A 72,089-nucleotide genomic window follows, 5' to 3' on the forward strand; every position below is an offset into this window, starting at 1 on the left:
ACATATATACATATATATGTATATATAATATTTGTGACTTTCGCAGTGTGAAGAGCTATCTCATTGTGGTTTTGATTTACATTTCCCTGATAATAGGGTTTTTGAACATTTATTCATGAACCTGTTGACCATCTGTATGTCTTCAATGGAGAGTGTCTATTTAGCTATTTTGCTCATTTTTGATTAGGTTCTTTATTTTTTTATTTATTATTTTTTGGGTTCTTTATTTTTTTAAATGTTATATGACTTCAGGCCTCCCTGGTGGCACAGACAGTTGAGCACAGTGCTGTTAAGCTGTCCACAGCCTCTGCAACACAGCTTGGATCCCGGTCAGCCTGGGAGATACCCACATAGCGCAGGAGATCTCTCCTGTCTCGCCTGCTGCTCCTCTCAGCAGTGTATTTTTAGTCAGTCTGCCTGTTCTGTTCCTGCTCTGCCTCTGGTGAATCTTCTCACCCGCCCACACATCTGACCTGTACCCCAGTTCTTGTATTCACAAATAAAATAAATACATCTTTGGATCTCCCCTGGTGGCGCAGCGGTTGAGCACTGGGCTGCGAAGCTGCCCGCAGCCTCTGCAGCACTGATTGGATCTCCAGCTGCCTGTGAGGGTTCCACATGGCGCGCAGACCTCTCCTGCTGCCCGCTGCTCCCCTCAGCAGTGTGTTTAGTCAGTCTGCCTATTCTGTTCCCCGCTCTGGCTCTGGTGAATTCTCTCACCCTCCTGCACTTATTTATGTGAGTTATTTGCATATCTTGCACATTAACCCCTTTTCCAGTGTGATATGCAAAAAATTTCTCCCATTTATTAAGATGTCTTTTATTTTTTAAAGGTTTATTTATTTATGCATACAAGAGCTGGGGGCAAGCTAGAGGTGCGGGGGTGAGAGGAATCACCAGAGACAGAGTGGGGAGCAGAACAGACAGATCAACTGAAATACACTGCTGGGGGGATCAGTGGGCAAGTCAGGAGAGGTCTGCTGGGCCACGTGGGTGACATCCCTGGCCAGGGACTGAGCTTGTGCTGCCGTGGTTGCAGATAGCTTCATAGTGCTGAGACTTAACCCCTTGAGCCACCAGGGAAGCCCGTCATTTACCGTGCAGAAGCTTTCTGTAGTCCTGTTCGTTTATTTTTGCTTTTATTCTCCTAAATGTTAGAGTCAATTATCCAAAGACACTCCTGAAGCCAATGTCATGGAGAGTTTGCCCATGTTTTCTTCTATGTGTTTTATAGTTTCCAGCCTTACATCCTATATTTTAAATCAATTTTTAGTCAAATTTTGTGTGTTGTGTGAAAAAGTCATCTAGTTTCACGTCTCTATATGTGACTGCCCAGCACATTTGTTGAAGAGACTTTCCTTTCTCCATTTTATATTCTTTGTTCTTTGTCATAGATTAACCAGCCATATAAATGTGGGCTTATTTCTGTGCTCTCAAATCCATTCATTGGTCTGTGTATTCGTTTTATTATAATACTATACAGTTATTTCTTTGTATGTAAATATATATGGCTTTGAGTAATATGGAAATTTTAATAATATTAATTTATTAATTCTTCCAATCCATCAGCACAGAATACCGGGAACGAACCGGTGCTGCAGAGGCTACGGGCAGCCTCGCAGCTCAGCGCTGAACCGCTGTGCCACCAGGGGAGGCCAATACTTGTTTTTTTAGAAGTCTTTAGGATTTTCTGTGTCATCTGCAAATAGTGATGATTTTACTGTGTCTTTTCCAATTTGTATTAATTTTATAGCTTTTTTTCTTGCCTAATTACAGTAGTTAGGGTTTCTAATACTATGTTGAACTGTGGTGGTGAGAGATGACATTCTTTTTTTTAAGATTTATTTATTTATGCATACAAGAGTTGAAGTACAGGCCAGAGGTGCGGGGGGTGAGAAGATTCACCAGAGACAGTGGGGAGCAGAACAGGCAGATTGACCGAAGTACACTGCTGAGGGGAGCAGGGGGTGAGTCAGGAGAGGTCTGTTGTGCCATGTGGGTTGCTTCCTGGCTGGCTGGGGATCGGACTCGTGCTGTCGAACTCGTGCTGCAGAGGCTGAAGATTGCTCCATAGTACGATGATTAATGCCCTGTGCCACCAGGGAGACCCAAGAGATGATATTCTTGTAGTGTACCTGATCGAGAAAATCTTTCAATTTCCCAACATTCAGTCTGATACTAGCTATGGGCTTTTTATATGTGGTTTTATATTTTCCTTCAAACCCCATTTTACTAAGAGTTTTTATCATAAGCAGATGCTGAATCTTATCATATGTTTTCTCTCCATCTATTGATATGATCATATTATTTTTGACTTTCCTTTTGTTGATATAATGAATTACATTGATTGATTTGCATATGTTGAACCATCCTATAACTTGGAAAAATCCCAATTGATTATGATATATAATTGTTTACATGTATAGCTGAATTTGGTTTAGTATAATTTTTGAGGAATTTTGCATATATGTTCAATAGGGATATTATTCTGTAGTTTTCTTTTTTCGTATAACTTGTTTGCTTTCTGTATCATAGTTATGCTCATTTCATAAGAAGTATTGGGAGCATTCTCTTTTTCCCAATTTTTGCAAGATTTTGAGAAAGATAAGTATTACCTCTGCTTTGAAGTTTTAGTGGAACTCACTTGTAAAACCATCTATTCCTGAGCTTTTTATTTTTGGAGAACTTTGTTTACTGTTTTAATTTATTTGCATGTAATTTGTCTGTTTAGATTTCTATTTCTTTCATATTCTGTCTTGGATAGTTTTATGCTTCCAAGAATTTGTCCATTTTTCATATATTCCAACTTTTTTGTCTCCCAATTTGGTAAACATTTCATGTGCACTTGAGAAGAATATGTGCTCAGCTTTTGGGGAGTACAGTGCCCTGTTAATGTCTAGTAGGTCCATATGATCTAATACCTCATTTAAGGCTACTGTTTCCTTGTTGATATTCTGCATCCATTCTCAGTACTCACCATGACTGCTCTTATGTCTTTGATGACTGCTAATTCAAGTCTGCCTTCAGGCACTTTCCTAGTGCTCACTGAGGCTGTGCCAATGCTTGTATACATCTGTTTCTGGATTCACCTAAATCCATGAAAGGTTTCTGTGCAAGGGTTTTGCCATTTCTTCTATGCTGCTTACCACTCCTGCTTGTCATGGGGATTTTCACCTCACAATAATAGTCAGGCTCCATGCTTGGCCTGTTCACCTGCTTACTGGGGTTTTCTTGCTCTGGAAAGAAACTTGTACTATATTTTTGCTGTTATTGTTTATCTTTCAGAATTTTGTGAACTTTTTCCTGCCACAATCTAGCTATGAATATGTGGAGAAGGTGAGACAAGCATCTCCACTACTATCTTGTCTCACCCCCCTCACTTATTGTTTTTAGTGGAATCTTCAGGATTTCTTTGTATATTATCATGTCATCTGCCAATGCTGATCAATTTAATTTTTTCTTTTCAAATGCGAATACTTTTTACTTTTTATTCTCTTAATTTCTGTGACTATAACTTGAAATACACTGTTGGATAATAATGGTAAGAACAATAGTGCCTTTCACCTTATCTTCACAGAAAAAAATTCAATATTTCATTATTGAATATGATGTGACATGGTATATATAAACTTTAGAATATTCAGTACTTTCCTTCTACTCTCATTTTATTGTGCATTTTCTCACAAATGTTTCTCTCTTATTGTCACAGACATTTTCTGCATCAATTACACTCATGCAATAATAAGTTATAGGGCCTCCCCGGTGGAGCAGCTGTTGAGCGCTAGGTTGCAAAGCTGCCCGCAGCCACTGCAGCGCCAGTTCGATCCCTGGCTGCTCCCCGGCCACCGGAGGAGGGTCCCGCATGTCGTGCAGACCTCTTCTGCTGCCCGCTGCTCCCCTCAGCAGTGTACTTCAGTCCTTCTGCCTGCTCTGCTCCCCTCTCTGGCTCTGGTGAATTCTCTCACCCTCCTGCGCTTCTGACTGTACCCAGTGCTTGTATAAATAAATAAATAAATCTTTAAAAAAATAAGTTATAAAATAATTACAGCATAAAGGTAAATAAACATTTAAAAACAACTACTTCAGTTTGAAAACAACCTCATAGCATTAAAGGGAACAATATGAGGTAACAATTTTTTTTAATATTTTATTTATTTATGCATACGAGAGCTGGGGTGTCGGCCAGAGGTGTGGAGGGTGGTTGTGAGAGGATTCACCAGAGACAAAGTGGGGAACACTGCTGAGGGGAGCAACGGGTGAGGTAGAAGAGATCTGCTGCTTCATGTGGGCTAGGTCACTGGTCAGGGATCTAACTCATGCTGTAGTGGCTGTGGATAGCTTCAGTGTTGACACTTAACCCTTTAGGCCACCAGGGAGGAACCCTGATAACAAGAGTTTTAAAAGGGAAATTGAAAATGATTGACTTTGTTTATGAAAATGGTGACAGTACGATACCAACACAAAAAAAGGTGTTCTAGACATGAAAGGGTTCATACAATGCTCGCGGTAACCTCAAAACAAATATCTGAAGAGACACAGTAAAATAAGAAACTGACAGATATCATGGAAAACTACATAAATGGCAAAGCAGATAGAACCATAAGGAGAAAGAAATATAACTACCAGTAAACAAAACAAAATGCAGTGGTAAGGCCTCATATATAAATAATCACCTTAAATGTAAATGGACTGAACTCACCAATCCAAAGATACAGTGACTAGATAGATTAAAAAACAGAATCTGACTAAATGTTGCTTATAAATAACAACAGTTTAAAAGAAAAATACAGATTCATATTTAAAGAGTAGAGTAATGTACACCAAGAAAATCACAATGAAAGAAAGGCAGGAGCAACTATACTAATTTAAGAAATAAAACCTTTCATGCATGGGTGCCTTGGGAAAGAAAATTCTAGGGGCAATCAATCTAGGGGGTGGAGGGAAGCAAATATTGCCTAAAAATTTAAAAAAATGATAAATGTTGAAATAAAAAAGAGAAATAAAAAAGAAATAAAACCTTTCAGCAAAATAAAGGTAATAGAAAGACAGATATTATAAAATGCTCAATGGATCAATCCATCAAGAGGATAAATATTCATAATATATACACACTCAACACAGTAATACCTAAATATATAAAGTAAAATATTAATAGACCTAAGGTGAGAAATTAAAAACAGCACATTAGTAGTAAACCAATTGAAACAGAAATCAAAATTCTCCCATAACACAGAATCCCTAGACCAATGACTTCATTAGTGATATCTACTAAATTTTAAAAGAAAATCTAATACATATCCTTCTCAAAATCATCCAAAAATTGAAGAGATGGGTATTTCCATTCCCATTTTATGATTTTATGAAGCCAAAAATTCTATGATACAAAAAGCAGATGAGGAAATTAGAATATAAAAACAAAACAAAAATCTGCAAACTAATAACTCTGATGAACACAGATACAAAATCTCTCAACAAAATTTTAGCAAATCATATTCAGCAATACATTGAAATAATACATCATGAGCCAGTAGGATTTATTCTCAGGATGCAAGGATGGTTTGCTATATGCAAATAAATTAGTGTAATAATTGATTTATTACACAAAAATGAAAGGAAGAAAAAAACTTTAGGAACATATGAATTGATGCAAAGAAAGTACTTTTGTCTTATTTTTAAAAGCGACTAATGTTTGAGAAGTAAGATAGTTGGGATTAAGGGAAGAGGTCACAACAGGTTAGTGGAGTGTACTTAAGTAACAGGATAAGAAAAATCGAGTGTGTGCATGTGTACATTCACTTGCACCTGTGCATGTGCATAATACATATGCAAGTGGTCACATGCTACAGTGAAAGAACAATGCACTATGCAATTTTCTATCATAGACAGAACTAAAAACAACATGTATATATGTGTGAAGGTGATGTGGAAAGCATGAGACCTGTTGAGAAGAAGTACTGTACAGTGGTTGAAGATTTTCCTATCTTTACCACTTTCCCCTCCCAAACCTGAGGCTAATTCTGTGTCTCATGTAAGTGGACTACCTTTGTCTTTATGTGACTTATGATATATACTAAGGACATATTTAATAAGAATTTTAGACCTAGAAGCTGGCCCCATACATTTTAATAAGCAAATTTTTAACACTATTATCCAAAGTTTTGAATATTTGTTGGTGAAATTTTTGACCTTGTTGTATGTTTTGGGAAAATTTTTGGTAGGTGACTTTACTACATGACACTTGTCTACTCTGCTTTCATAATTAACCTTCTTTCAATACTGAATTCTGTTCTGTTATTTCTAATGCTGTGGAGTCTTTACAAAATATATAAGTATTATGTAAATATGGCCCTGCTTCTGTCCTGTTATTTAAGGATGTTGCGGTTATGTTCACTTACAAAAATTTTCAGACACTCAGATTGTGCCATACTGAAGCACAACCATGCAGCTTCTATCTCCATCCTTTGGCATAGTCATTTGACTAAGAGGGTTATCTGAACTATTGTAGCATACTCAGTTATTGGGATAGTGAGGAAGCAGGAAAAATATCTATCATTTATTGAATAGCTGCTGTGTGCCAGACACTTTGCTAAGCATTGTTCAAATATTATCTTGGGAACAAGCATATCCATGACTAAGTTTGCTAACATAGCACTCACATGTGGTCTGAGCCATATATTTTTAGGCACTTTCTTCCCTTTCCTACCCAAAATTTTATGCATTGCCAGTTGATATTTTAGTCATTAGGTTGATAGTAAAATTAATTTATTGGGCCATAGCCATTTGTTTTTTATTTTTTTTTGAAAAGAAATATATTAGGGTATAAAAATATTAAATTGGTTAGAATACAGAATAAATAAAAAATAAGAGAATATCTTATGTAAATAAAGATTAACATTATTTTATGAAACAACTGTTTTTAGTATGTGTGTCCAACATAAAGGTAATTTCATATTGTGAGTTATGGTGATTGAGAAAGTCTGAGAAACTGATTTAAAGTAGAAACGAAAGGTTGGTTAATGTCAGGAAAGACAAAATAGCCAAACTTATCAAACAAGAATTTGTATTTTACAAACATAGTACCATATGTGTATACTTATTTTTAGGCTCTTCCCATTTGAGTGTATGCAGTATTTATTTCTGTTCAGGCATATTAAAGGACTGTTTTGTTTAATACAGTAGCTACTAGCCACATAGGGCTATTGAGCCCTTGAATTATGGCAGATCTTAATTGAAATATGTTGTGAATACAGTCCACACCAGATTTTGAAAATATAGTACAAAAAACCCCACAAAATATTTTATTAATAGTTTCAATTTCTTTATTTGTGAAATGGTATTATTTTAATACATTATTTAAATAAAATAACTATTACATTTCTGACATTTCTTTCAATTAAATTTCTGACATTTCTTTCAAAAAGTGGCTACTAGAAAATTTGAATTTACACATGTGACTTACATCATATTTATGTTGAACAGTGTTGGTTTTCATAATAATTATATACAAACTCAAGATTTGTATATTATAATTTGATGATTTTTTTCTCTTCTTACATCACTCAGTTTTCAAGATATTCTTGTGCTCAGGCATGATCTTTACGTATTTTATTAAAGAGGCACGTTGATAATACTTCCCATTCAGTTATCTTACAGAAACTGTTTCATTTGGGAGCTCCAGAAGTCACTATAGAATTGAATCAGCTGAAATTACTTAGGTTATTTCAAAGTTTTGGCTATCCATTCTTTAATCCTATGGTTTTTAAAGTGTATCCACTTGTAGATATTTTAACTTGTCTCCATGAAACTCCATATTTTGTTTTTATGTATCAATAGAATCTGTTAAGAACATTTTTGATCCTGTCTGTCATCTGGTGAATGTTCTTTCTTTTCTTTTCATCACTTAGAGAAATGACTGGCCCATGGTGTATTTGTCTTTCTGTCTCTCGGCTCAAGTAAATGTTTCTGCTCCTAAAGGGATTATTTTCCTTATGCTTCTTCCTTTCACTTATCCCAGTAGTCCTGGGTTGTACTGTCTATGCTTCTATGGGTTATCATGAGATTTGCAGACATTATGCTTCTTTAAGGATTAAGGATTAAGTGATTTGCCAGTGATCATCATAAAATCTTTAAAATATTGTTCTTGTTCTTTTCCCTTTACTCCCACTTTCTATTCTGAAGTTTTATGAAAACCCTTTTTCTTTCATTTCCAGGTCAGAAGGTATTAAGTCCCCAAAAACTTCTTCCCTACATAATAGTCAATTGGATTTGAGAAGACTCTCCTGTCATTGGTGAAGTCTTTCTAAGATGGTCAGACCATCATCCATAACAATGCAAAATACTCTGCTGAGACACAAGCCTTTTCCAAATTTTTGAATTATAATTATAATAACATTGTATAATTATTTAATACCAATATATATTGAGAAATCATTTTCAAAATAAGGGTAGTTAATACATTCATCATATCTCAATACCGTAATTCCACTTGGTGTTTTGGTCCCCATCTCCCAAAGCAGGTGTTCATTTTCTTTAACATGACCAGAGGGATATCCAGACAGAAAAATATGGAAATTTTTCCTGCAATTTCTTCAGTGGACCATTCTGCCTTTATAGTCATTTTCTGTGGCATCTTGATGGGATGAGTGGCTTTTTAGACAGCTTTAGTCTCTTCCATTGTCCATCTCCTGGTCAATATCCCTTGAACAAAATGAGGTCAGATTTCAATAGCTGCTGCATGACTCTTGTGAGGTGGAACTGAACATGGAGTGTTGGTTCACATTAAATACCCTTTTTCAAATGCTAAAAATCAGACCCTGACTTCAGGTTGTATTTTGTAATACCAGACTTACTAAGCAGCAATCTTACACTGACCCAGAATGGCTTAGAGATAACTCAATTCTCCTTGACCCAATCAAATATAATACCATGCTGTATTTTTAGAATGGAAAGGATTTTATTAAAAAAAAATAAAGTAGGCAAGCAGACAACCACACTAAAATCTAATTAATAGTAACAAGATTATTTACATACAAATGCTAAGGGAATTACCAAGTGATTCAAGGGACTGGAAGCAGAAATCTAGGAGAGTTGGAAGTAATAGTATCTATAAATGTAATGCAATGATGCAATATATATATATATATATATGTAAATGTAATAGAAAGTGTACTAAGCACTTTGCATTCTTTATCTTATTCGGCCCTCCAGCAATTCTTTTATATGTGTGGCATTATGCTCATTTCACAGATACAGTATCTCAGACTCCTAGAAGTGAAGCCAGGTGAAATTTGAGTCAGTTGTGATAGGATACAAAGCCATTGCTGTTTGCATTGCACAGCACTGCCTCCCAAGGGAAGGTTAAGATTTGACATAGAAAAAGAAGACATTGGAAGAAGAGAGAGAAAATTTTAGTAATGTTTCAAATTGTAGAGGTGAGTTTTGAGCAGATTTCCCAGATTCTCAGGGTTGGAAGACTCACTCAAGGTCACTCTTCTATCTCAAATAAAATGTATGCTTTTAAAGAAGTGAAACAGTGACATTTAATGGAAATTCCTCGATGATCATGCTCTTTAAAAAATGGGAACCAGGGCACAAGCGGATAAGCACCGCACTGTGAAGTAATCCACAGCCTTTGCAACACAAGTTTGATCCCTGGCCGGCCAGGGGCCAGGGCGCAGCGGACCTCTCCTGTCTCGCCCTCTGCTCCCCTCAACAGTGTATTTCAGTCAGTCTGCCTGTTCTGTTCCCACTATGTCTCTGGTGAGTCCTCTCACCCCCGCAATTCTGGCCTGTACCCCAGCTCTTGTATGCATAAATAAATAAATCTTAAAAAAATGGGAACCAGGCTTTGATATAGAAGGGAGGTCAAAAGGTCTGGAAGAAGGATAATTCAGTAGGTCTGATTTCAAGCTGGAACACTTGGTCCTAATTCCTAAACCTAGTCTAACCTCACTCTGAAAGTCCTATATTTAGTCCTGTAAGCTTTCAGAGGGAACGCGTTCTCAGACTATATTACAACTGTCCCTTCCTCTTTCAAGAATGTTTTAACAGGGGAGGCAATTCAAGGTTTCTGCCTAGCTTAATTGTTATTTACTATCCTTCCTAATAACCCATAGTTTCTGTCTCATTGCCCCCAGATCCTTTACCTACATATTAGAACTACAGTGTTTGAAAGTGGCTATCATACTCTATATTGTTTTTTTCCAAAATAAGCCATTTTTGTTTCTTCAGATCTATTTAAATCATAGCTTAAGTTGTCCTTCAATTTTCTCTTGATAAACTCCAATTTGCCAATGTTTTTCCTAAGTGTTGAATCAAGAGCAAATTATTGCAATCTTAGCGAGTATAGCATTAAACTATACAAAGCACAGGGGATAGCTTATTCTAAAGTATATCCTGGCAAAAATGCAACAATATTTCACAGTCTCTCTCTCTCTCTCTTTCTCTCTGTCTCTCTCTCTCTCTCCTTCCTTCCTTCTTTTCTTTTTCTTCTTTCCTTATTTTTGGCATTGTTAGTTGTCTTCCCCATATCAAAATATAGTTCTTAATGATTGCAGGCTCACCTGTGTTGCTTGTGTTCCTATTGATGATCCATGATATTAGAAAGCTTTTTTGTTTATCTGGCCTTTGTTGTCAAGCTATGTTTCTTATCTCTCCTTATTATATAAAGGTGCATATGAAATTTTTATTTGTTTAATATTTATTTATTTAAACATACAAGAACTGGGGTACAGGCCAGAGGTATGGGAGGGGTGATATGAAAGGATTTGTCAGACACAGAGTGGGGAAAAGAACAGGCGGACTGAATGAAATACACTACTGAGGGTAGCTGCAGGCAAGACAGGAGAGGTCTGATGCACCATGTGTTTCAGCTCCCTGCCTAGGGATTAAACTCGTGCTGCTGTGGCTGTGGATAGCTTCTGAGTGCTGGGACTTAACCCTTTGCACCACCAGGGAGGACCACATATAAACTTTTAAGTTATCTCCTTCCCCCACCTATGGTCTAGTTTTCTCCAGGAGCCAAATTTCTTAGTATTTCAAACTAGATCTCCTTGTTTCCCAGTAGGGTCTTTGCCAAGGAGAGTGGGCCTCATTTGCGTAGAGATAACCTGGGATGACAGATCGAAGCAAGTTCCTGGGACTGAACTTTGATGCCCATGGAAAGAGATAGGCCAGATAAATTTCCTTTGTTTGGAGAACTTGGCGATCTATGTGTTTGAATTAAACAAGGCCTTTCCTATGCTCATTTTCATGCCACTTCATAAATTTCCTAAGGAAGAATAGTATTAAAATAGGACACCAAGATAGTAATTTAGAGGCAAACCCAGAACAGCTAAGAGGGTTTTACTTGAGGTCTGACATAAATGAAGGATGGATGAGAGAAAGGGAAAATAAATCATGGACTGCGTGGTGGTAGTAGATTGAGCTGTGGACATGGTGATGGTGGAGATATAGTGAATCAAAGTGGGGAAAGGAATAAAAAAATGGTAGGGTCAAGAAGATAGGATCATCACAGAAATCGTAAGAAATAGACTGTACTGGGCCTCCCCGGTGGCGCAGTGGTTGAGCGCTGGGTTGCGAAGCTGCCTGTGGCCTCTGCGGCGCCGGTTTGATCCCTGGCTGCTCCCCGGCCACCATAGGAGGGTCCCACATAACGAGCAGACCTCTCCTGCTGCCCGCTGCTCCCCTCAGCAGTGTACTTCTGTCCTTCTGCCTGCTCTGCTCCCCGCTCTGGCTCTGGTGAATTCTCTCACCCTCCCGCGCTGCTGACTGTACCCAGTGCATGTATAAACAGAACAAAAAAAAACAATCAAATAAATAAATAAAATATGCCTCTATTAAAAAAAAAAAAGAAAGAAAGAAAGAAAGAAATAGACTGTCCTAAAGCTTCTTAAACTTTTCAGTTGAATCTCCCTGGCCCTGAAGAAACATAACTTTTGTACATATATTTGACATCATTCATATATATTTAGTCCTTTCCAAAGTGAGGCATCTTATTTTTTTTTAAGATTTATTTATTTATGCGTGCAAGAACAGGAGTGCAGGTCTAAGTTGTGAGGGGTGAAAGGATTCACCAGAGACAAAGTGGGGAGCAGAATAGGCAGATCTACTAAAATACACTGCTGAGGGGAACAGCAGGCGAGTCAGGAGAGATCTGCTGCATCACGTGGGTCACCTCCTTGGCTGGGGATTGAACTCGTGCTGCAGTAGCTGCGGGTAGCTTCATAGTGCTGTGTCTTAACCCTTTGCACCACCATGGAGGCCCCTAAAGTGAGACATCTTCTATAATGTTTTTCCCATATCTCCTCTTACTAGCTCATTCCTCCGTTCAGCATTTTACCAAGACCTCATTGATAGCCTAACTTTAGTTCCACATTAGAGATGAAAACAATACTATACTTCCTTCCTTATCATCAGACACACAGATATTCCAATGGCAGAAAAAAGTTGCTTCAAGAAATTGTTTCAAGCAGAAAGGACAAAGCCTGGGAAAGAAAAACATGGGGATAAGAGCATAGAGACAGCAAAGAGTAGAGGAGGGAAGGTATAGAGATAAAATTAGAGTGTCTGAACCAAAAGAGTAGAAATAGGAAAGAAAATGAAGGGAGGGAAGAAAAATAAAATGAATTTGAATTGAGTGTTTTTGACAGTGCTGCAGTACAGTAGAACAGATTGTCCCTGGCAAATCTGAGACATTGGGTTCTGGCCAAATGGTTCCATCCTAGTGACCTTTAGATTGCTACCCATGTCTGCTCTGCACAGACCAAATGGGTAAATAAATAAATAAAATTTACCCCCCCCCCAAAAAAAAAGCATGAGGTAAAACAGCCCAGTAACGGGAAGATGATCAAAGGACTCTTCCCTCATAATAGCCTGCGGGTAGCTTGCTGTTCCAACCTGCATCCCTCCCCCCTTTCCCTGCCTTAGCTTCCTAGGGGGAAGGGAGTAGGAATGATGATGCAAGCTGATAACTCCAGAACTTTCCCCACTCTCTGCCAACAACAAAAATCAATGAAACAGAGAAAGGACTGGTGTTGTGTAAACCCATGGAATGACCGCGGTTGCCATTGATCACGGTTGGTAGGAGAATTTGGGGTGACAGAATAAAATCTATGATTATAGGAACTTCCTGTTTCTTCTTTCTAAAACTCCTTGGTGAGTGCTTATTATTTTTACTACAAATTTGTCTTGGTGATCTCCTGTTACCTATAGCCATCTATGTATTTGATCTCTTCCCTGTCTTTCTTTTCGAACTGTCTCCCAGTGGTTATTTATGTCCCTATATCCCTTTGCCCTTGAGTAGATGCATGCTCCTGTCATTACCCAAGACACAGGCAGCACCAGACACCACAGTATATTAGAAACTTTTCTGAAAGAATTACAATGCAGAAAAGAATATCTTTTTTTTTTTTTTTTTAAGAATATCTTTTTTAAAAAAGATGGTGGCGCAGTGGTTGTGCGCTGGGCTGTGAAGCTGCCCGCAGCCTCTGTAGCACCGGTTCGATCCCTGACCACTGGCAAGGGTTCCACACGGCGGGCAGACCTCTTCTGCCATGCCCAGTGCTCCCCTCAGCAGTGTATTTTGTCAGTCTTCCTGTTCTGTTCTCCACTCTGGCTCTGGTGAATTCTCTCACCCTCCCGTGCTCCTGACTGTACCCAGTACTTGTATACATAAATATATTAATCTTTTAAAAATTGATTTACTGATGATTTACAAAACTATATAAATTTAGGGTGGTACATGGTCACTTTTTGTGTGTATAAACCTCACTTCACCAGTCACTAATATTCTAGTACCCTCCCCACTATTGGGTTGATATCATCTGCTGGGAATTGAAGATATTCAAGTCTATACTAGAGAGGAAGACTGCTTTCAGATTCCATCCACCAAACCTCATTTCCTCAGTCCAACTTACTGTTAAAAGATGGTATTTCCATCTGAATCTGTCACTGCTCAACAGATACCTGTACCACAAGTCCACCTCCTAAGTCTCAGTCAGAGGAATCCATTTCCCAAAACCCACAAACAGAAAAGGACTCTAGTTATTCATTATAGATTAAGATTATGGTTTTAAGTCTTCAGAACTGTAGGTTACACGGAAATGTTTTCCCTAAAAACAGAGCTTGCACCCACAAATTTAATTTTAGTCATCAATTTTTCTAACAGTACAAAAAATCAGAAAAAAATTGAAGTTAGTTTTTCTCTCAGAAATCCAGGTTCATTTGTAGAACAAGGTCCTGGAGTGTCTCCTCACACTTGATGGTAGTTACAGCATATTTGAGAAGTGGACAGCCTGCCAGAAAAGCCAGTAAATCTCTTCAAGCCTAACCATTTTAGAGCAAACCAGGTAGGTCCTTTTGTACTACATGTCTATCACAGGACAATAATATTTTCTATCAGTAATGTGATACCCAAAAGAGTTCTACTGATGGTAAAAGGGGATAATGCAACTTATGTGTTCATGAGGATCAAATGCCTACATAGGGACAGCAACTAATACACAGGTAGAACCTCATCAACTAGAGGTTCTATCTCATTTTCTGGAAAGAAGATATGCTCTTTTCTCTCTGAAAAGAGCAATATACTATACGATGGGCTTTAGATACCATCATATAATTTGTATCATACTTAGAATTTTTTTCCTGCTCTATTGTCTTCCTCAGGAATACAACTTCTAACAGAGATGTGTTGAGAGTACATGGAACCATAGGCGCATGTGACAGAAGAGTAATCTAGGTGGAGAGAACAGCTATTAAATCCCCTTGAAGCATAACAGTTCCACTCTATATCCACCAAGCTCACCATCTTAGCATTATTATTGACATGGTATGCATATTCCTTTAGTATATATAATTGTCATATAATCATTTAACTCTTCTTTCATGACAACTCCAGACTGCATGCTTCTTGTCTTTTCCCTTGTCTTGGCCCTTATTTCTCTGAGTATATTCTCAGAGATCTCTGTTATCCCTGCTTTCCTTTAATTTAGCCTGCATACCGTAGGCAAACTAATATGTCAAAAGTATCTTTTTGAAGGCAGATATTCCTTACATAATGTTTCAATGAATCTTAGTAACTAACAGAATTAATTATAAACAGCCTGAGTTAGCATTCAATGACTGTCATGATCTTGGCCCATTCAAACTTTCCACAAATAATCTGGTGAGTTTATTCTTAAAAGAAAGCACAGGAATAGAAGCCTAAAGAAGGGTATCTAACCTAGCTGTTTGCTACAATGGAAGTGCAATATGAAAATTAGATAGATATTATTCAGGTGAAAGGTGAAAATGTGGGGCCTCCCCAGTGGCACAGTGGGTTGTGTACAGTGCTGTGAAGCTGTCTGCAGCCTCTGCAGCACAGATTCGATTCCCGGCAGGTCAGGGAGAAACCCACATGGTGCAGCAGACCTCTCCTGTCGCACCCGCTGCTCCCCTCAGCAGTATTTTCAATAGTCTGCCTCTTTTGCTCCCTGCTCTGTCTCTGGTGAATTCTCTCACCCTCCCGTGCCTCTGGCCTGTACACCAGTTCTTGTATAAATAAAAATAAAATGTTAAAAGAATAAAGATGAAAATGTGGGAAGGAAAAACACTTGAAACAAAAAGAAAAACTTTCATGTGTTAACTGAACCCATGTTTATTGTCTACATTAACGATAGGCACTGTGTTAGGAACTAAGAATATTAAACAAAACAGTGAAATGAAATATCTTCTTTCATGGAGCAAAGTGATATAGACTAATAAACAGAATCAGGTAATGTGAAAAAATGCAATCAGGACAAGGAGATAAAGACTAGAAGACAAAAAGCAATGGGTATGATGTTATTGTATATAGTATTATAATAATGTTTGGAGGGGGATGTGAAGAAAATGAAAGGAAACCATGTGTAAATGTGGGGAAAGACAACTGAGGCAGAGGGAGCAGCAATAGAAGACCTGAAGGTTTTACTGTCATTCATGTATTTAAGAAATGGGATGGGGCCTCCCCTTGGCGCAGCGGTTGAGTGCTGGGCTGCGAAGCTGCCCGCGGCCTCTGCAGTGCCGGTTCAATCCCCGGCTGCTCCCTGGCCACCGGAGGAGGGTCCCACATGGCGCGCAGACCTCTCCTGCCGCCCGCTGCTCCCCTCAGCAGTGTACCCCTCAGCAGTGTACTTCGGTCCTTCTGCCTGCTCTGTTCCCCGCTCTGGTTCTGTGAATTCTCTCACCCTCCCACGCTTCTGACTGTACCCAGTGCTTGCATAAATAAATAAATAAATAAATCTTTAAAAAAAACAACTCTTTAAAAAAAAGAAAAAAAATCAGTAAGGAAGCCAGTGGTTGGAGTAAAATATAGTTATTAGAACATGGAGAGAGAGAGAGAGAGAAAGAAGAAGAAGGAGGAGGAGAAGGAGAGGAAGAGGAGGAGAGGAAGAGGAAGAGGAAAGGAGAGGAGAGGAGAAGGAGAGAGTGAGGAAGGGAAGAGGAATATGGAGGGAAGAGAGGATGGAGGAAGGGAGAGAGGAAGAGGGAGAGAAGGGGAAAGGAGAGGACAGGAGAGGAGAGGAGAGGTGAGGAGAGGAGAGAGAATAGCTATCCATAGAACTCCAAGTAGTTCAAGTTTACTGGAACATTGTGTGTCCATATGAAGTACCCGGAGATAAGACAAAAAAGGAAATTAAAGATTCTATCTAACTGACTGATTATATATATATATATATATATATATATATATATATATATATATAAAACTAGCTGGTAGAGTTTTCCCTTTGTCATGCTACAAATGTTTTGAGGAACTATTGAACAGTTTAATGAGTGATATGATTAGATTTGCACTTTAGCAAGATTTCTCTGGCCACAATATGGGAGTAAATTGAAGTGAGGAAATAACAAAGGGAAACTATTTAGGAGGCTATTGTAATCATCTGGATAAGAAGTAGTGGGGGTTACAAAGGAAGGGTTATATTGGAGATATTTACATAGTAGCATGGGCTAGATTTGGTATTCCATTTGGTGTGAGGTGTTATTGACAATCAATGATGAATTTCAGATTTCAGAAAAAAAATATGCCATATTGCTGCTTAACATTCTCTGTGTTAATTTTGTATTCTCAAAGCCCATGGTCAGTACTTATGCATAACATTATGCATTATAATTCTCCAATCTAGTTACTCTGCAAGCTAACAATTTATAATTTTAGTAAAGGGATACTAAAAGCTGGTAGGTTTGATGCTTGTAGTTGATGCCAAAAACTATGCTAAGTGTTTTATATATATATAATATTTAATTTTTAAAGATTTATTTATGCATACAACAACTGGGGTACAGGCCAGAGTTGAAGGGAGTGAGGGGATTCACCAGACACAGAGTGAGGAGCAGAACAGGCAGACAGACTGAAATACACTGTTGAGGGGAGCAGAGGGAGAGACAGGAGAGGTCTCCCACACCATGTGGGTAGCTCCCTGACCGGAGAGCAAACTCATACTCCAGTGGCTGTGGAGAGCTTCATAGGCTGTGTCTTAATCCCTCGCGCCACCAGGGAGGCCCTAATATTTAATTTTTATAACCACCCTATTTTGGGCATATTCCCACATTACAGATAGGGAAAGCAAAGCCTCAAATAACTAATCAAATGGAAGAAATTGTAGTGAAATTCCAATATAGTAGCTATATAAATTGCTTTTAACCTTTAAACCTGAAGAAGTAGCTATGCTAGAAACCATCTCTAATCTTTGTGAAGCAATAAACAGTGAACTGTATTCTCACAGCTGATAGGGCCTTAGATTTTGTGAATCACAGGTTACAGTTTGCTTTCTTATCATTTGTAGTTTTTTTTTTTTAATTTCTCACAGGGTCTGATATAAAAATATGCTGTATACATTTTTAATGTATCTACACTAAATTTTATTTTATTTTTTTATTTCTAAAGATATGTTTTATTTATGCATACAGGAACTGGGGGACAGGCCAGAGTTGTGGGAGTGTGAGAGGTTTCACCAGACAGAGTCGGAACAAAACACGCAGATCTACTGAAATACATTGCTGAGGGTAGCAGCGGGAGATACGGGGGAGGTCTGCTGTGACATGCAGTTTGCTCCCTTGCCAGCAGGGGATTGTGCTGCACTGGCTGTCAATTGCTTGATAGTGCTGTCTTTAACCCCTGACCCACCAAGGAGGCCCTAGCCAAACTTTTAATGAATTTGTATTTAAATGTTTCTTACATATTTAGCACACCAGAAAATAAGGTATTGATGAAAATGTCAAATGAGTAGACCTACTATCAATCTATGCAAGTTTCCATAGAGGAGATAAACACATAGAAAATAAATATTCCACCTGCACCTCCTCCCCCTCACCAACAGAAAGCAAATACCATAATGTAAGAATAATATGAGCAAGTAGAATATACTGCTTAAGCATCTGGACTCCAGAGCCAGACTGCCTGGGATTGAATTCTGGCTTCAACACTAGTCCTTTATATGAAGAGAAAGCATTGTGACTTGATGTGAATAAGGAACAGTAAGAAGGTTCATTTGGTTAGAGCATGGGGTATGGAAGGGGAAAAAAAAGAAAAGATGAGAGTAAGAACACAGCTACTCCTGAAGGTTAGCCAAAAGGTCTTGAACTTTATTCAGAAGACCAGACCTGGTGTTGCAACCCACTGATGTGTCAAAAGTAATTTGTAACCCATTAGAGTTAAAGTACCAAAGTTTGCAAATAATTTACCTAAAAATAAAATCAAGTAGATGTTCGGTTACCCTATAATAAGGCCATTTATACTAGTTTTCTTTCTTTTTTTTTTTAATTTTATTTTTATATTCCCCCATACAATTGCAAACGCCCCATTCTGACCCAATCCTTCCCCTCCCGCCCCCACCCCCCAAAAAGTGTCTCTGGTTCATAGTTTTTGTTGATTTTGATTTTCACTTTCTTATATTCATTTTCCTGGTCCCTTATTTAAGTTTTCTAGATTCCTGCTATGAGTGAGACCATCCGGTATTTTTCTTTTTCTTTTTGGCTTATTTCGCTGAGCATGATCCCTTCCAGTGCCATCCATGTTGCTGCAAATTGCATGTGTTTATCTTTTTTGAATGCTGAGTAATATTCCATGGTATATATTATACTAGTTTTCTTTCTGATGTGCTTTCCTGAGTAGGAGAAAAGACAGTAATCATATGATAGCTTGCTAAGAATTACCTATAGCCCTCACCCTTATACTTAGCAGGTTTTAATCCTAACTTATTCCATAGTTAATGACAGTGATTTTAAAGAATTTTAATTTATAACTTTGTAGTTACCTATATATATTTTATTTTCTTTTGTGCTTTATACTCAGGCATATTTCTTTTTTTTTTTAAAGATTTATTTATTTATTCATACAAACACTGGGTACAGTCAGAAGCGTGGGAGGGTAAGAGAATTCACCAGAGCCAGAGTGGGGAGCAGAGCAGGCAGAAGGACCGAAGTACACTACTGAGGGGAACAGTGGGCGGCAGGAGAGGTCTGCTCGTTATGTGGGACCCTCCTATGGTGGCCAGGGAGCAGCCGGGGATCAAACCGGCGCCGCAGAGGCCACAGGCAGCTTTGCAACCAAGCGCTCAACCACTGTGCCACCGGGGAGGCCCACAGGCATATTTCTTATTAAGAAGAAATCAAAGGTAGATTAAAAAACATACCTACCACCCCTAATTTTACCTTCACATGAGTGAAAATGAGACTATGAATGCATATGTTGATAACAACACAGTAGAGGACAGTGATTGACATAAAAAGTGTTCAGTGAATATCTGCTGTGTACATTATTATGTATACAAAGGTGATTTTTATAAAATTTAAGCTCAAAAGTGGTGAGAAAATAAATTGTAAACCACAATGTCCTGTTGCAGGAGTGTCCAGTCACGGTTGACTTGATTAATAGTTTCAAACACGATAAAGAGACATTTCAAACCAAATTTTGAACAAATTTCTCTGAAGCTGACAAATGAACTTTGCTCTTCATTTTAAAATATCACTGGAAATGATTTAAAAACACTAAAAGCTATTAGGTAAATATATTTAAGCAGCATTCAAAATAGCCAAGTTAATTTAAATACATGATTTTATTACTAGCAGTCTTACAAAATGCTTCTAACACTAACACCAAAAAATCTGAAGTGTGGGGCCTCCCCTGGTGGCGCAGCAGTTGAGCACTGGGCTGCGAAGCTGCCTGCAGCCTCTGCAGAGCTGGTTCGATCCCCGGCACCCGGCGAGGGTCCCACATGGCGCGCAGACCTCTCCTGTCTCACCCGCTGCTCCCCTCAGCAGTGTATTTCGTCATTCTGCCTGTTCTGCTCCCCGCTCTGGCTCTGGTGAATTCTCTCACCCTCCTGCACTTCTGACTGTACCCAGTGGTTGTATAAAAAAATAAATAAATCTTAAAAAAAAAAAATCTGGAGTGAATGTTATCCACTGCACTTTTCAATTTGGGAGTTTGGTCAAATCTGAAAATGTCCTGAAAAGTTATCATACATGTAAATTACACATGTTAAGAAAGGGAATGGGGACTGTTGCTATAATTAATAGGAAGCTATTGGTGGATTTTCATCATAGATGAAAATGATCAGTAGGATTAGGATGAAAACTCCATCAAAGATATATAAGTAAAGGGCCTCCCCGGTGGTGCAGCAGTTGAGCCCTGTGCTGCAAAGCTCCCCACAGCTTCTGCAGCACCGGTTAGATCCCTGGCCACCCAGCGAGGGTCCCACATGGCGCACAGACCTCTCCTGCTGCACCCGCTGCTCCCCTCAGCAGTGTACCTCGGTTCTTCTGCCTGTTCTGCTCCCCGCTCTGGCTTTGGTGAACTCTCTCACCCTCCTGCACTTCTGACTGTACCCAGTGCTTATATAAATAAATAAATCTTTAAAAAAAAATGACATATAAGTAAAGCAGAGTAGTGTAAGAAGACAATCAGTGGTTAAATAGACCAATTAGAAGAATGATGTCTGTAATGCTGGAAGCTTAATTAACTACTGGAAGAAAAGGAAGTATTTGTGAATTCTTAGGGTAAGTATTGGGTTGAACTATATAAAATTGCTGCACTCAAAGTCCTTCTGTTCTGCAGAAATGGGACTTGCCTATGGCTTTATCCAAGAGGATTCAAGACCTATTGTGAGGAGTGAAGAAAACAAGAGTTAAGATGATGGGTATTTCAAGTCTTCATGTCTGAGAGAATAGAGTATAATTGACTATAGGTCAATAATAGTTATAATTGCTACCTAAATTTATTAAGTAATGATTTATTATATGCCAATACGTTCTTTACATGTATTAAAACATTTAATCCTCAAAACAACTGTATGAAGTAAGTAACCTACTTAACCCCACTTCACAGAGGAGAAAACTCAGGTTTGATGGCATTAAGACACTGAACCAAGGTGATATGGTAGGAAGTCAAAGAGGTTGGGCTCAAATAAGACAGTCTGGTCCCAGGGCCCACAGTCAACTCCACGTTATAGTTGTACCTATATAAATATCTCTGGGGTGCCGATTGTGAGGAGAAGAGATAGATCAAATTGGTTTGTTTTGTTATCTTTTCTTTTTATAATCTTAATTTGTTTCAATTTACAGAAATAACCCATGCTCACTGAAACCAATGCAGAGTTTCATAAAAGAACAAAGTGTGAATCCCTAGGGCTCCCTAGTGGTGTAAGGGGTTAAGATGCAACCTACAAAACTATCCACAGCCGCTGCAGCATGAGTTCGATCCCCTGCAGGCCAGGAAGCTACCCACATGCTGCAACAGACCTCTCCAGACTCTTCCACTGCTCCCCTCAGCAGTGTATTTCAGTTAATCTGCCTGTTTTGTTCCCCACTCTGTTTCTGGTGAATACTCTCACCACTCACGCCTCTGGCCTGTACCCCAGTTCTTGTATACATAAATAAATAGATCTTTAAAAAAAAAGTGAATCCTCCTAAACCCACGTCTCAGAGATAATTCATTGTTCACCTTTCCAGATGTTTCCTATATTTATGAGATTTATGTTTGTATATAACAATACTTACATATAATTTTGGTGTTATAAAAACGAAATCCTATAGTGCATATTGATTTGCAAACTTACTTTTCATTTTGATACTTTTCCATATTATTACATAGATAGATCTGCTTCAATCATATTGGTGGTAGCAGTTTATTTCATAGTATGATTATATCCCATTTTAAAAATCAATGATTGTTAATGAACACTAAGTTTTTCCTATTATAAAAAATACTATTATATATATATAGTAATATATATTGAAGCAGCTGTTTCTATAGGATGGAATCTCAGATATAGGATTCCTGAGTCATAAAGTATGCATATTTAAAATGTTTATGCATGTTGACAAATAATTATCCAAAATCTCCGCCAAGTGACACTTCACGAGAAATATATTAAAGAGTCTCCCTTTAATATAGAATGAATCAAGATTAAAACAATCAAGAATGGAACAAGATTAGCACAATCAGGGAGAAGTTCAGAGTCTAAGTCCCATGAGGAACAAATGAAGATTTGGATTATTGGGATTATTGAGCCTGGAGAAAAGAAAATTCAAGATTACATAATTGTGATCTTCAAATCTCTGAAAGAGAAGTCAAACTAACGAGACTAGCAACAAAGGGCAAAAAAAAAAAAAAAGAAGTAGATATCTGTCTATTTGGCACAAAGTAGTATTTTCTTACATATTTGTTTTGAGATGGAACTGTCTATCTCTGAGGAGAGTGGGACTCCTGTAACTGGAAATGTATAAGCAAAGGATGGGAAAAAAAAAAAAAAAAAACACCTTACAGGTCTATCAAATTGTGTAAGTGGAATTAGATTAGAGCAACTTGTCAATCCTTGTTCTTTCCTGAGAGTCTATAGAAACTCTAACTTTTGTTCTTTTTTTTTTAAAGATTTATTTACTTATGCATACAAGAGCTGGCACACAGGCCAGAGATGCAGGGGGTGAGAAGATTCACCAGAGACAGAGTGGGGAACAGAACAGGTAGACTGACAGAAATACACTGCTGAGGGGAGCAGCGGGAGAGACAGGAGAGGTCTGCTTCACCATATGGGTTACTCCCTGGTGGGCTGAGGATGGAACTTGTGCTGCAGAGGCTTCAGATTGCTTCATAGTGTGGTGCTTAACCCCTTGTGCCCCAAGGGAGGCCCAGAAACTCTAACTTTTGAAATGTGGGAGAAAGAAGTGGATCAAAGATACCATTCCTACACAGAATTTCACTAAATTCTGGGGTGATAAATTTGGGGTCCCTAGTACCCAGCATCATAAACATATGTTCATGTGGAGCTTATCATTGGAAGAGAAAGAACACACAGAGACGTATCTACTCTGCTTTTCCAAGAGACCAACAAACATGTCTAAATATGGCAGAAAATTTTCATTAACTTCTCTAAGATGCTTTCCCAAGCCTATGTTTTAAGTTCAAATGACCCATCTTAAAGGAAGTAAAAAACTAATTTTCTATGCAGAATAGCAAAAGGCTGACTGAAAGTGATTCTCCAAACTAGAAATCCAGTTGTGCTGTTGATTGTATCTACGAACTTGGATAAGTCCCTTCAATAATGTGGACCTTATTTTTTCCATCTGTGTAAAGAAGGGATTGGACTCCATGTCCTATGTTTCTTTTCAGCTCTGATGTTCTGTGAAACAGAACATCATTCAGTAAAGTGCCCCTTCTATGTGGCTTAATGTTCTGACCTTTATCACTTCAGCAAATGCTTTGTGTTGAAACTCTGTTTACCCTTATCTCCATTGGGTTGTAATCTTCTTGATTTAAAACATGGTGTGGTACTTAGTAGGCTCTCAAGAAAGTGTTTGTTGAAATGAACTGAAATTATTTATTTATTCATTTATTTATTTATTTTTTGAACTTATTTATGATACCATAACTTTAAGTCGATCTCTGAGAAAACTTGAAAATTGATATTACATACTCTAAGGGTATTATAGTCTTCAGCCCTCCCTACTTCTTTTCCTCTGAGCTCCTCAGAAATGAATAAGGGTAGGCAGAGTACAGTAGTAAGAAGAAGCAGTAGCTCAGATAATGACTTAGCATACTCTGATGGGTTTGCTGTCTCTTTATCTGCCTTCTCTCAGAAATTTCAGCTCAAATTTCCTTCTTTTTTCCTTACTAATGTTCCTGTGGAGTCAACTGGAATCTAATTCTGAGGGTTCTCAATTAGTGTCTCTTCATGGCTTGCTTTGGTAGCCACATTCATGTCCTCGGTGGAGGCTTATCTTTTCTACTCCTTTCCCTATTAAAATAAGGAGAATATTTTCTATCCATCTTCATTTATGGCTCAATATTCACCCAACCCAGTATCAGAATTCCTCTTAAGAATCATAAACCAAGGTTTTGTCACTGCCCCATCTTTTGAGATTTGAGATGTAAACCAAGTGGTGACAACTAAAGAATTCCCTGTAGATTTGGATCTGGCTGGAGATAATCACCAGCTGGGGGATATCTCATTTATATTTAAGCTTGTTCCAACTTCAAAACTAACAGAAGAATAAATAATGATAGAAGGGAAGAGATTATAGAGCACAATTTTGTGAGAGAAACATTTCAAGTTTGTTTGCTTTCCAATTGTGGACACTGGCCCATTGTACTTTAATAACAACCCTCTTCCACATAGTCCTGAATACTACACAGTTGGAGAGGAAAATCACTTTATTATAATGTCTATGCTCCCCTTTTCTGTCACCACAAAGATGGAGATAAGGAATTAAAGCAGACTAAGGTAGCACCAGTACCAGGAGAATGAGATAGCTATGGTTCTCCATTGTCTGCATGACTATATTTGGGAGGAAAAAGGATTTCCCAAAGCAGTTCTCTTTAGGTAAGACACTACTTACCTGTGCCCACAACTGCAGACTTTTAAATTGTCAGCACTAGTAGGGGTCTCCAATGATTATTTAGGCTGTTTTTTTTAATATTTATTTCATGGTAATAGTGTTTAGTTGATTGGTTTTGCAATTAAGTTTTCCTTTCCAGTGAAATCTTACATGGAATCAAATATCTGTAAAAAGATATTTGAACTGCTTTGGGAAAGTGGAGCTCTGAACCTAATCCCCAACTTCTAAGTCTCCCTTTACTTCCTGAAGTGCCTTCTGAATTAGTTTTCCAGGATTCCAAAGAACACATTTTGAAAAAAGTATCAATTTCGTTCAGTTCTCTCATGTTATAGATGAGAAAATGAAGGTCAAGAACACACTATAATTACTGTACTTCAAATTTTAAAACTAGAATCTAGAACCCAGATTTCCTGATTGCTAATCTAAGAATCATTTAAAATGCCATACTGCAACTTCTTATAATCTTATCCTTAAATTTCTATGGCCTAGAATAATTGTCTCAAAATAACAAGAATAAAAATGGAGTCTTCACTGGTATTATTATTTTTTTCTAATTTTAAATACATATATATTATTTTCTTATATTGTTGTTAGTTTTTTGTACAATATTTAATTTCTCCCTTCAGGAGAAGTCCCCATCGTTCTCCCACCGCCATCCCACTGTGATCCCTCACCACAGTCCCTTGTGTTCTTCCACTGATATTTTTTTTTGCCAGAAGCATAGCAGTGATACATTTTGTAATCTAATCAAGGCATTGAGCCAATTCTAGATCTCAAAATTTGTTAATAAGGTCAATACATAACATCAAGAGAAGGCATATTTTTCTGCCTGAAGCACAGATAATTACTTAATTAAAACTTGATCAACTGTATCAATATCTAAGGAGAATGTATGAAGTAGGAAAAGAGAGGATTATTATGGACACAGAAAACCAGGGTGTCAGAAAGATCCCTCTTAGCAGTGTATCTCCAAGACAGTCTAGGCACCACTAGAATCTGAAGAACATCCAAACTCAAGTCATTATAAAGTGTTTTTAATATGCAAAGATTGTCTGGATAAAATATCCTTTGTGTGTGTCTATCACCTTTTTGTCTGTCTCCTTTTCATTTGTCATTAAACAACCTTTTGCATCTACTTAATTCAAATACTAGGAGATGAGAATGGTTCCTCTTACAGACTATTTTCTGTCTTAAATTCCCCTTTCACTCTTATACTTTTGGTGGGTAATTATCTCCACTGCTACAGCTCCCCTTTCTTCCTGTAACCAATGAATCACAAATCTCTAGCTTTAGTTTAGACTTCTCTCCTGAGCTCCAAACCCACGGAACCAATTCTCTGCTACTGTGAGCTCCCTGGCTCCACAAAATCCTCAAATTTAGCCTGTTGAGTACAGTGGATTAATTAGATTCCCAACCAAAAGCAGACAACACACTCAATATAGGATAACTTGAGCCATATTTCTTTTCTTTCTTTCTTTCTTTCTTTCTTTCTTTCTTTCTTTCTTTCTTTCTTTCTTTCTTTCTTTCTTTCTTTCTTTCTTTCTTTTTTTTTTTTTTACAAAGGGGTAAATATAGGGGAACAGCAAGAAATAGGGCAGTATGCAAAAATAGTAAGCCTTGAACTGTTATCATCCCTGTGAGAAGACTAAGGGAGGGAGCACTTGCTAGAATCTGGTAGAAGAGACAGATCTGCAGAGATGGCCACCTTGAAAATAGCAATGAATTTTAGTTGAGAAACTAAAACAGCCCAAGGCAAGTCCTCAGAGAGGAAACCAGGGGAATAATAATAGTCTTAACCTCACTATTTTTTTATCCAATTATCAAAGAGCACCTCCTGTTGTCTGAACCCAGAACACATGAGAATCAAAGCAATGCTTATTCAGGTTAGCCTCACAACCTCCCTAGGAGTGGATTTTTAGGGGTGAGTTAAAGATGTTTGGCATTCATATATTTTTGTGTATGTACATGTGTACATTACAAATGTATATGCATACACATGTGTATATACATCACACACACATATAATATCCTCAACACATATTTGTGCTACCCATCTGCAACAAAAAGACAATACTGTGTAATGCATGCCAAGCCTGGCTTAACCAACATCAGGGCCCTCAAAAGAAGAATGCAGTTCCACAAAAAGGAGCTACATGGAACACTTTTTATACAAGAGCTGTGGTACAGTCCAGAGGCGTGGGAGGGTGAGAAGATTCACCAGAGACACAGCAGAACAGGGAGAAGAACAGGCAGACAGACAGAAAGCACTGCTGAAGGAAACAGCGGGCAAGACAGGAGAGGTCTGCTGCACCATGTGGGCATCTCCCTGGCAAGCCGAAAATCGAATCCGCGCTGCAGAGGCTGCGGAGAGCTTCACAGTACTGCGCTCAACCTGCTGCGCCACCTGGGAGGCCCGAGAAACGTTTTTTTTTTTTTTTTTTTTTTGTTAATATGATGTTAATGACTACCTTCAGAAAAATACATTGTGTAATTAGAAAAGTTTGAAAAATACTGGGTGAAGCAAAGTTTAACTGTGTTCCACAGTTAAGGATTTCTAAGAGCCTTTAATATTCTAATGTCATTTAAATATCTAAGAGAAAAGTATTATGTTTAGCATTAGTTTAAACTATTCTGCTATGCAAATTCCTTTTGCTGAGCATTTCATGGAAATAATGTTCCAAAAGATACATTTTGAGAAATTCTGGTCTAATCTAGCCCCTCTATTTGACAGGAAATGAGTTTCAGAGAAGAGAGAATGTTTGCTTATGCTCTTCCCTCCTCTGTTTTGACCCCTCCCTCCCCTGCCTCTGCTGTATGCCTCAGATCTGTGGTTTGCGGGCAAGTTTTGTCTTTTTCCTGATCTTTTGTTCGGTTTCTCTATATTCCACCTTTAAGTTATATCATCTGATATTTTCTTTTCCCTTCTGATTTATTTCACTTAGCATAAGGAGAACTGCCAGGACTATACTTGAAGGGAGAAATCAAATACTGTCCAAAAATTAAAAACTATGTAAGAAAAAAATAAAAATTAAAGCTTTGAAATAAAAATTAAATCTTGTTTTCGCAAGATTGCTCATGAAAGGGCCAAACTCTGATCAAGAACTCAGAAATCTGTGATCCACTACTATCAGGAACAATCACATTCCCTTACTAGCTTTCCTAAATAACAGCATAGTACTAATGGCTTCTATGGCTTTAAACATAGAGATTTATCTAATGCTGACAATTTTGTTCTGGATTATTTTTCTAGTTCTACTCTATATCACTTCTTGAAATAACAGGTGCCTAAAATTACTATTTGCAGGGCAAAATAACTCTTTCTTTAATTTGCCTTAAACTTATCCCTTCAAACTTTAAGAGGTTCAAGTTCTCTTATATGATATTTGGTAAACAAAATTATTTTTCTCCTTTTCATAGTTTTTTTTTTAATGATCTTCCATTTTTACTCCCACTCAGTCTGTTGTTTCAACATGAAACACATTTAATTGGGAACTAGGGACTTGGGTTTTGTTAATGAGCTGCAGAATAATCTTGGGCAAATTACGTTTCTGCTCTCAGTCCCTTATTTGTAAAATAGGAATGGCTGAGTTTAGAAGATAGCAGAATAGATGCATTGATGCTTTCTTAGAATCTGTGATTTATAATTTTAGACAGCACATAATATTCTTAGTGTAGTTGCCTCTAGATTTTATACAAGAGTAGAATAGTGATGGGCAGAGGAACTCGTGCTGTTTCTTAACATTTTTAATTTATTATCATGATTGACTATGATTAAATTTTACTCATTTCAAATAATGCATTGCATAGATAATTTCAAAAGTTTTTAAATGTCTTACCTTATACTTTCCCATGTTGAAATTTATTTGCCACCTTCCATATAGCCCCTGGAAGACTTGCTGTTATTTATTTTTGTAAGGTTCATTTTGCTAATTGTAAGGGTCATTTCAGTAGCAATCCTTATTCCATAAAACTCATAAAGCATTAACATCAACTCAGAATAACAGAAGAGTTTTAATCTTTTTTAATTTAAAATATCAAATTAATTACCCCCTTCATTCTGAAAAAATCAAATATACAGAAAATTGGAAATGTAATAAACAGTTCTCTATCCAGAGCCTCAGAATTACTAATTATTTATATTTTAGCCACTTTGTGCATGTTCCTCTCATTCTCTGGATTTTCCATCTCTCTTTCTCTCTTCTTCCCTCTTTACACACACATACACTATATGTATCTATATCTATATCTATCTATCTATCTCTATATATATCCAAACATACATATATTTACATACATAATATAAATAAAATATTTTAATTAATGAGATCACATTGTTTTCCACATTATTTCTGGTGATCACATATTATTCCAGCATATATACAATAGATTTACCCTAATTTAATGAGATCTTATATAGTTAATAATTCCCCTTTTATTTAAGATTTTGTTTTTTAACAGAGAAATAAAAATAACATTCTATTATGATTTTAAACATTCACTATGTCTATGGTTATGCCATTTTTCTCATTCCTTATAGTATGTATTTGTGTATATTACTTTGGTTCCCTTTCTTTTGAGTAGTTCTTTTGTAGATATTATCTTTGATTTTAAAGATTGCTGTTTGTTATTAAAGCGTGACTTACACACACTAAAAAATCATCACTTTTAACTAGTACGGTTCAATGAATTTTGGCTAACATAATTATACATACAACTATAATTAAAATATGCAATATTTTCAATAGCCCACCAAAGTTCCCTCCTGTTCCTTTATAGCAAGTCACCTATTTCCATCCTTAGCCCCTGGTAATCAGTGATCAGATTTGTGTTTCTACAGTAATAACTTTTTCAGAATGTCATATAAATGGAATCATTTAGGATGGTGTAGCCTTTTAATCTTGGCTTCTTTCACTCATAATAACACATTTGAGATACATCCGTGTTTTTATTGTTGAATAGTATCCAATTGTATAGTTGTATCCAATTTATTCCTTTGAGAGCTGATGGACATTTGAATTGTTTTCAGTAGGATCAATTAATAAAACTTCTATGAGCATACATGTATGCATTTTTGTACAAATATATGTCTTAATGGTCTTAGGTAAATACCTAGGAAGCAATTTGTGGGTCATATTGAAATGTATATTTAGCTGTTTTCTAAAATAGCTAGAGCATTTTTCATTTTTTACCAGTGAATTATGAAATCTCCACATCTTTGTCAACTTTTGGTTTTAACACTTTTTATTTATTTATTTTAATAAAGATTTATTTTATTTATTTATGCAACAAGAACTGGGGTACAGGCCAGAGGTCTGGGGCGTGAGAAGATTCACCAGAGTGGGGAGCAGAACAGGTGGATTTACTGAAATATGCTGTTGAGGGGAGCCGTGGGTGAGACAGGAGCGGTCTGCTGTGCCGTGTGTGTTAGCTCCCTGTCTGGCCAGGGATTGAACTCATGCTGCAATGGCTGGTGACAGCTTGATAACACTGAGACTTTAACCCCTGTGCCACCAGGGAGGCCCTTATCACTCTTTTTAATATTAGCCTTGCTAATGGGTTTGTATTGGTATCTAATTATGCTTTTCCAGTAACATCAGAAATATTTTTGGTATTCAATTCCAATGGCAAGGTACACAAAAGCAATGATGAAAAGATATTACAACAAACTAAAGTGATTTTTTTTTAAAGAGCTTTGTGGCATAATGTATTCCTTGGTTGGCATTTGTTGACTTGGAATTTGTTGACTATATCACTTCATTCTCTTCTTTCCTGCAGTGTTTCTTCAGGGAAGTCAGATGTCAGCCTGATTGCATTTCCTTTACAGATTATCTGTTTCAACCCCTTTACCAGCTTCAATTTTTTTTTTTCCTTGTCTTGGACTCTTGGAAGTTTTATTGGTTTTTGTTTTGGTTTAGTTTTAATTTCATTGTGATAATTTGTTGTTCTAGATTTTGTATGTCTGTTTTCATCTCCTTTTTCATGCTTGGAAAGTTCTCTTCGATTATCTCCTTGAAAAGTTTCTCTGTTCCTTTGTCTCTCTCCTCACCTTTTCAGATTCCTATAACTCCAAAATCATACCAACTATCTTCTCTGATCATAAATGCATGAAACTAGAAATAAACCATGACAAGAAAACACAAACCCTCCCACTTCATGGAGATTCAAACTCACACTACTACATGACCATTAGAGAGGAGATAAAAGGCCTCCCTTGTGGTGGAGCTAGATGAGCGCAGCTCTGTGAAGCTGTCTGCAGCCTCTGCAGCATGGGTTTGATCTTGGCCAACTGGGGAGAAACCCACATGGCACAGCAGACCTGTACTGTCTTGCCTGCTGCAATTCTCAGCAGTGTCTTTCAGTCAGTTTTCCTGTTCTGCTCCCCGCTCTGTCACTGGTGAATCCTCTCACACTCGTGCACATCTGGCCTATACCCCGGTTCTTGTATAAATAAAAAAATCTTTAAAAAAAATTACAAAATACTTTGAGATGAAAGACAATGAGGACACAACCTTCCTTCCAGAATGTATTGGACATAGAAAAAGCAGTAATAAGAGGAAAGTATTTACCAATATTGGCTCACATCAGGAAACAGGAAAGAACTCAAAGACACAACCTAATCTCCCATTTCCAAGAACTAGAAAAACAACAACAACAACAACAAAAGCCAGTAGAAGAAAGGGAATGATAAAAATCAAAGCAGAAATAAATGAAATAGAAATAAAAAAAATCCAAAAGATCAATAAAACCTAAAGGTGGTTCTTTGAAAAAATAAAGTAGACAAACCTGTAGCCACAAAGGAAAAAATGGGAGAAAATACAAATAAATAAGATCTTAAACAAAAGAGGAGAAATTACAACAGATTCAGTATAAATAAAAAAAAGCCGAGATTACTGTGAACATTTATATACAAACAAATTCAATAATGTAGAAGAGATGTACAAATTCCTAGAACAATATAATTATCCAAAGTGAGATGAAAAAGAAATAGAACACTTAAGCAGACCAATTATAAGCAGTGAAACTGAAATAGTAATCAACCCCCTAACCCTTACCAAAAAAAATCACAGGACCACATAGTTTTACAAATGAATTCTGACAAATGTTCAGAAATGAACTAGTGCCTATTCTATGCAAACTCCTTCAAAAAATTGAGAAAGAATGAATACTACCAAGTAGGCTTTATGAAGCCAACATTACACTAATGCCAAAACATAACAAAGACAACACACAAAAAAAATAAAACAACAGGCCAATCTTCCTAATGAACACTGATACAAAAATCCTCAATAAAATCATTGCCAACAGAATCCACCAATGCATCAAAAGGATAATGCATCAAGACCATGTGGGATATATTGCAGGGGCACAAGGATGGTTTAACATCTAAAAATCAGTTAATGAAATCAACTATGTCAACAAAAAGAAAAATAAAACCATAAGATCATATTGATACACGCTGAGAAAACATTCGACAAAGGTAAACATCCATTTATGATGAAGGCCCAGGAATGACTTGGGGTAGGAGGAACATACCTTAACATGATAAAAGCCATATATGACAAACCCACAGCCAATATTATTTGCAATGGTGAAAAGAAGAAAGCCTTTCTTTTAAGGTCAGGAAAGAGAGAAGGATATCCACTCTCACAACTGCTTTTCAGTATAATTCTGGAAGTCCTAGACAGAGCAATAAGACAAGAAAAAGACATACAAGGAATCCAAATATGGCAAGAAAAAGCAAAAGTATCATTATTTGCAGGCAGATGACATGATAATATACATAGAGAAACCTGAAAACGCCAGAGAATAACTGGTTATAATAATAAACCCATTTAGTAAAGTGGTAGGATACAAAATTAGTACACAAAAATCAGTAGCCTTCCTATATGCAACAATCATTCTGTAGAAAAAATTAAGAAAACCATCCCATTTACAATTGAAACAAAAAAGTGAATACCTGGGAATAAACTTAAACAAGGATGTGAAGGACCTATACAAAGAAAATTATAAAATATTGTTAAAAGAGGGCCTCCCTCATGGCGCAGGTGGTTGAGCACCACAATGTGAAACTTTCTGCAGCCTCTGCAGTGTGGGTTTGATCCCTGCCTGCTGGCAAGAATCCCACATGGTGTGGCAGACCTCTCCTGTCTTGCCCACTGCTCCCCTCAGCAGTGTATTTTTTCAGTCTGCCTGTTCTGTTCCCCACTTGTCTCTGGTGAATCCTCTCACCCTACCGCACATCTGGCCTATACCCCAGTTGTTGTATAAATAAATAAAACTTTAAAAAGAAATTGTTAAAAGAAATAGAAGACACAAAGAAATGGAAACACATCTCCTGCTCATGGATTGGAAAAATTAACATTATAAAAATGGCCATCCTGGGCCTACCTGGTGGTGCAGCGGTTGAGTGCTGGGTTGTGAAGCTGCCCACAGCCTTTGCAGAGCTGGTTCTATCCCCAGCTGCTGGTGAGGGTCCCACATGGTGCACAGACCTCTCCTGCCACCCACTGCTCCCCTCAGCAGTGTATTTCATCAGTCTGCCTGTTCTGCTCCCTGTTCTGGCTCTGGTGAATCCTCTCACCCTCTCTCGAATCTGATTGTACCCAGTGCTTGTATAAATAAATGAATAAATCTTTAAAAAAATGGCCATCCTACAAATGTAAATTTCAGATAAAATGCTATTCCAGTAAAAATAACAAAAAATGCTTTATTAAAAATATAAAATAGTGAAAAAAATTGATGACATTCTCCAACAAAATAGAACAAATATTTATGCAATTCATATGGAGCCACAACGAACCCTGAATAGCCAAAGCTCTCCTCACTACAGAAAAAGGAGAATGGAGCAATCACACTACCAGACTTCAAACTACACTATAAAGCCATAATATTTAAAACAGTATGGAACTGGAACAAAAACAGACACATAGGCCAGCAGAATCAAGTAGAAAACTGAAAATAAAGGCACACATATATGGACAACTGATTTTTGAGAAAGGATCAAATAATATGCAGTGGAACAAGGACAGGTTGTTAAATAAATGGTGTTGGGAAAATTGGACCAGCACATGAAAAAGAATGACTAGACTACTCTACTCCCTCATACCATGCACAAAACCCAACTCAAAATGGATAAAAGAATTGAACATAAGCCCTGAAACCATACAATATATAGAAGAAAACATAGGCAAAACACTTCATGACACATATCTCAGTAACAGCTTTAAAGACTCATCCCCCAAAGCAAAGAAAGTGAAGGAAAAGATAAAACAGCTGGGGTTGCATTAAGCTAAAAACTTATATACAGCAAAAGAAACATTGAAAAAAAAAAAAGAGATACCCTACTGATTGGGAAAATTTATCTTGTAATTGATAAGGGACTGGTCACAAAGATCTACAAAGAGTTCACATGACTCAACAAAAACAAAGTAAACAATCCAGTCAAAAAATGGGCAGAAGAGCTAAAAAGACACTTCTCCAAATAGGAAATGCAAATGGCCAAAAGATATATGAAAAAAATCAGGGGTAATGGAAATCACATCCACAGTGACATATCACCTTACACTAGTAAGAATGACACATATTAAAAAAAAAAAACAAAAAAACAAACAAACAAAAAACACAAACAAAAAAAAAACAAAACAGGAAACAACAAATGATGTTGACTTTATGGAGGAAAAGGAACTCTCCACCGCTGGTGGAAATGCAAATGGTCCAACTGCTATGGAAAGCTCTCTGGAGTTTCCTCAAACTACTAAAAATGGAGATACCATATAACCTAGCAATTCCACTCCTAAGAATCTACCGAAAGGACGTAAAACATTTAATTCAAAAGGATACCTATACCCCATTTTATTGCAACACTATTTACAGTAGATACGGTATGGAAACAACACAAATGCCCCAAATAGATGACTGGATCCAGAAGATGTGGTATATACACAACGGAATACTATTCAGCAATAAAAAAAACAAACAAACAAACATATATCATTCACAGCAACATGGATGGAGCTAGAAGGGAGTATCCTCAATGAAATAAGCAGAAGGAAAAAGAAAAAATAATATCAGATGGTTTCACTTACAGGAGGAATATAGGGAAATTCAATAAGGGATCAGGGTAAAATAATAACAATAATTAAAAAAATAACAGGCAACTATTAATCATAGGTATTCTTCAGTGGAGGGTGAGGGAGTGGGGTCAAAACAGGCAAGGGAATTGCCCAAGGGACTATGGTGATGGTGCACAGGTGAACTTTTGGTGGGAATTCTGTGGGAACTAGGTCTGAGAGTAAAAAGCAAACATTGTACAAAAATGAACAATGATGCAAGATATATATGAATAAATAAATTATATAAAATAAAATGAAAAAAATAACATCTATACATAATCAGAGAAACATTTTAAGTGCTATTTTCATTAAAATGTTAAAACCACAAAAAAAGGTAGATAAGCTGAAAAACTCTCCTTCAAACTGGACATGCATATGGGCAACAAAGCACATGAAAAAAAGTGTTTATCATCATTTGTTATCAGGAAAATGCAAATCAAAACTATTTGCATAGTTTTGCCATAGTTTCACCTCACGCCTGTGAGAAATACCTGTAATAAAATGATTAGAGTGAGCAAATGTTATTGAGATTGTAGAGTGAAAATTGGTGCTGACTCTATGGAAAACAGTATGGAGAGTCTTCAAAAGATGAATAGAACTGCCATATAATCCAGCAATTCCACCCCTTGGTATCCACTCAAATAATATATAAACACTAATTTGAAGAGATAAACACACTCATGTTTCATAGCAGCAGTATCAATAATAGCCATGAAATTGAAACAAACTAAATATACATTGATATATGTCTGGACAAAGATGATGTTGATTATATGCTCGATGTACCCATTCATTAGCATCTCCCCAACTTCAGCAACCCTTAATGACCAACATTCTACTGTGTTTCTTCAGCTTGGCCTTCTTCAGATTCTACACATCAGTGACAGGATATAGTACTTGTCTTTGTCTCAAGATCCATCCCTCAAGATCATCCATGTTGTCATGAATTATAGGATGTCCTTGTTTTTTTTTTCTTAGTGAATAATATTTCACTATTCATACATACCATCACTTCTTTAACCAGTCATTAATAGATGGACATTCCCTTCTCAAACTTTGCAATCTGAAGTACATTTTATTTATTTTTCTTGCATTAGTACACTTGATAGGGTCTCTAGAACAATTTTTTATTGAACTGACAAGAGTGGAAATACTTGCCTATTTTCCAGTTATGGGGGGGAGGAAATTCTGTTTTTCACCATTAAGTATAATATGAGCTTTAAGTATAGGTGAAGTTTCCATTTCTTCCATGAATACTTCTGGTGTTTGTCCCATTTATTTGGGAGTTCTATTGTTACAATCATATTATGTTAATAATTATCTGTCTCCTTAATGAATGTATTGTTCTGTATATAATTATAAAATTTCTTTGTCTTTGGTAATACATTTTGTTGAAGGTTTATTTGGTCTGATAATTGGTTGTCATTTCATTCCTCATATGTTTCTGTGTGCATGAGATCCAGCTATTCTTCAATTTCCAAACTGCTTGCATTATTTTATGGACTATATCTCCTATAGTCAGTATAAAGTTGGTTCGTTTTTTCTTTTTGCCCAGTCTGACAAAAACATCTCCATATTTTGATTGTACTTTTATTTCACTCATATTTAATGTTATTTTATTATGTTTAATTTTGTTAAATGGTTCAATTTGCATCTACTGTTTTGTTTTGTGTACATCTATCTATCTGTCTATCTATCTATCTATCTATCTATCTATCTATCTATCTATCTATCTATAATATATATATCTTCCGTGTTAATTCTTTAGTCTTCCTTAACTGTCTTCTTTTGCATTAAGTGGATAATTTTCTGTGTATCATGTTAATTCCTCTAATTATTTTTTAAAGATTTATTTATTCATGCATACTAAAACTGGAATGCATGCCAGAGATGAGGGAGGGTGAGAGGATTCACCAGAGATAGAACGGGGAACAGAACAGGCAGATTGACTGAAATACACTGCTGGGGTAGCAGCAGGAGAGACAGGAGAGGTCTTCTGTGCCATGTGGATATCTCCCAGGTCTGCAGGGATCGAACCATGCTGCAGAGGCTGTGGGCAGCTTCACAGTACTGCGCTTTACCACCTGTGCCACCAGGGAGACCCTCATTTATTTATTTATTTATTTGATGGTTCCTTCAATTTATAAAAAGCAAGTCTGGGCTTTTATTTATTTTTTTAATATTTTATTTTATATAAGTCTTACATCATTTTTCATCTTTGCATAATGTATGCAATTTCATTATGGTTATATTCCCCATAAAACTGCACCCCTCTCCCGCTGATTTTGACTCTTGTCCTTCCTTGTCCTGCCCTTCCCCCCACAGTGTGTCTCTGTTTTATAGTTGCTTGTTGATTTTGATTTTTACTTTGTATTGATTAGTCTTTTTCCTGGTCTCTTATTTAGGTTTGCTAAATTCCTGCTATGAGTGAGACCATCGGGTATTTTTTTCTTTTTCTTTCTGACTTATCTTGCTGAGCACGATCCCTTCTAGCTCCATCCATGTTGCTGAAAACTGCATGTGTTAATCTTTATTGATTGCTGAGTAATATTCCATTGTGTAAACGTGCCACATCTACTTGATCCAGTCATTTATTTTTGGGCATGTGGGTTGTTTCCATAGCTTAGCTATTGTAAATAGTGCTGTTATAAACATAGCCATGCAGGTGCCCTTTGGAATTGATGTTTCTGTGTCATTTGGGTAAATACCTAGGAGTGGAATTGCTGGATCATATGGAAGCTCTATGTTTAGTAGGTCCAGAAATCTCCACACAGCTCTCCATAGTGGTTGGACCAGTTTATTTATTTATTTTTATTTTTTTAAATGTTTATTTATTTTTAAAAGATTTATTTATTTATTTATTTATACAAGCACTGGGTACAGTCAGAAGCATGGGAGGGCAATAGAATTCACCAGAGACAGAGTGGGGAGCAGAACAGGCAGAAGGACCAAAGTATACTGCTGAGGGGAGCAGCGGGAATGGCAGGAGAGGTCTGCATGCCATGTGGGACCCTCGTCTGCAGCCTGGGATGGAACCGGTGTTGCAGAAGCTGCGGGGATCTTCGCAGCCCAGCGCTCAACCGCTGTGCCACCAGGGGAGGCCCAGACCAATTTATTTTTTAAATATTTTTTTAATTGAAGTATCATTGCTTTATAGCATTATAAATGTTTCAGGTGTGTATCAGTAAAAATAGACTTGTGTATATACTATAATAAGATCATAAGTTAAAACCCAATTATATCTACCATATAGTTAATCTCACCTATTAAAATTACCCACTTTCTTTCTCTTCCTTTCTGGTAACCACTAATTGGTCTTCTAGCCTAAAAGTTTATTCTTGTTTTATTTAGTACACCCAATTGTTAGTTTTCCCTTTACATCACATATGTAAAACCATAGGATGTTTGTCTTTCTGACTTACTTCTCTTGATATAATACCCTCCAGGTATTGTTGCAAATAGTAGGATGAAATTGAGACCTTAAGATAGGATAGAAAAGAAATGCAGGAGATAAAAAGATTACTAGAAGAGATAAAGAACTCTGGGAAAAGCAATGAAGAGGATCAGGATAGATGAAATGGAAGAATGGATCAGTACTATCGAAGATAGAGTAATAAAAAGAGCCAAAAGAGAAAAAGAGAGAGAAATGCAAATGAAGCAGTATGAGGAGACTCTTAGACAATTATCAGACTCCATAAAGAGAGGAAATGTAAGAGTTATAGGCATTCCAGAAGGTGAGGAGAGAGACAAAGGAACTGAGAGATTATTCAAGGAGATAATTGAAGAAAACTTCCCAAGCATGATAAAGGATATGAATATAGACATACAGGAAGTGAGAACTCCCAATTACCATAATGAAAAGAAAACTACAGCAAGACACCTAATAGTAAAGCTTGCAAGAGTCCAAGACAAGGAAAAAATATTGAAACTGCAAGGGGGAAGAAACAGATAACTTATAAGGGAAAACCAATCAGGTTAACTTCTGACTTCGCTGAAGAAACATTACAGGCAAGAAGAAAGTGGAGTAACATATTCAGCAAACTTCAACACAGCAAATGCCAACCAAGAATACTTTGTCCTGCAAAGCTCTCCTTCCTCTATGAAGAAAAAATATGGACCTTCTCAGTCAAACAGAAGCTCCAGAAATTCATTACAACTAAACCCCCACTCCAAAAAATTCTACAATAAGTCCTAAAGCCAAAACCACCAGAGGAATGAAAGAGAACAGAATAAAGCAAGGAATAAAATCACAAAAAAAGACAAACAAAATGGCAAACGCAGATGCCAATATATCAATGTTAACTCTACATGTAAATAGATAAAACATATCAGTAAAAAGGCACAGAGTAGCAGGCTGGATTAAAAAAAACAAAAGCCAGCCTTCTGCTGTCTCCAGGCAACACAATTAACCACAAAAGATAAACACAGACTGAAAGTAAAAGGTTGGAAAAAATCCTGCAAGAAAATGGACCAAAAAAGAAGGCAGGAACAGCCATACTTATATCAGATGAAATAGACTTCAAATTAAAAAAAAAAAAAAGTAAAAAGAGACATAGATGGAAACTATATTATGATCAAGGGGGCAATACATCAGGAAGATATAACACTCATCAACATATATTCACCAAATTAAGGGGCACCAAAATATATTAGACAATTATTATCAGCTCTGAAAACAGATATTAACGAAAATACATAAATAGTGGGAGACTTCAACACCCTACTCTCACCAATGGACAGATCAACAAGACAAAAAATAAAAAAAAGGCACTAGAGCCCTAAATAAAGACATAGAACTCATGGATTTGCCAGACATCTATAGGACACTGCACCCAAAAAAAATCTGAGTACACGTTTTTCTCAAGTGTGCATGGATCATACCACAGAATTTGTCACCTACTGGGGGGCCACAAGACAAACATCAACAGATACATGAAAATCAAAATAATTCCAACTATCTTCTCCAATCATAAAGGCATCAAGCTAGAAATAAATCATGAAAAGAAAACAAGGAACCCTCCCACTTCATGGAGATTGAAATCCACACTACTGGAAGACCACTGGACTAATGAGGAGATCAAAGAAGAAATTAAAAAATACTTTGAATTGAATGACAAAGAGGACACCACTTTCCAGAATGTATGGGATGCAGCAAAAGCAGTCATCAGAGGAAAATATATAGCAATACAGGCTCACATCAACAAACAAGAAAGAACTCAAAGAAACAACCTAATATCACATCTCAAAGAACTAGAAAAAGAACAACAAAAAACCCTAAAGCCAGTAGAAGAAATGAAATAATAAAAATCAAAGCAAAAATAATTGAATTAGAAATTAAAAAAAAAACAATCCAAAACATCAATGAAACCAAAAGTTGGTTCTTTGAAAAAATAAACAAAATAGACATATCTCTAGCAAGGCTCACAAAGAAAAAAAGGGATAAAACACATATAAAAATGATTATAAATGAAAGAGGAGAAATCACAACAGACTCAGTAGAAATCAAAAGAATAATCAGAGATTACTATGAAAAGTGGCAAGATGGTAGCAGAGTGAAGACTCTGGTCTCAACTCCTCCATATATAATCTTACATGCTATAAACTCTTCCATGATATAATCCATAGATTATAGCAGAACAAAGTCAATAACACCTGAAGGAAAAATAGACACCCACAGCAGATACTAGGAGAAATATCTGATGTAAAGGAGTGGCTGTGCTGGCAAGCAGCACAGACATATTTTGTCCAGAAATGCCCTGGAAAGCAGCAGAGCATACCTGTAAAAGCAGCACAAACATGATAGGGCACAACAGGTCCTGGAAAGCAAATGAGTGAGCTCAGGCAAGCAGCACAGATATATATGGTGTACATCTATAAGTCTACAGCAAGGGGTAGAACCCAGAAGACTATGACAAGCAACAGAGTAGACCCTGGCTAATAACAAATACACTATAGGCCCCAGCAAGCAACATAGCAGGAATTGGCAAGTGATAGAGCATGCGTGGTGACAACAATGGCAGGTGATGGTCCTCATTAGTTATGGCACTTGCAGCAGTGAGCTAGAGAGGTGACTCACAAAAAGAAAGGACTGATGATAGAGTATGGCATAAGCATACCCGAGACAGCAAAGCCCAGTGCAGACATCAAGAGGGTTGACACTGTGGTGGTGGAGATTCAGCTACACTGTAAACAAGGTGAGTGGAGAGAGGTGTCTGTAAGTTGCACTCTGGAGAAATGGAAACAAGTGAAAGGGTTGATGCCTGAGCCAGGCACCTGGGGGAAGAGATAGCTGAAATTGTATAGAGATATACAATCTTGAATGAGGGGAAAACCTTACAAAGGAATTGGGATGTTCCACACAGAATGGGTCGCTACAAAAGATAAGGGCAGAGCAGATGTTCAAATAAATTAATTCCTATTTTACCACCCTACTTGGATTGCTGTTTACCTAATGAGGCACACTGAGAACACATAGGCTGCTGAGTATCTCATCCTGAGTGACAGAGGAAGGTTATTAGCATTGTCACAAACACAAACCAACCCCATACCAAAGTATCCACGTGAATATCTGGACCCCTTCAGGTATCTCCTCTAACTGGTTGACTCAGCAACTGCAAAAAACAGACACCTGTTTCTTATGGAAACATTGTATACATAGAAGCCAGCTGAGGCCAAAAACTCCAAGGCAAATCAAACAAAACTATAGCACCACCTGCAGTAAAAGTAAAGTGCTTCAATCACCAAAGTTACTGTGATAGACAATTAAAATGAATAATAAAATGGGGAAACTTTAAGTAAAATGAAAAGAAAACCAAAAAAAAAATAAAAAAATAACACACAGCTACATGAAACCTCAAGTATGCTATCAGAAAGGGAGAATAATATTCCAGAATCCAAACACAAATATGTGTTTGATGTGACAGAGTGTTCAGTACTACTATAATAAAGAGTTCAAACAGATAAAAGAAGACTCAGAAAAAAAAGTCATAGTAATAGAACCCAAAAACACAAGTCAATGAAATAAAGCAAATTTAGGGAAAAAAAAAAAAAAAAAACTAATCAAAGTTACAACGAATTACAAAAAAAAAAAAAAAAAAATCAATAATCTCAGAAATAAAATCAAACAATAGCAGGGAGGAAGGCAGATCAACATGGTGGCAAGGAAATGCTGTGAGTAAGATCTCCCATTAAAAAAAAAGTTAATAGGAAGGAAAAGCAGCAGGTCCCAGTGAGAACTGGGACATGGATGATAAACGGGCGATGCCGAAGAAGAAAGTTGCCATAAAAGAGGACTAGAAGGGAGGAAAGCTCAGAACCCTGCTACCCTCCCCCACCCACAAACTCCGCACTCTCCGACCAACAGAAAGGAGGAAAATCAAAAAAAAAAAAAAAAAAAACTGAAACAACCAACAAGAACAAACTACGCATCAAACAGAACTGTGAGTGGAAAGGAACTATTTCAGCCACCACACCCCTTGAACAGGAATTGTGGAGAACCATGCAGGATTCGCTGTGGAGGTGAGCAAATGGCTCCAGGCACCATTAGAGAAAACAAAGGCTCCCAAAAACGTACATACATCCCCAGGCCAGCCGGTAAGCTTGTGTGGAAAAGTGGTGCGCTTAAAAAGGATACGCAGATCTCAGCTGCCCAGGTCTCCGCTTCTGCGACCTAGGCTTGTGGGGAGACACACAGGGGCTCTCACTGAGGTGAATGTCCCTCACTGAGTAATCAGAAACCAGGCGCCCTGACACGGGAGCTGGGTGCAAAAAATGCCATTTCTGCGGACACTGAAAAGGGCTACAGGCAGCGTCCTGGACCTGATGGCTTTGGAACTGAGACCTGGGGCACGATATTCGGGGTGTGGGATCTCCACGACAGCGGTGCACAAGGCAGACACAGCACCCCAAAGCCGTTGAGGCTCTCCCCACTACACCCACTCTGTTCTCTTGACCCACAGTGTAAAAAAAAAAAAAAACAGCCCCCCAAGGACACTTGGAGAGATCTTTGCCGCCACCGAGCAACCAGAAAAAAATTCACCAATCCCCCATAGAATAGGGACCTTTCTTCAGTAAAGACTGCTTGAAACCAGCAGAAGGCTCCTGGAGGAGCCAGAGGTGAGCTGGGAAGTTTGCCCATGCCAGGCCCCTTCTGGCCAGGAGTCCGAACCCAGAGAGGTAGCGGGCTCCTATGGCAGGGGCAGACCTGGCATGTGGAAGAGTGCGCCTGTCTCTGAATCACCATTTTAGAATAGGGACCTTTCTTCAGTAAATACTGCTTGAAACCGGCAGAAGGCTCCCAGAGTACTCAGAGGTGAGCTGGGAAGTTCCCCCAAGTCAGGCCCATTCTGGCCAGCAGTCCGATCCCAGAGGGGGAGCAGGCACCCATGGCCAGGGCAGACCGAGTGTGTGGGAGAGTGCATCTGTCTCCAAAGCGTCATTTTAGAATAGGGACCTTTCTTCAATAAAGACTGCTTGAATTTGGCAGAAGGTTCCCCGTGGAGCCAGAGGGAGAAGGTTCCCTGCACAGTCAGAGGTGAGCTGAAGGCCCCCACAAGCCCGGTCCCCCCTGGCAGGAAGTCGGAGCCCAGAGGAGGATCCAGAGATTTGGAACCCAGAGTGTAATCCAACTGATCCACCTCATGGAAGTGAGGAGAGAAAAAAAACAGAAGGAGGAGAGATTCTGTAACAGTGACCATTAGCATAAAGTACCACTGCCTCACTAGACTTCTGGCATAACAGTTTTTGAATCGTTTGGATTGCCAGTTTCTGAAACTCCCGAAAGAATACACCAAAAAGATGCTGGCCAGTACCAGTGGCACAGTGTCCCAAAGGATAAGGCGAATTAGAAGACAGGCAGCAAGGAAAAGAAAAACTGCAAGCAATGTAGCAATTCCTCAGAAAAAAGACACACCACAAAAAAATAAAAAAAAAAAAAAAGAAACAACAACAAAAAAAAAACCCACCAGCTTGTAACTATGGTGATTTGGAAGAACTTCTGAGCCTTCTAGAAAAACTGCCATGATGAAAAAACTGATGGAAGTCATTAAGGAAAACAAGGCTTATAAGAATGAAATTGAGTCCCTAAAGAGGGAAATGAAGGAAATGCAGGATATCAAAGGATTATCAGAAGAGCTAAAGAATGCTGGGAAAATCAGTGATAACAGAATAGAGGAATTGGAAGAACAAATTAGCACTCTTGAAGGCACAGAAATAAAAAGAACCAAAAGAGAAAAGGAAAGAGAAGTATAAATGTAAAAGTCTGAAGAATGACTTTGGGAAATATCTGACTCCATGAGGAAAGGAAATATAAGAGTTATAGGAATCCCAGAAGGAGAGGAGAGAGATGTAGGAACAGAGAAAATATTCAAGGAAATAATTGAAGAAAACTTCCCAAACGTGAAGAAGGAGCTGAAAATTGCTATACAAGAAGCAAGAAGAACACCAAACTTCCATGACGAAAGGAAAAATATAGCAAGACACATAAGGTAAAGCTCCCAAGAATCCAAGACAAAGAAAAGCTGACAAGAGAGAAGAAACAGTTAACGTACAAAAGAAAACCAATCAGAATGACATCAGACTTCTCCCAAGAAACACTACAGACAAGGAGAGAGTGGAGGGATATAGTAAACAGACTTCAACAAGAGATGCCAACCAAGAATATTCTATACTGTAAAGCTTTCCTTCCTAAAAGAAGAAAGAATAAGGACCTTCCCAGACAAACAGAAACTCTGGAATTTCATTATGACTAAATCCCCACTCCAAACAATAATACAAGGAGTCCTAAAGACAGAAACTCAGAGGGACAAATAACAATGATAGAAGGCCAAAAAAAGTTATTAAAAGAATAAATATATAAAATCAAAGGAAAGACAGACACCATGGCAAATACAGATGCTAACATATCATTATTAAGTCTAAATGTAAATGGATTAACCTCTTCAATAAATAGACACAGAGTCGCAGGCTAGAATAAGAAACAAAACCCAACCTTTTGCTGTCTCCAGGAAACACATTTAGCTACAAAAGATAAAAATAGACTCATGGTTAAAGGATGGAAAACAATCCTACAAGCAAATGGACCAAAAAAGAAAGCAGGAATACCTATACTTACATCAGATAAAACAGATTTCAAACTCAAAAAGGTAAAAAGAGACCCCAATGGTCACTACATTATGACCAAGGAGACAATACTTCAAGAAGAAATAACACTCATTAACAGATACTCACCAAACGAAGGAGAACCAAAATATATCATCCACTATTGTCATATTTGAAAACAGACATCAGAGAAAACACATACATAGTAGGAGACTTCAACACACCACTATCAACAATGTATCCATCTATCGATCAACGAGACAAAAAATAAGTAAAGACACTAAAGCTCTAAATAAGGATATAGAGTGCTTGGGTATGACAGATATCTATAGAACACTAAACCCAAAAAAAATCTGAGTACACATTATTGTCAAGCGCACATGGATCATTCTCCAGGATTAATCACATACACTGACACAAGACAAACATCAACAGATACACCAAGATTGAAATCATACCAAGCATCTTTTCTGACCATGAAGGCATCAAATTAGAAATAAATCATAAAAAGAAGACAAGGAACTCTCCTACCTCATTGAGATTGAAACCCACACTAGTGGAAGACCACAGGACTAATGAGGAGATCAAAGAAGAAACTGAAAAATTCTTTGAATTGAATGACAAGGAGGACACCAATTTCCTAAATGTATGGGATGCAGTAAAAGCAGAAATAAGAGGAAAATATATAGCAGTAGAGGCTCACATCAAGAAAAAAGAAAGAACTCAAAGAAACAACCAAATCTTGAAGCACAAAGAACTAGAAAAAGAACAACAACAACAACAACAAAAACCAAAACCAGTAGAAGAAAAGAAATAATAAAAACCAAAGCAGAATAAATGAAATTGAAACTAAAAAAAAAAAAATCCAAAAGATCAATGAAACCAAGAGCTGGTTCTTCCAAAAAATAAATAAAATAGACAAACCCCTAGCCAGGCTCACAAAGGAATAAAGGGAGAAAGCACAAATAAACAGGATTGCAAATTAAAGAGGAGAAATCACAATGTACACAGCAGAAATCAAAAGAATAATCAGAAACTACTATGAACAGTTATATGGAAACAAGTTCAACAATCTAGAAGAGACAGACAAATTCCTACAACTCTCCAATCACCCAAAGCTAGATAGAGAAGAAATAGAACACATGCAGCAGAATTGAAATGGTAATCAAAAACCTTCCCAAAAACAAAAGTCCAGGACCTGATGGATTTACAAATGAATTCTACCAAACATTCAGAGATGAATTAGTGCCTATCCTTCATAAACTCTTCCAAAAATTTAAGAAGGAAGGGATAATACCAAACATGTTCTATGAAGCAAACATTACACTAATACCAAAACCAAACAAGGACAACACAAAAAAGGAAAACTACAGGCCAATCTCGCTAATGAACATTGATGCAAAAATCCTCAATAAAATTTTAGCTATCAGAATCTAACAATATATCCATAAGATAATTCACCACGACCAAGTAGGATTCATTCCAGGGACACAAGGATGGTTCAAAATCCGAAAATCAATCAACATTATCCAACACATCAACAAAAATAAATATAAAAACCATTTGATAATATCAATAGATGCCGAGAAAGCTTTTGACAAAGTGCATCACCCATTCATGATAAAAGCCCTTGATATTCTTGGGATACAAGGAACATACCTCAACATCATAAAGGCCATATATGACAAGCCAACAGCCAGTATCATTCTCAATGGTGAAAAGTTGAAAGCATTTCCATTAAGATATGTAACAATGGGCCTCCCCTGTGGCGCAGCGGTTGAGTGCTGGGTTGCGAAGTTGCCCGCAGCCTCCACAGCGCTTGTTCAATACCTGGCTGCTCCCAGGCGACCGGTGGAGGGACCCACATGACGCGCAGACCTCTCCTGCCACCCGCTGCTCCCCTCAGCAGTGTACTTCAGTCCTTCTGCCTGCACTGCTCCCCGCTCTGGCTCTGGTGAATTCACTCACCCTCTCGCGCTTCTGACTATACCCAGTGCCTGTATAAATAAATAAACAAATCTTAAAAAAAAAAAAAAAGATCTGGTGCAAGACAAGGTTGTCCACTCTCACTACTGCTTTACAATATAATACTGGAAGTCCTAGCCAAAGCAATAAGACAAGAGAAAGACATACAAAGAATCCAAATAGGAAAAGAAGAAGTCAAACTATCACTATTTGTAGATGATATGATAATATACATAGAGATCCCGAAAAACTCCACAGAAAAACTAATTCAACAAATCATCCAGTTCAGTAATGTGGCAGTATATAAAATCAACACACAAAAGTCAGTAGACTTCCTATGCACAAACAATAAGTCTGAAGAGGAAGAAATAAAAAAAAAATCCCTTTTATTATGGAAATAAAAAAAATCAAATACTTGGGAATAAATCTAACATAGAAGTAAAGGACCTATACAAAGAAAACTATAAAACACTGTTAAAAGAAATAGAAGAAGACACAAAGAATTGGAAAGACATACCCTGCTCATGGATTTGAAGAATAAACATTATTAAAATGGCCATCCTACCAAAAGCAATATACAGATTCAATGCTATTCCAATCAAAATTTCAATGTCATTCTTCAAAGAAATAGAACAATTACTGATGAAGTTCATATGGAATCACCAAAAACCCCAAATAGCCAAAGATCTCCTGAAAAAAAGAAGGGAATGGAGGCATCACACTCCCAGATTTCAAACTATACTACAAAGCCATCCAAACTGCATGATATTTGAACAAGAACAGACACACAGACCAACGGAATTGAATAGAAAATCCAGAAATAAACCCACAGATTTATGGTAAGCAAATCTTTGACAAAGGAGCAAAGACTATGCATTGGAGCAAAAAAAGTGTGTTCAATAAATGATGCTGGATAAACTGGGTTGCTACATGCAAAAGAATGAAACTTGACTGCTACCTCACACCATGCACAAAAATGAACTCAAAATGGATTAAAGAACTAGACATAAGACCTGAAAACATAAAATACATAAAAGGAAATATAGGCGAAACACTACATGATATGCACATCAAAGACATCTTTACAGACACATCATCCAAAGCAGTGATGTGAAGGCAAAGATAAATAGCTGGGACTACATCAAATTAAAGAGCTTCTGCACAGCAAAAGAGACAATAACCAAAACAAAGAGAAACCCCACCAACTGGGATAACATTTTTGCACACAGCACAAATGATAAAGAACTGATCACAAAAATCTGCAAAGAGCTGATGAGACTCAACAAAAACAAAGAAATAATCCAGTCAAAAAATGGGCAGAAGAGCTAAAAAGAAACTTCTCCAAAGAAGATATACAAATAGCCAACAGGCATATGAAAACATGTTCAACATCACTTGCAATCAGGAAAATGCAAATCAAAACTACCATGAGATACCATCTTACAGCAGTGAGAATGGCACATATTAAAAAAAACTAGCAACAACAAATGTTGGTGAGGTTGTAGAGAAAAAGGAACTCTCCTGCACTGTTGGTGGGAGTGTAAACTGGTCCAACCACTATGGAGAGCTGTGTGGAGATTTCTTGACCTACTAAACATAGAGCGTCCATATGATCCAGCAATTCCACTCCTAGGTATTTACCCAAAGGACACAGAAACATGAATTCCAAAGAGCACCTGCACTCCTATGCTTATAGCAGCATTATTGACAATAGTTACGCTTTGGAAACAACCCAAATGCCCAAAAATAGATGACTGGGTCAAGAAGTGTGCTACATATACACCATGGAATATTACTCAGCATTCAAAAATATAAACACATGCAATCTGCAGCAACATGGTGGAGCTGGAAGGGATCATGTTCAGCAAAATAAGCTAGAAAGAAAAAGAAAAATAGCGGATGGTCTCACTCATAGCAGGAATCTAGAAAACTTATATATGTGACCAGGAAAAATAATAAATATAAGAAAGAAAAAAACAAAAAAAATCAAAATCAACAAAGAACTCTGAACCAGAGACCCTCTATGGGGGGTGTGCGGTGTGGAAAGGAGGGTTCGAGTCAAAATAAGGGGGTTGCAATTGTATGGGGAATATAAAAATGAAATTAAAATATAAAATAAAAAATAGCATGATAGAAATGGAATCTTTAAATTAAAAAATAGCAAAAACATCAGAAGAAAAATAACTCAGTAAATGAAATCAAGAACTCTAGAAAAAATCATGGAGTAGAATAAACTAAATAGAGGTTTGAATCAGTGACCTCAAATAATAATAATGCATTAAGGACCCAAGAATTAAGAGAAGAAAATAAACTGTAACAACAAAACAAAAATAAAAAGAAGAAGCAATTCAAGAACTATTCAATACCATTAGTACAGCCAACGTAAGAATAATGGGGATCCCAGAAGGGGAAGAGAGGAATAAAGAAATAGAGGTTATTCAATGAAATGATAGAATAAAATTTCCCACACCTGGGGATATAAGTATATATACAATTCCATGAAGCTAAAAGAACACCTGGTTATGGAAATATAATGAAACCTACACTAAAATACATCATAGTAAAATTAGCAAGAGTTCAAGATAAAGGAAGAATATTGATAATGGCTAGGGGATAAAAGAAGTTATCTTATAACACTGCTCCCACCAATCTTACGTGAGACTCTCAGCAGAGATTGCAGGCAAGGAGAAAATGGAAATTCATTTAAAATACTCAAAGACAAAAACTGCTAGCCAAGAATACTATATCCTGTAAGATTCTAATTCACATATGAGGGAAAATTAAAGGCCTTCAGAGATGAAAATAAGCTGAAGGGTTTGCAAACATCAGATGACCCCTACCAGAATTGTTGGAAGGAACAAAACTATCTAAACTGAAACAAAGAAAATTCACAAAAAAGCTGAATAAGGAAATAGATACAACCAGAAAACTCAACACAAAATGACAGTAACAAATACTCACATGTCAATAGTCACACTTAATGTAAATGGATGGAACTCCCCAATAAAAAGGCACAGTCACTGATTAAATACAAAAGAAAATGCAACTTTATGTAGTGTCCAGGAGACCCTTTCGAGCGCCACATGTACATAGGCTAAAAGTAATGACTGGAAAACAAGCAAATGGGACCCTCCAAAGGCAGAGACAACCATATTTATGTCAGATAAAATAAACTTCCAGCTAATAAAAGGTAACGAAGCATAGGTATGGATATTATATCATGATTAAAGATCTATATGTCAGAAAGACATAGCATTCAATGTCCATGTGTCACAGGGTGGTCCCCAGGAAAGGGGGAGGTTCCAGGTTTCCTGCCTCACCTAAGGGAGAGTGGAGCTGAGCAGGGAGAAGAAGCTGGAGAAGAGACTGAGGAAGAAAGGAAGCAGGATGAAGAGCCAGAAGGAGACCTGGATGAGGCACATGGATTGGATTTTGTCAACTGTTTTTTTCATGTCTATTGAGATAAATACATGGCATTACCCTTTATTCTATTAATATGTTGCTGTTTTTATTAATTTTTGTATATTAAACTAAACTTGGTCATGGTCTTTTTGTGTGTTGCTGGATTCAGTATTCAGTTTGCTAGCAATTTGTTGAACACTTTTGCATGTATGTTTATAAGGGATTTTTGTCTTCATATTTGTGATTTTTTTTCTAGTTGTGGTATCATTATAATATTGGTCTCCAAGAATGCTTTAATGTGTCCTCCTTTTGCAATTTTGAAAGTTTGTGAAGTTGGTGTTCGTTATGCTATTAATTCTTCTTCACAAGTTTGGTAAAATTCATCTTTGAAGCCATTTAAAGTCATTTTTGAAGCCTAGACTTTTCTTTGTGGGCGGTTCATTAACTCAATCACTGTGTATTAAAAAGATCTATTCAGGGCCTCCCTGGTGGTGCAGGTGGTTGATCACAGCACTGTGAAGCTATCAGCAGCCTCTGCAGCACTGGCTGGATCCCCACCTGCCTCAGACCAACCCACATGGCGAGCAGACCTCTCCTGTCTCACCCGCTGCTCCCCTCAGTAGTGTATTTCATCAGTCTGCCTGTTATGTTACCTGCTGTATCTCTGGTTAATCCTCTTTCCTCCCGTGCACCTGGACTGTACCCCGGCTAAATATATCTAAAAAAAAAAAAAAAGATCTATTCAATTTTCTGTAACATCTTATATCAATTTCAGCAGTTATTCTTATCATTTTATGTATTCCCCATTCCATTTGATTTATCTATCAGTATTTGTTGGCATGCAGTTTTTCATAGTGTCCCTGTATGTTTTTATTTTATTTCAGTAAGATCAATAGTGATTGCCCTTCATTCATTACTTACTTTTATAATTTGAATGTTCTCTCTTATTTAATTGTGGCTGTTAATTGTGTGGCTTTTGTCAAAGAATCTAATTTTGTTTGACTTTTTTCTATTTTTATTCTTTCTTAATATGAGGAAACTTTATTTATTATTTCCTCATGTGAAATAAGTCTGCAGGTCAGCTGAATATAATGAAGTTCATTTTGGAAAGATTTATTTATTTATGAATAGAAGATCTGGGGTGTAGGCCAGAGGTGCAGGGGGTGAGAGGATTCACCAGAGACAGAGTAAGGAGCACAACAGGTGGATTTACTAAGATACACTGCTAAGCGGAGCAGTGGACAAGTCAGGAGAGGTCTGCTGCACCATATATGGGTTAGCTCCCTGGCTGGGGATCAAACTCAGGCCTCAGTGGTAATAACACTGAGACTTAACCCCTAGGCCACCAGGGAGGTCCAAGAAGTTCAATTTTTAGTTTAATATATATTGCAGAAAACCCTTCAGTGGTCCAGAAGTTCAATTTTTAGTTTAATATATATTGCAGAAAACCCTTCGTCTCATCTTTTAAAAAAAATATATATTAATTTTTTCTGGTTTAATTTTCTTTTTTCTTTAACATTTCTTTTCTTTGAGGTAACATTGGGTAACAACAGTAAGTAAGACTTAGAAGTATAGGATCTCCCCCTTCAGGTGCATGTTACCACACTCTACACCCACCACCAAGGTACTAAAAATCCTCTACCATATCCACTGTGCCTCTTCTCCCTCTGCTCCTCTATTCCGTCCTCTGGTAGACTCAATTCTACTATCATATTTATATGGTTTGTTTGGTTTAGTTTTTAAAATTTATTTATTTCTAACTGAGTCAATATTGAGATACACCCTTCAGTTTTTTTTTTTTTTTAATTATACAACTTTAATTCCTTAAGGGATTCCCTGTGACATTTTCCCTACTACATATAAAGTTTATATAAAAATATATAAATGAAAAAAAGACATTTTAGAAAAACCCAATCATGCTCTGATCTCCAGGCATTGTGAAAATATTCCATCACATAGTTAATAACTGTTGATATATCCGTCAGTTATTACCTCCATAGTGCACCCACCACCAACTCCCCTATATTAATTCACAATAGGCCATTATTCTTCCTTCCCTCTTTGTTCTTTCCTCTTCCCCCCTTGGTTCTTCAGGTCTGTAGTGAGCTATTAAGTGTTTGTTTTATTCAGGTTGTTTTTATCCATTACTTTAGTTATTCCATATTGCATACAGTAGTCACACCATTTGGTGTATATCTTTCTCCTTCTGACTTTATTCACTTAGCATTATCCTTTCAAACTCCATCCATGCTTTTGCAAATGTCATGAGTTTATTGTTTTTGATCACTGAGTATTCTATTGTGTATATTTACTATATATTCTTGATTCACTCATCCATTCTGGGGCACATAGGTTGTTTCCATATTTTATCTATATTAAGTAGTCTGTTATAAATGTGGGAGAACAAGTTTACTTTTGAATTAGAGTTTTTGAATGTTTTGGATAGATGCCTACGAGTGGAATTACTGGGTGCAATGGCAGATCCATTATTGATGTTTTGAGACACCTCTATAATATAATGCTTTCCATAAGGGCTGGACCAGTTTGCATTCACACAGGCTATTTGGGAGTGTTCTCTTTTCTCCACATTCTCGCCAGCACTTGCTAATCTGATATTTTTGATATGGGCCTTCGTCACAGATGTGAGATTGTATCTCATTGTGGCTTTTATTTGCATTTCTCTAATAATAATTGATCATGAACTTTTTTTCATGTGTCTGTTGCTCATTTGAATGTCTTCTTTGGAGAGGTGTCTGTTCTTTTGGCTATTTTTTATTTGGGTTATTTTGTTTTTGTAGTTTTTTTTCTTTTTTTAAAGAGTTAAGTCTTTTTTTTTTTTTGAAGATTTATTTTTATTTATTTATACAAGCACTGGGTACAGTCAGAAGCGCGGGAGGGTGAGAGAATTCACCAGAGCCAGAGCGGGGAGCAGAGCAGGCAGAAGGACTGAAGTTCACTGCTGAGGGGAGCAGCGGGCGGCAGGAGAGGTCTGCGCGCCATGTGGGACCCTCCTCCGGTGGCCGGGGAGCAGCCGGGATCGAACCGGCGCTGCAGAGGCTGCGGGCAGCTTCATAACCCAGCGCTCAACTGCTGTGCCACGGGGGAGGCCCTGTTTTTGTAGTTTTATGAGTTCTTTGCATATCTTTTATATCAGTAATTTTGTCAGATGTATGGTATGCAAATATTTTCTCCCATTGGGTGAGATGTCTTTTCATTTTAGTATGGTTTCTTTTGCTGTATAGACACTTTTTAGATTCATGCAGTCACAACTGTTTATGTTTTCTTTTGTTGTCCTTGTTGTTGGGGACGATCCCTAAAGGCATCACTAAAACTTATGTTACAAACTGTTTTGCCTATGTTTTCTTATATGTGTTTTATTGTTTCAGGCTTTACATCTACGTCTTTGATCTGCTTTGAGTTGCTTTTGGTATATGGTTTGAGGTCCTGGTCTAGCTTCATTTTTTTGCATGCAGGTGTCCAGTTTTCCCAATGCCATTTATTATAGAGGATATCCTTGCTCAAGGGTATGATTTTGGCTCATTTGTCATAGATTAACTGCTCATATATATGTGGGTTTATTTCTGGTCTCTTAATTCTATTCTATTAGTCTGTGTGTCTGTTTTTATTCCAGTACCAGGTTGCTTTAATTATTGGGGCTTTGTAATATAGATCAAGGACTGGAAATGTGATACTTCCATTTTCTTTCTTATTTGTTAAGACTAGTTTTTTCTATTCACAGTCATTTGTGAATAATAGCATTTGCTCCAGTTCTTTGAAATATAACATTGACATATTTCTTGGGATTGTGTTGAATCTGTATATTGCTTTGTGTAAGGATGACCACTGTGATGATGTTGATTCTTCCAATCCATGAGCAGGTAATATAAGACTGATTTATTTATTTCATACAAGAGCTGGGTACAGGCCAGAGGTGTCGGGGGTGAGAGAATTCACCAGAGACAGAATGGGGAGCAGAACAGCTGAATTGACTGAAATACACTGCTGAGGGTATCAACCGGAGAGACAGGAGAGGTCTGTTGTGCCATGTGGATAGCTCCCTGGATCGGCCAGGGATGGATCTCAGGCTATAGAAGTGACAGCATGATACTGCTGAGATACTCAGCATGATAGTCCTGCACCACCCGGGAGGCCCATGGGAATATTTTTAAATTTCTGTGTGCCTTCTTCTATTTTTCCAGTAATGTCTTACAGTTTTCTTCATATATATCTTTTACCTCCTTTGTGAGATTTCTTCATAGGTATTTAATAATTTATATGTAATTTTAAATGTGATCACATTCTTATATTCATCCTTTTCTATCTCATTGTTCCTTCTTCTCATGGACAGCTTCATTTGTTGTCTTTGGACCATTTATTTCATTTCTAAAAATGTTCATCTATTTTTCTGAGTTTCCTTCTGTTTCTTTGAATTTCTTTATGTTGCAACTTTAATCTCTGTATCTGATAGGAAGAACATAGCTTCCATATCTCTGACTTGTGGTTCTGGGGATTTGTCCTCTATCTGTGTTGTGCTATTTGCTTGGGGACTTTCGTTGTCATTTGTTGGGTTTTTCCTTCTGCCCATTATTAGCTTTGTAGTCCAGCAATAGTATATAGAGTTTCCTCTGGGCATGGCTCCTCTCTCCCCTCTCTGCTCAGGGTTCTCACCTATCTGGGCAAACCACTGCTGGGGTCTCAAAGGAGTTCGCGAGGCCTCTGGCCACTCTGACTCACTCTCTTATGCAGGTCTGGGATCTCAGCAGTCTGTGCAGGTGCTGGCAGGGATTTCATGCAAAGAAGTCACGTTGCCTTTGTGTGTCCAGGCAGATGTTTGGTGGTGTCCTATAGAAGGTTATGAAGTTTCTGCTGGTCTGGACAGGTCCTGGCTGGAGAGTTTGCATAGGTTTTCCTGGTCTTATTGGGGCTGGAATGGTCTCTTGAAACCTCTGTCTGCTCTTGTACCCTCCCCGACATAGGTCCAGAACCTCAAGAGTCCACACCTGCACTGACAGGGTTTTGCAGAAATTGTGAGAACTTTCCTAGTCTGGGTGTGTGCAGGAAGGGGTCCCGAGGTAATTTGCAAGGTCTCTGGCTGCTCTGTCTCCCTCCTCAATGGGGTTCTGAGGTCTCCCTTGTCGGGTGGGAACTGTGGGGTCTTACAGAACATTGTGAGACCTCTGCTGGTCAGGGCAAGGGAAAGTCATGAGTTCTATGGCTGCTCTGGCTCACTACACTATGATGGTCTGGGGACTCAGCAGTCTTGGTTGGGTCTGTGGGGTCTTGAAGAATAATGCAAGACCTCTTTAATTTAGAAAATTAGATTATTGATTTAAGACCATTTTTTTGTTCTTAAATATTAATATGTGGTTACAACCATACCTTTTTCTGTAAGCACTGCTTGACCTCCACTCCTTGAGTTTGGGTATGCACTCTTTTTGTTTTAATTCATGTGTAAGAATTTTCTAAATTCCTGTGCAATTTATTCTTTACCCATTGGTTCCTTGGAAGTGTGATGTTTACTTTATACACACAGTATTGAAGATTAATCTATCTTTATTATTCAACATATAATGTATGCATTCATATTTACACATGATTCATTTATTATTATTTTTAAGAATGAAGAAGTATTCTAGTTTTATTTTTCGCAAATTGCTAGCTATTTGTACCAATACCACTTACTGTTTATTTTCTTGACTACTTTGAATTGTCACATTTAAAATATAGTACATTATTTAGTGCACTTGATTCACTTACCAATTTTATTGTTTCTGTTTAATAATTAAATTTATTTATTTTTGTACAATATTTAATTTCTCTCCTCAGGTGCAGTACGCACAGTTCTCCCACCGTCTAGCACTGTGAACCATTACCATACTCTCTTGTGCACTTCGCTCCCCGATTTTGATCCCTCTCATCCTTTACTGTATGCCTCAATTCAAAGGACAACTTGCAAGTTTTGTCTTTTTCATGGCTATAGATCTCTTCTTCAGTTTTAAAGCATTTCAATTCTTTTTTTTAAAGATTTATTTATTTGTTCAAGCACTGGGTACAGTCAGAAGCGCAGGAGGGTGAGAGAATTCACCCGAGCCACTGTGGAGAGCAGAGCAGGCAGACTGATGAAGTACACTGCTGCGAGGAGCAGCGGGTGCGGCAGGAGAGGTCTGTGCACCATGTGGGACCCTTGCCCTGTGGCCGAGGATTGAACTAGCGCTGCAAAGGCTGCGGGCAACTTTGTAATCCAGCGCTCAATCGCTGCACCACCGGGGAGGACCGCATTTCAATTCTTTTTAGCTTCCTAATATATTTACATGTCTGGCCAAGGTAACCTCCTTATATTGTTTTCTTTTACAATTTTTTTCTTGTTTCTCTGGCAAATTATTTTCCCAGATGAAATTTTAAAATGATTATGTTATCAATGAATTATATTGTCAGTTTGATTGAGATCACATTAAACTTATAGCTATATTTCTGTATATTGAAATCTTTACAGTATTGAGTCTAAGACGATTTAAGACAATTTCCTATTTAAGACAATTTCCATTTACTTGTATTCTTGCATGTCCTAGAAAGTTTTTGTTGTTGTTGTTCTTGTAGCAACCTTGTCTTTCAACAATGTATGTGATTAAAAGGTATAGGACCACTTCTCCTCAGAGGTTCTACGATATTTTCAAAGCTGTTTTTCTATTTATACTGCAATTTTACTGTTAATTAGCTTTAAGATCTTATGTCTTTTTTAAATTTAATTTAATTTTACTTTTTATTATAAATTTCATTTTATATTCCCCATACAATTGCAACCCCCTTATTTATTTTTTTAATTTTATTTTTTTTAAATAAATTTTATTTTTATATTCCCCATACAATTGCAATCCCCTTATTTTGACCACAATCCCTCTCCTCCCCACCCCCTACCCCCCATAGAGTGTCTCTTGTTCATAGCTGTTTGTTGATTTTGGTATTTTCTTTCTTATTGTTATTCTTTTTTCTGGTCCCTTATTTAAGTTCTCTAGATTCCTACTATGAGTGAGACCATCCGGTATTTTTCTTTTTCTTTCTGGCTTATTTCGCTGAGCATGATCCCTTCCAGCGCCATCCATGTTGCTGCAAATTGCATGTGTTTGTCTTTTTGGAATGCTGAGTAATATTCCATGGTGTATATGTACCACATCTTCTTAATCCAGTGATCTATTTTTGGGCATTTGGGTTGTTTCCAAAGCTGAGCTAATGTAAACAGTGCTGCTATAAACATAGGGGTACAGTTGCTCTTTGGAATTGATGTTTCTGTGTCCTTTGGGTAAATACCTAGGAGTGGAATTGCTGGATCATATGGAAGCTCTATGTTTAGTAGGTCCAGAAATCTCCACACAGCTCTCCATAGTGGTTGGACCAGTTTGCACTCCCACCAACAGTGCAGGAGAGTTCCTTTTTCTTACGTCTATTTGATTGCTCTTACAAGTGGGTTTTAAATTTCATTTTTTTCATTTTTCTTTAAAAATATATTAATCTATTAATTTTTATGTATTTAGTATGTGGACAGTTTAATAAATTACATTTTCATCATTTTAAATGCTAAAATTTTATAAAAATTTGAATTTGTGTTTATAGTTCTTTTTCTTTTTTCCCCCTCAGTACATTTTTTTTTTAAGCATGGAATAAATTCTTTGCTCAGCTCAGGAAATCTCCCATTATGTTTTTCATTTTTTTTTTAATTTTTTTAAACAATATTTACTTCCCCCCACTCCCTCAGGTTGAGGCCCCATAGACTTTCCTTCCCCAAGGCACCGTGCACCATCACCACCATCTCCTATTCTCCTCCCTCCCTCCCTCTGATCCCTCTCACTCCTACTCCCCTGCAGTATGTCTCTGATTTGTAATTGTTTGTTTTAGCTTCATTGTGTTTTGTACTGTTATTATTTTTTTAACACTGATGTCTTATTTGGTTCCCCTATATTCCTGTTATAAGTGAAACCATTTGCTATTTTTCTTTTTCCTTCTGGCTTATTTCACTGAGCATAATTCCTTCTAAGTCCATCTATGTTGCCACGAATGGCATCAATTTATCTTTTTTGATAGCAGAATAATATTCCATTATGTATATATGCAGCATCCTCTTGATCCACTCATCTATTTTTGGGCATTTGGGTTGTTTCCATTTGGGTTATTCCACTATTGTAAATAGTGCTGCAATAAACAGGTGTACAGGTGTTCTTTGAATCAAAGTTTTTGTGTTCTTTGGGTAGATCCCTAGTAGTGGAATTGCCAGGTCATATGGTAGCTTCATATTTAGTAGAATGAGGAACCTCCAGACAGCTTTCCCTAGTGGTTAGACCAGTTTACACTCCCACCAGCAATGTAAGAGAGTTCCTTTTTCCCCACATCCTGGCTAACATTTGTTGTTGCTTGTTTTTTTGATATGTGCTTTGTCGCTTTTTTTTTTTTTTTTTTTTTTAATATACACCTTACTGGTGTAAGGTGGTATCTTAGTGTGGTTTTGATTTGAATTTCCCTGATTATAAGAGATGTTGATCATTTTTTTTCATATGCCTGTTGGCAATTTGCATTTCCTCTTTGGAGAAATGTCTTTTAAGTTCTTCTGCCCATTTCTTGACTGTATTGTTTATTTTGTTTTTCTTGAGCCCTGTGAATTGATTGCATATCTTTGTGATCAGTCCCTTATCTATTGAATGGAGTGCAAAGATTTTTTTTTTCCAAATCAGTGGGGTGTCTCTCTTTTTTGGTTAACATCTCTTTTTCTGTACAGAAGATTTTAAGTTTGATGTAATCTCAGGTGTTTATTTTTGCCTTCACTCTCACTGCTTTGGGTGACGAGTCTTTAAAGATGTTTCTGAGATGTGTGTCTTGTATTATTTTACCTATATTTTCTTCTATGTGTTTTATGGTTTCAGGTCTTATGTCCAGTTCTTTTATCCATTTTGAGTTGATTTTTGTGCATGGTGAGAGGTAGTGGTCTAGTTTCATTTTCTTGCATATGGAGGTCCAGTTTTCCCAGCACCGTTTATTGAACAAACTGTCCATATTGCATTGCATATTCTTTGCCCTTTGTCAAAGATTAGTTGTTCATATAAGTGTGGCTTTATTTCTGGGCTCTCTATTCAATTTCATTGGTCAGTGTGTCTCTTTCTGTTCCAATACCAAACTGTTTTAATTATTATGGCTTTGTAGTATAGCTTGAAGTTTGGAAGTGTGATACCTCCTTTCTCTCTCGCTTTCATCAGTAGGGCTTTAGCTATTTGTGTTTTTTTTTTTTTTGTGGTTCCATATGAATTTCATCATATGTATGAAATTGTTCTATTTATTTGAAGAATGTAATTGAGATATTTATTTATTTATTTATTTTTATTTTAAAGTTTATTTTATTTTTTTCAAGTAAAAGTACTTTTTCTTTGTTTTTTTTAATTTAAATTTTATTTTTATATCCCCCTTATTTTTACCCCAAGCCCTCCTTTCCCCACCCCCCACCCCCCATAGAGTGTCTCTTTTTCATAGTTATTTGTTGATTTTGATATTGTAATAGCATTTAATCTGTATATTGCTTTTGGTAGGATGGCCATTTTGATAATGTTAATTCTTCCGATCCATAAGCAGATGTCTTTCCATTTCTTTGTGTCTACTTCTATTTCTTATAACAGTGTTTTATAGTTTTCTTTGTATAGGTCCTTTACTTGTTTACTTGTTTATTCCCAAGTATTTGACTTTTTTTGTTTCAGTTATAAAAGGGATGGTTTTCTTGATTTCTTCTTCAGTTTTATTGTTTGTGTAGAGGAAGACTTCTTATTTTTGTGTGTTGATTTTGTACCCTGCTACTTTACTGAATGGGTTGATTATTTTGAGTAGATTTTCTGTGGAGTTTTTGGGGTTCTCTATGTATGTTATTGTATCATCTGCAAATAGTGATAGTTTTATTTCTTCTTTCCCTATCTGGATTCCTTGTATGTCTTTCTCTTGTCTTATTGCTCTGCCTAGGACCTCCAGTATTATATTGAAGAGCAATTGTGAGAGAGGGTATCCTTGTCTTGTTCCTGATCTTAAAGGATAGGACTTCAGCTTTTCGCCATTGGGAATAATATTGGCAGTGGGTTTGTCATACATGGTTTTTATCATGTTATGTTCCTTCTATCCTGAGAATTTCAAGGGCCTTCATCATAACTGTCATAACTGTATGTTGGACTTCGTTGAATGCTTTCTCAGCATCTATTGATATGATCATATGGTTTTTAATTTTCTTTTTGTTGATGTGTTGGATTACACTTATTGATTTGCGTATGTTGAACCATCCTTGTGCCCCTGGGATGAATCTCACTTGATTGTGGTGTACTACATTTTGATGCATTATTGGATTCTGTTGGCAAGGAATTTGTTGAGGATTTTTGCATCAGTGTTCATTAGGGAGATTGGCCTGTAAATTTCTTTTTTGTGCTATCTTTGTTTGGTTTTGGTATTAGTGTAATGTTGATTTTGTAGAACCTATTTGGTAGTATTCCTTCTTTTTCAATTTTTCAAAAGAGTTTGTGTAGAAAAGGCACTTATTCACTGCTGAATGTTTGGAAGAATTCATTTGTGAAGCCATCTGGGCCTGGGCTTTGGTTTCTGGGGAGTGCTTTGATTACTGCCTCAATTTCACTACTTGTAGTTGGTCTGTTTATTTGTCCTATTTCTTCTTTGTCCAGCTTTGGATGATTGCATCATTCTAGGAATTTGTCCATATCTTCTAGCTTATTGTGTTTGTTTGCATATAAGTGTCCATAGTAATCTCTGATTATTCTTTTTATTTCTACTGAATCTGTTGTGATTTCTCCTCTTTCATTTATAATCCTATTTATATATGTTTCTTGTTTTTTCATTGCTAGCCTGGATAGAGGTTTGTCTATTTTGTTTATTTTTTCAAAGAACCTAATTTTGTTTTCATTGATTTTCTTTAAGATTTATTTATTTATTTATTTATTTATTTATTTATTTATTTATTTATTTATACAAGCACTGGATACAGTCAGAAGTGCGGAAGGGTGAGAGACTTCACCAGAGCCAGAGTGGGGAGCAGAACAGCCAGAAGGACTGAAGTACTCTGATGAAGGGAATGGTGTGCATGGCAGGAGATGTCTGTGCGCTATGTGGGATCCTTGCTGGGGGAGGGGCATGAACCAGCACTGCAGATGCTGTGGGCAGCTTCACAGACCAGCACTCAACCGCTGAGACATTGGGGAGGCCTGGTTTCATTGATCTTTTGGATTTTTTATTTCTATTACATTTATTTCTGTGTTGATTTTTATTATTTCCTTTCTTCTACTGGCTTTAGAGGTTTTTTTTTTTTGTTGTTGTTGTTGTTGTTGTTCTTTTTCTAGCTCTTTGAGATGTGAGATTGTGTTGTTTCTTTGAGTACTTTCATGTTTGTTGATATGAACCTATACAGCTATATATATTTCCTCTTATCACTGCTTTTGCTGCATCCAATACATTATGAAAAGTGGTGACCTCCTTGTTGTTCAACTCAAAGTATTTTTTAGTTTCTTCTTTGATCTCCTCATTAGTCCAGTGACATTCCATTAATGTGGATTTCAATCTCCATGAAGTTAGTTGGGATGATTTTGGTCTTCTTGTATCTGTTGATATTTTTCTTGTGGCCCAGTATGTGATCGATTTTGGAGAATTATACATGAGCATTTGAAAAAAATGTGTACTCAGATTTTTTTTGGGTGCAGTGTGCTATTGATGTCTGTTAAGTCCATGAGTTCTATGTCTTTATTTAGGGCTCCAGTGTCTTTGTTTATTTTTTTTGTCTCGTTGATCTGTCCATTGCTGAGAGAGGGGTGTTGAAATCTCCCAATTTATATATATTCTACTAATGTCTGTTTTCAGAGCTGATAATAATTGTCTAATATATTTTGGCGCCCCTTCATTTAGCGAGACAAATAATCATTGAACCAAAGAATGAAATTGAGACCTTAATAAAGGAAAGAAAAGAAGCTCAGGAGAGTAAAAGATTACTAGAGATGATAAAGAACTCTGGGAAAAGCAATGAAAACAGTATCGATGAAATGGAAGAATGGATCAGTGCTATCAAAGATACAGAAATAAAAAGAGCCACAAGAGAAAAGGAAGAAGTATGGAGATACTCTTAGACAATTATCAGACTCCATGAAGAGAGAAAATGTAAGAGGTATAGGCATTCCAGAAGGTGAGGAGAGAGACAAAGGAACTGAGAATTATTCCAGGAGACCATTGAAGAAAACTTCCCAAGCATGAAAAAGGAGATGAATATAGTCATACAAGAAGTGAGAAGAATCTCATTTACCACAATGAAAATAATACTACAGCAGTACACATAATAGTAAAGCTTGCAAGAGTCCAAGACAGGACAAAATAATGAAACTGGCAAGGGGGAAGAAACAGATAACTCATAAGGGAAAACCAATCAAGTTAACTTCAGACTTCTCGAAGAAACATTATGGGGAAAATGAATGGAGTAACATATTCAGCAAACTTCAACACAGCAAATGCCAACCAAGAATACTTTACCCTGCAAAGCTCTCCTTCCTCTACAAAGAAAAATATGGACCTTCTCAGTCAAACAGAAGCTCCAGAAATTCAGTACAACTAAACCCCCACTCCAAAAATTTCTACAAGAAGTACTAAAGCCAAAACCAACAGAAGAATGAACAAGAATAACAAAATAAAGCAAGAGATAAAATCACAAAAAGAAAAAAAAAGTCAAATATAGATGCCAACATATCAATATTAACTCTAAATGTGAATGTATTAAACTCATTAATAAAAAGATACAGATTAGCACACTGAATTAAAAAACAAAATCCAATCTTTTGCTGTCTCCAGGAAACACATTTAACCACAAAAGATAAACATAGACTGTTTCTGATTTTTAAATATTCATTTGTTGGTTACCCCATCTGAGATACAACAATTTTCCTTATTGGGTCTCATTGTTGACCCTCTTACGTTTCTATTTTTTCTTTATTATTTTTTAAATTAATTGAAGTGACATTGCATTATAACATTATGTATGTTTTGGGTGTGTCATTGAAAATCAACATTTGTATGTACATAAAATTGGTTGTTTTTTTTTTTCTGATTTACTCATCACCCTTCCCCTTTTCCTTCTGGCAACAAATTGATTTTGTAATCTAAAAGTATTTTTTTGTTTTACTTAGTTCATCTGTTTTGTTTGTTTTCTCTGTAAACCATATACAAGTGAAATCATACAATGTTTGTCTTCATACAATGTTTGTCTTCTTTCATCTGGCATGTTTTACTAAATACGATACCCCATAGGTCCATTCATGTTATTGCAAATGGAAGGATTCAATGTTTCTTTATATCTGAAGAGTATTCCATTGTGTATACATAACATGTCTTCTTTAAGCTTTCATCAGAAAATGGACACTTAGCCTATTTCCAGGTCTTGGCTATTGTGAATAACTCTGAAGAAAACATCATGGGACTGCCTCTATCTCTTCAAATTGTTTTTCTATTATTTTGTATAAACTCCCTGAAGTGAGATAATTGTATTTTATGGAGTTTTTATTTTGTTATTGTTGTGGATTATGTAACACTTGTTTACATTGTTGTTGGTGTTTTGGAAACATAGGGTCTCCGATTTAGGCATAGTTACTATAGCAAACTCACCACCAAAGAACCTGTGGTTCACCACCACAGTCTGTTGTGGTACCTTGAGATATTGTTCTCATCCCTACCCATAGCTCTCCCACTTTGGAAACCAGTTCTATAGTCAGCTTTCAAGGGTTAATATTTACATTTCTGTTTAACTGACCCTTTCTTTAGTTTCTCTATATTCCTTATATAAGTGACACCATTTGGTAATTGTCTTTCTCTTGACATATTTCACACAGCATGCTCCTTTTCAGTTTCATCCATATTGCTGCAAATGTCAAGTTTATTTTTTTATTGCTGAGCAGTTTTATGTTGTTTGTGTGTGTATACACACACATGTGTATATGTTTGTGTATATATATAATATCTTCTTTTTTATAATAAATTTTATTTTTATATTCCCCATACAATTGCAACCCCCTTATTTTGACCCCAATCCCTCCCCTCCTGCCCCCTACACCCCATAGAGTGTCTCTGGTCCATAGTTTTTTGTTGATTTTGATTTTTACTTTCTTATAGTTATTCATTTTCCTGGTCCCTTATTTAAGTTTTCTAGATTCCTGCTATGAGTGAGAACATCCAGTATTTGTCTTTTTCTTTCTGGCTTATTTCGCTGAGCATGATTCCTTCCAGCGCCATTCATGTTGCTGCAAATTGTATGTGTTTATCTTTTTGAATGCTGAGTAATATTCCATGGTATATATGTACCATATCTTCTTGATCCAGTCATCTATTTTTGGGCCTTTGGGCTGTTTCCAAAGCTTAGCTATTGTAAACAGTGCTGCTATAAACATAGGGGTGCAGGTGCTCTTTGGAATTGATGTTTCTGTGTCCTTTGGGTAAATACCTAGGAGTGGAATTGCTGGATCATATGGAAGCTCTATGTTAAGTAGGTCCAGAAATCTCCACATAGCTCTCCATAGTGGTTGGGACAGTTTGCACTCCCACCAACAGTGCAGAAGAGTTCCTTTTTTTCCACACCCTCGCCAACATTTGTTGTTGCTAGTTTTTTAATATGTGCCATTCTCACTGGTGTAAGATGGTATCTCATGGTAGTTTTGATTTGCATTTCCCTGATTACAAGTGATGATGAACATTTTTTCATATGCCTGTTGGCCATTTGCATTTCCTCTTCAGAGAAGTTTCTTTTTAGCCCTTCTGCCCATTTTTTGACTGGATTATTTTCTTTGATGTTGTTGAGTCTCATCAGTTCTTTGCAGATATTTTTGATCAGTCCTTTATCATTAGTGTTGTGTGCAAAAATGTTCTCCCAGTTGGTGGGGTTTCTCTTTGTTTTTGTTATTGTCTCTTTTGCTGTGCAAAAGCTCTTTAATTTGATGTAGTCCCAGCTGTTTATCTTTGCCTTGTAAAGACTCCTTGTAGTATTTTTTGGAGTGGGGGTTTAGTCGTAATGAAATTCCAGAGTTCCTTTTTGTCTGGGAATGTCCTTATTCTTTCTTCATAGAGGAAGGAGAGGTTTGCGGGATAGAGTATTCTTGGTTGGCATCTGTTTTCTTGGAGTCTGTTGACTATGTCCCTCCACTCTCTCCTTGCCCGTAGTGTTTCTTCAGAGAAGTCTGATGTCAGCCTGATTGGTTTTCCTTTGAATGTTATCTGTTTCTTCCCTCTTGTCAGCTTCATTATTTTTTCCTTGTCCTGGATTCTTGGGAGCTTTACTATTTTGTGTCTTGCTGTATTTTTCCTTTCATCGTGGAAGTTTGGTGTTCTTCTTGCTTCTTGTATATCAATTTTCAGCTCCTTCTTCACATTTGGGAAGTTCTCTTCAATTATCTCCTTGAATATTTTCTCTGTTCCTACATCTCTCTCCTCTCCTTCTGGTATTCCTACAACTCTTATATTTCCTTTGCTTATGGAGTCAGATAGTTCCCGAAGTCTTTCTTCGTTCTTTTTCCTTCGTGCTTCTCTTTCCTTTTCTGTTTTGTTTCTTTTTATTTCTGTGTCTTCAAGAGTACTTATTCGTTATTCCATTTCATCTAGTGTGCTTCCATTGCTTTTCCCAGAGTTCTTTAGTTCCTCCATTAATTCTTTGATTTCCTGCGTTTCTTTTGCTTCCCATATAGGGACTCAATTTCATTCTTCTGATCATTGATTATTTTTCTCATATCATTGTTTTCCTTTATGAGTTCTGTCACTTTTTTAATCATGGCAATTTTAAATTCTCTTTCTGGATGGCTCAGAAGTTCTTCCAAGTTACTGTCGTTGCAATCTGGGGGGTGGATTTCCTTTTGTGGTGTGCTTTTTTTTCCTGAGGAGTTGTTAGGTTGCGTGTGGTTCTTCTGCTCCCTACTGTCTGTTTTCTAATTGGTCGTATGCATTGGGACACTGTGTTGCTAGGACTGGCCGGCATCTTGGGTGAACTTCTCCATTCCCCTCTGGCTCCTCCAGGAGCAATCTGTCTCTTTCAAGCAGTCTTTACTGAAGAAAGGTCCCTTTTCTAAAATGCCAATGTGGGGACATACTCCCCTGTGCGCCCGGTCTGCCCCGGCGGTGGGTTCCCGCTCCACCTCTGGGCTTGGACTGCAGACCAGAAGGGGCCTGGCATGGGTGAACTTCCCCACTCACCTCTGGCTCCTGAGGGAGCTTTCTGCAGGTTTCAAGCAGTCTTTACTGAAGAAATGTCCCTGTTCTAAAATGGCAATGCGGGACGCACTCCTTGTGAATCCGGTCTCAGGCACACTCTTCTGCGTGCCTGGTTTGCCCCGGCCGTGGGTGACAGCTCCCCCTGTGGGCAAAGACTGCTGATCGGAAGGGGCCTGGCGTGGGCTAACTTCCCAGCTGGCCACTTGCTCCTCCTGGAGCCTTCTGCCGTTTTCAAGCAGTCTTTTCTGAAGAAAGTTCCCTGTTCTATGGGTGTTAGTGACTTTTTTTCTGGTCGCTAGGTGGCGCCAGAGATCTCTCCAAGTGTCCTTGGGGAGCTGTTTTTTTTTACCCCGTGGGACAGGGAACAGAGCGGAAATGGTAGGGTAAACCTCAACGGCTTTGGGGTGCTGTGTCTGCCTTCTGCCCCACCGTCGTGGAGAACCCACACCCCGAATTTCGTGCTCCGGATCTCAGTTACAAATCCCTCAGATCCAGGACGTGGGCTGTAGCCAGTTCAATGACCACAGAAATGGCACCTTCCCCCCCCCCCCGCTCCTGTGCCTGGGCGCCTTGTTCCTGATTACTCAGTGAGGGACTTTCACCTCAGTGAGGGCCCCCGCGCATCTCCCCGCAAGCATAGGTTGCAGGCGCGGGGACCTGGGCAGCTGCGATCCGCATTTGCTTTTCAAGTGTGCCGCTTTTCCACGCAAGCTTACCCGCTGGCCCGGGGCTGTGTGCAGGTCTCCTGGGGTCTCTGTTTTTCTCTAATGGCGCCTGAAGCCGTTTGCTCACCTCCGCGGCAAATCCTGCAGGGTTCTCCACAGCTCCAGGTCACGGGGTGTGGTGGCTGAAATAGTTCCTTTCCACTCACAGTCTCTCTGATGTGTACTTTGTTCTTGTTGGTTGTTTTAGTTTGTTTTTTTCCTCCTTTCTGTTGGTCGGAGAGTGCCGACTTTGTGGGTGGGGAGAGGGTAGTCGGGTTCTGCGCTTTCCTCCTTCTAGTTCTCTTTTATGGCAACTTTCTTCTTTGAGTAGTTTGATGGAGTGTCCGTTTATCTTCCATGTCCCAGGACTCACTGGGACCTGCTACTTTTCCTCCCTATTAACTTTTTTTTAATGGGAGATCTTCCTCGTAGTGTCTCCTCGCTGCCATGTTGATCAGCCTCCCCAAGACTAATATCTTCTTGATAAATTCATCTGTTTTGTGTCACGTTGGCTGTTTCCATAGCTTGGCTTTTATACATAAGGCTGCAATTAACTTTCAATTTTGTTAATTATTTTGTCTTTTTACTCTTTCCTCTACATCTTCAGTTACATATATTCTGTTTTTTTTTTTACATTTTGAGTTTCTAATTTAAATCTTTCTCCTATATTGTTGTTGCTTTGATCCTTAGATTTCTGAAACTCCCTTTCTCTAATTTTTATTTTTATTTTAATTTATTTTTATTTTATATTTTTACATCATTTTTCATTTTTGCACAATGTATGCATTTTCATCTTGGTTTTAATTCCTGTACACTTCCCACCCACCTTGTATTGCTCCTACTGCTTTCTTCCCCTGTAGTGTGTCTCTGGTTTTAAGTTGCTTGTTGGTTTTGATTTTCAATTTATTGCAATTTGCCTATTTCCTGGTCCCTTATTTAGGTTTTCTAAATTCCTGCTATGAATGAGACCATCTGGAATTTTTCTTTTTCTTTCTGGCTAATTTCACTAAGCATGATCCTTTCCAGCTCCATCCATGTCACTGCAAATTGCATGAGTTTATCTTTTTTGATTGCTGAGTAATATTCCATTGTGTACATGTACCACATCTTCTTGATCCAGTCATCTATTTTTGGGCATGTGGGTTGTTTCCATAGCTTAGCTATAGTAAATAGTGTTGCTATAAACATCAGTGTGCATGTGCCCTTTTGAATTAATGTTTCTGTGTCCTTTAGGTAAATACCTAGAAATGGAATTGCTGGTTCACATGGAAGTTCCATCTTTAACAGATTGAGAAATCTCCACACAGCTCTCCACAGTGGTTGGACCAGTTTGCACTCTCACCAGCAGTGCAGGAGAGTTCCTGTTCTGCACATCCTCACCAACATTTGTTGTTGCTACATTTTTTTTTTAATATGTGCCATTCTTACTTGTGTAAGATGGTATTTCATTGTAGTTTTGATTTGCATTTCCCTGATTACAAGGTATGTTGAACATTTTTTCACATGCCTGTTGGCCATTTGCATTTCCTCTTTGGAGGAGTTTCTATTTAGCTCTTCTGCTCATTTTTTGACTGGATTATTTATTTTGTTTTGGTTGACTCTCATCAGCTCTTTGTAGATTTTTGTGATCAGTCCTTTATCACTAGTGTTGTCTGCAAAAATTTTCTCCCAATTGGTGGGGTGATTTTGTTTTGGTTACTGTCTCTTTTGCTGTACAGATGCTGTTTAATTTGATGTAGTACAAACTGTTTATCTTTGCCTTCACTATCACTGAGTTGGGTGATGTGTCTTTAATGATGTTACTGAGGTTTATGTGATGACGTGTTTCACCTATATTTCCTTCTATATGTTTTATTTTTACAGGTCTTTGTCTAGTTCTTTAATCCATTTTGAGTTGGCTTTTGTGCATGGTGTGAGGTAGTAGTCAAGATTCATTCTTTTGCAGGTAGCAACCCAGTTTTCCCAGCACCATTAATGAGCAAATGTTCTTTGCTCCATTGCATATTCTTTGCTCCTTTGTCAAAGATTCGTTGACCATAAATCTGTGTGTTTATTTCTGGATTTTCTATTCAGTTCCATTGTTCCATGTGTCTGTTCTTGTTCCAAAATCATGCAATATTGATTATTATGACTTTTAGTATAGTTTAAAGTCTGGGAGTGTGATACCTCCTTTCACTTCCTTCTTTTTTCAGGAAAGTTTTGGCTATTCGGGGTTTTTGGTTGTTCCATGTGAATTTCATCAATATTTGTTCTATTTCTTTGAAGAATATCATGGAAATTTTTATTGGAATAGCATTGAATCTCTAAATTGCTTTTGGTAGGATGGCCATTTTAATATGATGTTCATTCTTCCAATCCATGAGCAGGGGATGTCTTCCCATTTCTTTTTGTCTTCTTCTATTTCTTTTAACAGTGCTATATATATATATATATATATATAATAGATCCTTTATCCTTTACCTCCTTTTTAGGTTTATTCCCTAGCATTTGATTTTTTTCAATAATAAAAGGGATGGTTTTCTTGATTTCTTATTCAAATTGATTGTTTGTGTCTAGGAAGGCTACTAATTTGTGTGTGTTGATTTTGTATCCTGCTTTGTTACTGAACTGATTGATTAGTTTGATTAGTTTTTCTGTGGAGTTTTTGGGGTTCTCTATGTATGTTATCATACCATCTTTGGATAGTAATAATTTTAATTTTTCCTTACCTGTTTGGATTCCTTGTCTGTCATTCTCTTATCTTATTGCTCTGACTAGGAATTCCAGTATTATATTGAAAAGCAGGGTGAGAGTGGACATCCTTTTCGTGTTCTAGATCTTAATGGGAATGCTTTCAACTTTTCACCATTGAGAATGATATTGGCTATGGGCTTGTCATATATGGCCTTTAAGATGTTGAGGTATTTTCTTTGTATCCCGAGAATTTCAAGGGTGTTTATCATAAATGGGTGTTGTACTTTGTCGAAAGTTTTCTCACCATTGATAGATATTATCATATGATTTTTATATTTCTTTTTGTTGATGTGTTGGATTACACTGTTTGATTTTCAGATGTTGAACTGTCCCTGTGTCCCTGGAATGAATCCTACTTGGTCATGGTAAATTATATTATGGATACATTGTTGGATTCTGTTAGGTAAAATTTCATTGAGGATTTTTGCATTAGTATTCATTAAAGAGATTGACTTGTAGTTTTTTTTTTTTTGTCTTGTTTGGTTTTGGTATTAGTGTGATATTTGCTTAATAGAATGTGTTTGGTATTATCCCTTTTTTGTCAATTAAAAAAAAAGATTTATTTATTTATTTGTACAAGCACTGGATGCAGTCAGAAGTGCAGGAGGGTGAGAGGATTCACCAAAGGCAGAGTGGGCAACAGAACAGGCAGCCTAAGGAAAAACACTGCTGAGGGGATCAGTGGGCATGGCAGAAGAGGTCTGTCACACCATGTGGCACCCTCGCTGGCGGCTGGGGATCGAACCAGTGCTGCAGAGACTGTGAGCAGCTTTGCAGCCCAGCACTCAACTGCTGAGCGACCAGGGGAGGCCCTCCTTCTCAATTTTTTGAAAGCATTTGTAAAGCATAGGCACTAGTTCATTTCTAAATGCTTGGTAGAATTCATTTGTAAATCCATCTGGTCCTGGGCTTTTGTTTTGTGGGAGGGTTTTGATTACCATTTCAATTTCACTCCTTGTAATTGGTCTGTTTAGGTGTTCTAATTCTTCTTTATCTAGCTTTTGGGTGATTGTAAAGTTGTAGGAATTTGCTCATCTCTTCTAGATTGTTGAAGTAGTTTGCATATTACTGTTCATAGTAGTTTCTGATTTTTGTTTTGATTTCTGCTGTGTCTGTTTTGATTTCTCCTTTCATTTGTGATCCTGTTTATTTTTGTGTTCCCATTTTTCCTTTGTGAGCCTGGCTAGGTGTTTGTCTATTTTATTTATTTTTTGAAAGAAACTATTTTGTCTCATTGATCTTTTTGATTTTTATTTTAGTTTCTATTTCATTTATTTCTGCTTTGATTTTTATTATTCCCTTTCTTCTACTTGTTTGAGGGTTTTTTCGTTATTGCTGTTATTTTTCTTTTTCTTTTTTAAAAGAATTATTTATTTATTTGTTTGTTTATACAAGCACTGGGTACCGTCAGAAGCGCAGGAGGGTGAGAGAATTCACCAGAGCCAGAGCAGGGAACAGAACAGGCAGACTGATGAAATACACTGCTGAGGGGAGCAGTGGCACTGCAGGAGAGGTCTGTCGTGTCATGTGGTACCCTCGCTGATGGCCGGGGATCAAACTGGCGCTGCAGAGGCTGTGGGCAGCTTTGCAGCCCAACGTTCAACCACTGTGCCACCAGGGGAGGCCCGAGTTGTTCTTTATCTAGTTCTTTGACATATGAGGTTAGGTTGTTTCTTTGAGTTCTTTCTTGTTTCTTGATGTGAGCCTGTATTGCTATATGTTTTCCTCTTATTACTGCTTTTGCTGCATGCTACACATATAGGAAATTGTTTTCCTCCTTGGCATTCAACTCAAAGTATTTTTTTTTTTTAATTTCTTCTTTGATCTCCTCATAAGTCCAGTGGTCTTCCAATAGTGTGGGTTTCAATCTTCATGATATAGGAGTGTTCCCTGCCTTCTTTTTATGGTTTATTTCTAGTTTGATGCCTTCATGGTCAGAAAAGATGGTTGGTATGATTTCGATCCTAGTTTA

The sequence above is a fragment of the Talpa occidentalis genome, unplaced genomic scaffold (genome assembly GCF_014898055.3).
Source record: "Talpa occidentalis isolate TD23 unplaced genomic scaffold, MPIMG_talOcc4v2.1 talOcc4.15, whole genome shotgun sequence".
Classification (NCBI taxonomy): Eukaryota; Metazoa; Chordata; class Mammalia; order Eulipotyphla; family Talpidae; genus Talpa; species Talpa occidentalis.